Consider the following 71,227-nt stretch of genomic DNA (forward strand, 5'->3'; position numbering starts at 1 on the left):
ATGTCAATAAACACAAACATGTTGTCTACACTGATGGCTGAATATTGAGAAAACTTGTGCTTCTCACCAATGTGCAAATGACACTAAAATGTCTTCTTCTCCAGAACCCAAAATAAACTGAGTACATAGCAGGCAGTTTGTTAAAATGATGTTTGTAAAGTAGCATGTTTAAATAAAGTCATGTCTGCAGACCATGATGATAGCTAAGATCCATTAAAACAGCTCAGAGGACACAAACTGGAACATTTACAATCACATATCACTAAAATGACAGAAAAATTACCAGTTTATAAAAATCCACACACACCAACTCACACAATGGTTGGCCGGGAAAAAAAACAACTGCAAAGACCATACAAAGGTACCTTACTGAGTTAAATCACAAACACTTGTCTCTGACCAGCATAAAAAGTATCAACCAACTAAGAATCTAAGTCTTCCAGCTGGTTTCTTTATAGAAAAAGTTAGTAAAGATTTCCCCTTTTTGCCTGAGTTGGTCTCATTACTAAAGTAAATGAAAAGCCTTTGTACAGTTCTCAAATTCTCAGGTAGACTGACGTATTTTGTAGCCACTGATGAAGGTTCATACTAATAATGGTATCTCTTTGAACTGTGACAACTTGTATTAACTCTTAAATTGATTCAGATGATACTTTCCTTGACTTAAACTCTACAGTTCTTCTTGTCTGGTTTTCTTGGTGAACTGAACTTCCGTCAGTCTCAAGTCCCTCCACATACCATTCATCCTCACACTGATGTGACTGAATATACCGGACCAGGTATCACACCTCAGTGTGCTTCATTGAGTATGTCCTGTCAGTCACCCTTAAAGCCTCTGTGTGAACACCTGCATCTCGCCGGGTGTGGTGGCGCGCGCCTGTAATCCAAGTTACAGGGAGGCTGAGGCTGGTGGATTGCTTGAGTCCAGGAGCTCTGAGCTGCAGCAGACTATGCCGATCGGGTGTCCGCACTAAGTTCGGTATCGATATGGTGCTCCTGGGGGAGCTCGGGACCACCAGGTCGTCTAAGGAGGGGTGTACCGGCCCAGGTCGGAAACGGAGCAGGTCAAAGTCCCCGTGCCGCTCAGTAGTGGGATCGCACCTGTGAATAGAAGCTGCAGCGCAGCCTGAGCAAAACAGAGAGACCCAGTCTCTTTTATTCTCATCACTAAACTACTCTCAAACCACACTCAGACTCTTTACTTCACACAGCAGCTTCATCTCTCCTTATTAGTCTTCTTACTCCCATTAAAAATGGACTTCAAACACATCATCTCATTGTCCTACTGCGCCTCCTCCTGGTGATCTGCTGACACTGCACCACCTTCACCCAATACCGCTGCTGCAGGTGGGGGCTGCAATATCGACAACATGCTACTCATTGGCACATTTCTTTCTTTCACATTAAGATCTAACCTTTTAGTTTGCTAAATATGCATCAACACCAATAAATACACATACTATATTTACATCTAATTGATCCAATATTTCAATAAATATTAATGACAGATTCCAGAGACTGGAAACTGATTCGTTGGTCAGAACCTTGTTGTATTTTATACTATTTTGCTTGTATTGTCCCCACTAAGACCCCATCAGGTTTTTCCTAATGTGTCTGTACATTGCCAGACTCATTGCATGATCCCATGTCATATTTTGGCAAAATTGTGATATCTTCCTTAAACTCTTCAAACAATTCTGGTTAATTTGGCATTGTATAATCATGAAAATAAGAAAATAATTATGTTGTTGTAATTATGCTTTTAGGTTAATGATAAATAACAGTAGTTTGACTGGTTTAAATAAGCTCTGTCTATCTAAATATAGTTTCTGGTTTTCTACACCAATGACTAGAGATTGAGAAAACTACTGCCTGATCATTTTGCTCTGTACTTTTGCAGCAATTACATCCACTAAGGCAGAGGTTGTTTATTCCATGGCTGTGGTTTACTTTTCTGTTAGCAACATAACCCAAAAGGTTATAGTCAATTGCAACTTTTCACGAAGTCTTAGAAATGAAATAAGAAACAAGTGATATAAGGGTGATTGGTGTAATCTACTGAATACAGGAATTATTTTAAAGGATTAAAGATTCTTTTACTTTGAGGACATATGGGATTTAATAAAGGGACCATTTAATTTCATTCAACTTCATTTAATGAAGTTTCCATATAAAAAGTAATGCCCACTCTCAGGGAAAAAAGATGAATTGGCATGTCCTAATTTGAAAAATAAAATCACACAATTAGTAATAACAACAACAAAATCTATTTACTACTTCATTTTATTCATTTGTTGATCACATAGGTTAAAGCTCATGGTCTTCTGGATGGTAAAGTTCACTCATCAGTCGGTAAATATATGATGGTGCATGTCCCCCGATGTTAGAGATAAACAGTGTGATGAGCTCAGGAGGAACATAGTCGAACACTGGACAGTGCACGTTCACCTTCGATAGGATTTCACCTGGAAAACAAATCAACTATGAGCTTTCATTTAAAGAAACAACTGAAGCATTGTTAGTAGCATCCCACACAACCGTTTTGTTAAAAAAAAAAAAAATACCTTCAGTAAAAGGGAGCACCTCATGTGGGGAAACAAACTTATGGAAGGTGTCCTCTTCATTTGGAAACTGCAAAAGTAAAGATAAGTTTTATACTTTTCATAGGAAATAGACTATAGAAACCTGAAGGACTAAAGTGTTTTCTTACCTGAGGTGAGAGTTTGAACATTGGAGAGCAAACAATGAGAGGTGTTGAGTGGTGCTTGGCTGCCAAGGCAAGAGTATGTGTCCCATTGATGGCCCTTAAACCACCGTTGGCTAAAACCGTCTGTGTGCCAATGATGACCTGAAAGAGATGATCAAACAATTAAAAGGCATTCCCTGTTGTGACACATCTTTAAGTCTTCAATGTGGATAGATACCTTATTAACCCGAGACATGACAGCAAATATGGCAGCATCTGCAATCACAGTTGTTTCAATGCCAGCTTTTGACAGTTCAGTAGCCATTTCATGTCCCTTTGGCAGATGAAACAATAAGTTGTTAATAATATTGTCAATGTATATAATTAGCATTTCATGAAATCTTGATGTGTTAGTTACCTGACAGAAGGGAGCACACTCTGCCACAATGACGTGGAACTTGCGTTTACGTGCTGCATCTTTGAGGAAGGCTTCCACTGTGCGTGAGCGTCCAATTGTCATGATGACCTCATTGGAGTGGATGTGCTCCAGGGCTTGCATAGCAATGTTGTCAGTTGTTCCCTCTAAGAAAGAGAGCAGTAAAAAAGAAGAGAAAACATGGATTTGGTAGACAAAGTCACAAGCAATTAAAAAACAAAACAAAACACAACCCTGTTACTTTGTTTGGGACTGCCTTGGTTTGATTTGCATGCCTGTGTGTGCTTTCAGGCTTTTTGTTAAACGCGCTCTCTCATGCAGTGATGATGTGCTTCAAAGGTTATTAAGTGAATTTTCAGTTCAAATTTACCACTGCAAAGTCAAGTAAAGCTTACCAAGCTCTATCAGTAACTCATTGATAGCTTCTATGACATTCGCTCTGAGGGGAGCAAAATGCTGCCTGAAGTTCTCCTCACTGAGCCCTCCAGATGTTAAGAGCTTGTGAAGTGACTCCTGCTGATCTGCCTCCTCACTGCTACCTCGAGACCTAAAGAAATGAGGTAAAAGTTTACTTAACACTTGATTGTTTTTCAAAAACTTGTGTAGAAGGTATGGAACAGGGGTGTCCAAAGTCGGTGTTCGAGGGCAGATGTCCTGCAGGTTTTCCTTGTGTCCCTGTTCCAACACACCTTATTCAAACTAATCAGTCGCTGGCAGAACCTCATTGACTGTTGGATGCAATTACTGTGAGTCAGGTGTGTTGAAAAAGGGCTACATGGAAACTCTGCAGGACATCGGGTCTCAAAGACCAACTTTGGACACCCCTGACATAGACAGTACAAACTCTGACCATATTCAGCATGACCATATTAAGTAAACTTATTATCAGTGACTCAAGTTTGAGATGAAAGTTATATAATGTTTGAATGGCTTTTAGCGTAGGAATCTCATTCAATTTAAATACTAGCCCACCCTGGGAAAACAGTGGCTGGTTTGTCTGGTAACAACCCAGCAGCATGGAAATTAACTTAATTTAATTAATTTACAAAAAAGGACTTTAAGGATACAATAAGATATTAGAACATTAATACACAAATAAAAAGGTAGAATATATATATATATTTGCATTATTTAAGTACAATGTAACAATGACCTACACTTAATTTTCTTAACATTTGGCATATTTCTTTGGTACATTTAATAATGAAATACAGTTTTTCTATTTCACTTGGTCCTTACTTTGTTTTAGTTAATGTAAAGAAATGAAATATGCTTAAATTTACTCTGAGGTGACCTCACCTGGCATATTCCTCTCTAATGATCTTCAATACTCTTCTGATCATGTTACCAACAGTGGTCTCTGATGGCTGGGCTGCAGACATTCTCCAACCCTCTTTCCGGATTATTTCCATCAGATCACCTGAAAAACAATGTTAAATCTCAAACATGATGGTAACGGATTGGTAATGGTTTCTTGTGTTATAATCAGGTGAATTACATCTCTAATCAGTACACCTCCTTCATAAATGGAAAATGTTAAACCTATCAAGAAAAATGTTTAAGCATACAGTAAAAACATACTTAACAAAATAACATTCAAATTAACAACAAAAAAGCTCTAATAATATGCTCGCAATTACTGGTCGTATGTGTTCATTTATTTAACATGGAGGTGAATTTCTTTTATGCATTAGGATTTATGTATTCATATGAAAAGTAAAGAAATTATGACTTTTAAACAGCAGTTTTAACACGTATGTTTCCCATCAATAGTTTATACAAAACTACAAGCAGACTATAAACAGCTGTTAGAACAGCTGCTGTTTACAATCCACCCAGTTTTTCATTGTATTTTAATTATCTCTAGTAATATCAAAATTCAATGTGACGCAGTGAAAGAGTGGCATGTAGCACCTGCGCTGCTCCACCGAGCCTGAGCTGTAATTTTGCGGAGCAGGGCTGTTGTTTCTCGCGCGGTCTCCGCCGAGCCCCGAAGAGGTCCCGTCCCGCTTCCCCCGCGCTTCAGGTCGGAAAGAAAAGCTTCAACTCGTTCCGTTAGGTCCGTTTCTTTATATGGACCCGGCATGGTTGTTGTAAATATCGTCGTGCTGCCAGAATGAGATCCCTAATGTGTGTCTAACACAAAAACATGTAGACGAGGAAGTACTTCTGAAGTACATCCGGGTTAGTGTGACTGCGCTCTTTTGTGATTGGATCACGAGCTATTGGATTAATTTTACTTTGCTTTGGACCACAGTTACGGCAGCTCTTGATTTTTTCTTTCTCTCTCTCTCTCTCTCTCTCTCTATATATATATATATATACACACAAATAATTCAAATGGAAATATGGGATGAAACTTGAGAATATTGAATGAAAGTCTGAATATATTGAATGAAACTTGAGTAAATGGAATAAATTTAAGTGTTAAAAGAAACATAGTTTAGGAAGTACTAAGTTCAATAATGCAGATTTGGTGAATTATTTATGGAAAAAAAATTGATTTCATTCCAGTTATTCAATTAAAGTTTACCAAAAATGGCTCATGCAAGTAGTATATGAAATAGTCCAACAGCACAAGTTTTGTAAACTACTTATGAAATAAATCTCCCTCTTAAAAGTTGAATGGTGTTTTTTTTTTTTGCCACCTGTGAAGGACTTTTGAGGTGAATTACTGGTATAGTACACAGAAAAAGTATTTCATAGTATTTTTGCAAGTAATAAAATAAATATTAAGTTCAACTATTCAGGTTTGGTGAACTACCTATTGAAGAAACTGCTTTTATTGCACTTTGAAGTCAGACAAAAATGTCTTATTGCATTCCAGAAGGGACTTTAATAGTCAATTACTTTAAAACTGCTAAGTTTAACTGTTTAATATTATTCATACATGTAATAATAAAAAAGAAAAAGTACTACATTCAGTTGTACCTGTTTTGTGACCTCCTTATTAAAGTAAGTAAGGTTAGTGACCTTTAAACTGTAATGAAAATGCTTCTTATTGCCATTTGAAAGGGACTTTGAACGATTGAAAAAAACTAAATGGTAAAAGTAGTTTATATTTGTGTAAACAATATATGAAGTACTAAGTAGCACACGTTGAGCAAGAACTGGGTTTTATCTATTTTTTATATTTCACTTCGCTAAGAAAAAAAAAAACGTGTCATTGCTGTCTGAAGGGGACTTGCAGACAAGACAGAAACAAAAACATAATGAAATCCAGGAGTAATCATTTGTTGCAGTTGCTTCCAGTAAATGAGAATTCTAACCAGCAGTGGCTGGTTTTTGACCACAGACATGCGACCAGCAGCTAGCTTTAACCCTGTGCAGCCCGGCCCGGCCGCCTTACCAAAGCACAGACAGTAGAACCACTCATTTTCACTGGAAAATAACTAATGTAAATCCATCCAATATTTTATTGAATAAAAGCCCAACACAAATTTACAAAATTTATCAGTCAACATAAAAATCACTGATTGCGCACAACGCGCATGTTCATTGTTAAAAATGTACCCAGGACAGCCTCAATTAATCCCTGTAAAAAAAAAAAAAAAAAAACCCAAAATAAAAAACCCAAAAAAAACATGAATATCGACAACCTCCCCCATTCATGTAGCCCCAGCCTCAAACATTTCCAATGAACACAACACTGGATGGATCTGCAAGTACTGTTATTGGAAACTAATTTTCTGAGAACTTTACTCTTATTGTATCCTTAAAGTCCTTTACAAGAATAATTAAACTGACCAGTGTAAAGAAAAAAAAAAAAAGAAAAAAGAAAAAGGGCATGTTTGGATAACTTCATTTCTTGTCACATCCTCCCAACGACTGCACTCTGACAAGAGACACTTGCATAAATATATTTTTTATATATATATATATATATATATATATATATATATATATATGATGATTACGATACAAAATCATGTGGGTGCAAGAACAAGGTTTTTGGTTCCTGGATACTTTTGAATGGTGTTTGAAAACATGCAAGAGCTCAAATAAGTGACCTAATTTACAGTTATGTGAAAATAACTCTTACAACTCAAACCCTCCCCCCGGAAAAAAAAAATACCAGTAGAAGCAACTAAGTGGCAATTACAACATGAAAACAAACTCAAGACACGGTTAAGTTTAGCTACCGAACATATATGCAAATTAGGAGACAACACAGAAGTTCAGTGGTTGCCAATTGTCTTAAAGTAACAACAAACGACGTTCTCGATGAGCCTTTACTCGACAAAAAGGGCACCAAGCATGTAGTTTGTTTGGCATGGCAAAGAATGTTTATATCAACAGAAGGGCAAAGACATTCGCTCATGGCACATCCATTCAAACTGAGCTCAAAACCAGAAAGCCACTGTTCAACTGATTGAAGGAACAAGTTGCAACATTCAAAACGGTGCAGAAAGAAATGTGAACATGACAAAATTACTCTTCCATGTCTCACAGTGCATTTCTCTCTGCAGAGCTTTTTATGTTTTCAAACCACTGAATATGCAAGTGAATTTTTTTCTTGATACTTTCTTTTAACCTTAGAAACTACATTTTGAGCCCTTCAACTCCACTTCCTGTTGTTTGCTGAAGCGAGTCCAAAGAGGGTGGATGCTGGGATGTGTGGGCTGATGGGCAGACGGCATCCCTCGAGGCAAGGAGCCAGAGGAGTTGCTCTACTCAATCAGTTTCTTTGCCTTGAAGAAGCGTCGCAAGTAGAAGACTTGCCATGTAGCTAGCCCAATGAGACAGCACATGGAGAATATACTGAAGTACAACACACGTGTGTTAGTGGACTCTGAAATATTGAGAAAGACAAGTCATGTTACTGCCCTGTAAATAATACAACTGATGGTTACAGTGAAATGACCAATAAAGTTTAACACAACAAAATTAGGTTTCCTTTTTATATAACTTTTTTAGAAAAAAAAAAAAAAAAATACTACTCTTAGTTATCAATTAAAGATCAATAGTTGCATTCTTTCCTGTTAACAGGTATGAAATGTGTCCTCTTACCATTGGTGTCCCGCATCTCTTCTTCTCTTTTTTTCATGTAAGCAAAGTCATTCACGATGGACTCCGACAGGTCTTCCAGTCGCCTGAGCTCAACTTCGAGAGGCTTCAGTTTTTCCACTTTCGCAATCTGAAGGGATAAAACATGCTTCAGAAACCACTGAAAGTTAACCCCACATACATGTAAGTCAGCGGTAAATTATCTGTCCAGCAGGTGTCACACTTTAGCCAAGTACCAGTACAGTGTGCTACTATTTGCCATGCATTCCTTATGACAACACTGCCATTTAGATTGAGATGAGAGATAAACAGCTGCACGCGAAGCGAACCGTTTTAAAATGACTGTGGTGAATACACAAAATGAAAGAGAAAGGATAGCATGATGTCAGCTTATTTCGTAGGTAATTGAAGCCACTGAAAAAGAAACCCGTTTCGATTTTCTTTAGATTTTTATAGCAGCCATTCCCTTTATATGTTGTAATGAACAACAATTTTTCCATACACTCGAAGCAGAATGTGATCACAGATACAGTAATAAAACATTGTTTTAGGTTTGCAAGTCTCCTGACATACAACGGGGAAAGTATTACAGTTAAAATTGTATCTAAATAGTCAACGTGGTTTGGTTGGTAGGTACGCAACAGTTTGTGCATATTAGATTCTTTTTTTCTCCACCTCAAATTTTTATTTTGTTGATATCAATGAATGTCTGCTACAGACATGCAATGCAACTTCTACCAGCTGATGACACCACACAGCATGCTTTACTCTCCAGCTACAGCTATATTGCAAATAGGAACACAACATTGTGGCAACATACAAAGGAAGGGATCCTGGACAACTGAGCACTACAAAGGGGCCATTTGACAAATATATGGTCTATACAGACCTTCGTCTCTTTTTGATTGTAACATCATTTTCTTTTATTTTCATAATATTTTCCTATGCCTTTGTTTCCATGTATAACCCACAAACTAACAAAAAATAATTAACAAACAAATGTTGACTTCTTATTTGACAAAAGTTGAAAAATGTAATAAAAAATACTGTATACGTTATACTCCAGCTAAATTATCCAATGAGTAGGCAACCCGTCAGTCCATATGAGTGACCTGTTTGCCATAAATTAATCAAGGTACAACCTTAAACTAACAACTTTTTTTCCTTTCATGTAGACCAGATGAACCAATTAGAAAAATGTGTTGTTCAGCAGGCCAAACAAACAAACATGAATTAACATCTACATCAGAAAAGCAATGACAGAAAGAAAGTATTAAAGCTTGGATCTGCCAAGTATGCGTTGTGTTGCAACAAATCCCGACAAACCCTGCACTGAAAAGATTGCAAATTAGTTCAGAGTAACGCAACTACTGACGTAGGACAATACATGTGCAACTTCAGCTCCACCCTCCTGCCTACAGGCAGGAATGTCCTCACTCTTGAGCTCTGAACATCCACCAACACATTTTCAGATGAACTGCGTGTTACGTTTGTGCACAATGTGAGGGTGGGAAGGTGATTCTCAGCTTACAGCAGTTTATCCCTTGAATACTTAAGATGCGCCTGAAGCAAATACATTCTCTGTGGGATTACAAAGAAATGTTATGGTGCACATTATCATGTTTGTGTTTAAGGGAAAAAAAATATTTAGAAGCAAAGAACCTCCTGCACATTACTGGGTTTTTTTTGTGTGTCACAGTGCTGTGATTAAGAACAAGAGAATCAGTTGCCAGACCAGATTTATTAACTTATAATCAAAACTGAAATTCTATACATAATTTTTTTTAAATTAATTTCAGCACTAACCTACAATTACAGGAAAGAGTATATAGGTATGCTAATATATAATCAAATAGTTTTAATGGCCGTCTACTTTTTTAAATGAATAAATAGATGAACAGGTTTTTTTTGCCAAATTGAAAAAAATGTATTCTCAGAAATAAATCTGACTGAAAGATGGACTAATAGGACAATACTTTTATTATCTACATCAGTGGTTCCTAAAATCTTTCTACAGGGCCCCCTTTTCATCAACTACAATAATGTCAAGCCCACCACACAACCCACATCCCATGAACTACAGAAAGATGCTAAGAAATGCACCATTAATTTATTTGCTGCAGGTAGTCAACGTCAATGTTCAAACTATTATCAATTCTTAAACTATGCTGAGAAATGTTTTAAACCATTTTAAACATTTATCTGTAAACTACTTCAGATTAGCATAGTAGTGAAACAGATGCTGCATTAGTTTAAAAAAAAACAAACTGCTAAATGAAAGTTGGGTGGTTTATTTCTAAAGTAACCAAAGAGTTTTTTTTATTGTGTTCAGGGTAAAAAGTCCTCAAGTGTTGTAACTTGCTTGGGTTAATACTTCATAATATCAGATTATCATATTTTGATACATACAAGATACTGTGTCTCTTTGTGGCACACCACTGACTATTAGGATTACTTGACTAATAATTGGTCAAGCCCATGGGCAGATAAGCTCCATGATTTTAATTTTCTTTTTCTCTTATTTTAGTACTTGAAAACTATATTGTTGATTCATCATCATGTCCCATTACTATTTTTACAAATAGTAAATTTGTAAAAAATTTACTATTTGTAAAAATAGTAGGTTTGCAAGTCTCCTGACTTACAACTGGGAAAGTTTTCCCCCCCCGGTTTGGGAACCACTGATCTACACAATGTGGGTCATTCTAAAATGGCAAACAGATTTTAGCCTTCTTACCTCTTCATAGTTTTTGGCCTCAACACCATGTTTCATGTCCAGATGGACCGTCTGGTCAGGAACTCGTCCAGTTCCTGTAAGTTTTTAAATCATATACAATTCAGGGAGATACAAAATTGCAATGAAAGTGATATGCAAACCTGATATAATAAAAAACACTTGATCTAATTGAATTTTATTAACATTACTTGTGAAATCCAGAAACACTGATGACATGTAAATAAATCTTGAAAATTTCTATTAAACATGACATAAAATCTTTAACTATTTCACTGAAACGAAAACATGAACATAGTAAAACATGCGTTTGGGTCGGGTCTTTTGTGACTTTGGCTTGAAATGATTTATAATCTAGCTCCTTTGTGTTACCTGGCTTTTGAGTTAATACACTTACCCATAGGTGACTTGCTTTCGAAGCAAACCTCAAACATGTCATAGTCCTCTGTGGTGAATGCAAACTTTCCTTTAGTTGCATCTTCCTTGGAATAAAGAGTGTGGCTGGATGAATCTGTAATCTACAATGGGAAAAAAAAAAAAAAAAAAAAAAAAACACAGTTGAATACATAAGCAGTAAATTAACTTCCAATATCGTACAAAATGTTTCATTTAGTGGTTCTGCGATCTTAAATTAGAAATGACTACTTTCAATTGCCAAACAATGCTTGTCGTGCATAATCAATATCTGACGGGTTGCAATATAAGAATTTCTTTTGGTGGATTATATATAGTAATATTATTTCTAAACCAGAAAACAAACACAGTCTTTATAACCAGTAACTGTATTGCAGTCTACACAGCATACAGCCAGCTGTTACAAAGGGAACACCTCCGTCTTTTAGGAATATAGAAAAATAAAAAAAATTCTCCGATATTGCGTTTACAGAAATATGTACACAAAATAAAGACGAACACAAATGTATGCAGTATGGAGGCAGTTGTCTGATATGTTTAATTTTACCAGCATGTAAAACAGGCTAATGTTGACGTGTAAATGGCTAACGAGGCTGCTAGCTCGCCTTTGCCAACTGAACGGAAGCTAAGACTGACGTGTAACAGCAGCGGAGCCGATGCGGCGACACCAATCCTAAAACTTTCATTGGAGCAAATAACTATAAACTAAATAGATAATATGTGGCCAGATGCACGTTCAACCAGTCAAAGCAATTTGTGATTATGTCAAAACACAAATGATGTTATTCAGAGAAAACGACAACTGAGTGATATGTAGCGAGCTAATATGCTAATAAAACCAGGAAGATGAGTTTTCTCGGGCCTAATTTAGCTCCAGTGCTAATAGCTGTCAATCCCTGTAGTTGTTTAGCACTGACAATTTAACCAATACATATTACAATAAACGACTAGCACTACTAACTGGTACTTCCTCTAAAAAGGACACAAAACAAAAGAAACCTCAGTAAAACATAGCTGGGTTTGAGCGTAGCTGGTTGCAGGTCTGTGCTCACCTTCAGATTAGTTCTGGTGTTCGCCTCTTGGCTGATTTCATACTCCCCCGTGACAAGGACGTCTTTATGGATCTCCTCTCGTAAGCACTTTCTGGAGTTGACCGGCAATTGGAAGGAAATGGAAAATACCGATTCAATAAGAACCGGTAGCAGCAGCAACGAAGCAACTCGAGCCATGGCTACCATCAACCGACCGACCAACCAGCCCGTGCCAGCCAACCAGCTTAACACCGACTTCCAGCTCCTATTACCGGCTTCATTGAGCGCTCCAGCGCCGCCGCTGACCTGGAGGGTAAACTGCGCTGCAACTATTAATATTATATATTATAATTTTATATATTATTATATATTAATAGTCTACTGCGGTCAAGCAACTTCTCGTAAACCTGAGCTTAACAGCAGGTAGGTGACAAAAAACATGTTTGGGGGTCACTTTTGATGACTCACCCTTGAGTTACTAAAACATGGACACTAAAATACAGGATATTGATTGAGCTCACAATCAGAGAAAAAAAAATTAGTGGTGGACTCTCAGATGTTACACAGTGAAAGATCACGGGAGGTGGGTTAGGAAAGTATTTGATGGAACATCTTTAGGGAATGTTACACCAGACCAATGATGGAGATCTTAGACAGGAGAAAGATTGGACATCAGACAGGAAACATCAGACACTTACGAAAATTAAACCAAACCTAATAGAGGGACACAGAACAGGGAAAGGGGAAAAAATAAATCAGGCATTAATGTGCTGCTGCTGAAAGATCCAAGAGGAGCTTCTTCCTTTAAACTGGTGTGTGTGTTAGAATCTATAAATAAGTTAAAATATCTTTTATTCACATGTTAACATTTGAAACTATGCTAAAGTTTTATTTGTCAAGCATAATTTCTGTTTATCTATTTGTTAAACAGTGTTTGCATTGTTTAGTTGAGGAAAATCATTCACTCAAAGGCAAGAAATATACTTCAACATACTGGGGAAGTATTCTTATAAAGCATCACATGTTATTACTGCAGTGTAACCAAATGTAATAATAGAGTATGATGATGAAGATGTAATCTTGTAACAAGTTCAAGCAGACTTGGAATACAGATACATGGATGATGAGCTAAAAAAGCAGAACTTGTTTTCAGGGCAGTTCAAGGATGAATAGAACTATGTCCTTTCCACACAAAGCTTAAAACAGATCTCATATAACATTTATCTCAGGGTAATTACAAGTCCAAGATTTCATGAGCAGTGGGGGCAACAGTAAAACATGCTATTTTTTACTAAAAACGTTTGGCAAATTTTACAAGATTATTTTGAGGCAAGCAACCATCATTTTCATAATATACTAGTGGGAGTCTTACATAAACTGCTTCAACCTGGGTCCCCTAGTGGGTCTGAGTGGCCATTTTCATGAGACTAATGTTGAGTGGCAGTGTGTGGGAAGGCTTGTGCAAACACATCACTTCTCACTGGTATCTTATTGGTTCATACATACATATTTAAATATAAACATATATGTATAAATATATATATATACATATATATATATATATATATATATATATATATATATATATATATATATATATATATATATATATATATATATATATATAATATGTTTTAAATGGTGTTATTTTTCTGTTGACAGATCAGGAATTACCCAATTATATGATATAGCTGTCCAGTTTCCAGGGAAACATCCCTGTTACTGATCCTATGAGACATGACGAGGACACGCTGCTGAGAGAAGAGTCTGGCGCTGGGTGAACAGTAATTATTGGACAGAGAAATCCCTCCAGTATTGTAGCTCAGTGCGTCAAATAACCTCTAAGAATAGCATGTTACCCACCTCTGTGTGCTGCAGACCTTTGAGACTGTCAAAGAAAATCCAGAAAAATCTACATTTAACTTGTTGAAATGAAATTTGAACTGTTGTAAAATAAAAAATTTCCACTCATAAACTGATTGACCAACCCACTTCTTATCTCTTGGCGCTGTGTCAGAGTTGCATGTCAGCCTGACTTTCCTGGGCATGCTACTTCCTTAAAAGTGAATGCCTGCTGACGCAAGTCTCCATACACCCTTCAACTGACTGCTGTCATTCTGGGTGTGATGTGCATTATTGCTTTGAGATACTGAAACAATAAACAAAAAGCAGATGAACACAGAAAAACTGCACATAATCCAGCCTGAGTCAAGACTTAATTTGTCATAAACTACAATGAATGGCACACTGAAATTTTCTGCAATTCAGTTATAACCATTAAACCAACGCCTTGTATAGTTTTCATACTGTAATCAGTTTATCATTTGCCTCAGTAAGCTTGTGTTTTCTTGTCAGTGTAAATCGTCACTGTCCTTAACATGTATGGTTTCCTAAATCTTTATTTCCTCTTTCAACAAAAGAGAAGTGCCCAAAGATACATTTTTGTGAATATACAGCGAAGTCATAACTGAGATCTTGTCATGTTGGCATGTAGATGAACTTCACTGTTTCATCATCGCTGTTCTCATAGTTACACAGAGGCAAGGATTTCTGTCTACCTCCCTCACCCCTTTCCTGTTATACTTACAGCTTCCTCTTCTCCTCCTCCCTTTCCCTCTGTTTTATTTTCTTCCCCTCATTCTGTTATCACTATATGCTGTCGGATTCCTCCCCTGGGTTGCTGCACCGACGCAGGTTGGCGTCACAGTGGTCTAATTTTACTGCTGCCGATGCTGATGTTAAAAGAAGCAATAGGCACCTGCTATTTCTGCTGCTACCCCATCTCCAGGAGCCCAGCAAAGAGATATTAATAGTGATTTGGTGCCGTATGGTTGCACACAGAAGCTTTTTCGAGGAAAAGAAGGTTCTACTTAAGTGCACAGACAAACCCATACTCAAACTCAAGCTGTTACGCAACTGATTCACACCAGCTAAACAAGAAGTTCTGATTAAATACAGGCTCATTAAAGCTTTCATGTGTTCTGCAAGCGTGAGCTAAATCTTTTTCTTATCAAAAGCATCAATATGCTTTATTTCAGATTAAGCTTTGGAGGAGAAACCTTGTGTCCATATATCCAATAATGTGGTGCACAAAAAGGGTGTGGCTGCATTAAAAAGGATCAAACATCAAAGTTAGTTATTGTGTGATCAATTTTTTATGGAGCATGTCCCTTACACATACACACACTACACATTTCCTGTGTCGAAGCCATTAGGCAACCTACTTCCGATGAATCTGTTTGTGTTGAAATACTGATAAAAAGTTAAATGGGCTAGTGACTGACAGCTATGGGGAGGGAAGGGAAATAGTTGATAATACATTGAAAAAGAATAACAGTGTTGCCCAAATGGAATAATTTCTGTGGTATGCTGCAACTGGAAAATAACAAATTAAGATTACCTTGATCATTCGCTTCACTTCTTTTTACAGTTATCAACCACAACTTTAAGAGACATATTTCCCTGGAGACCCTTTATTTTAATATATAGGGCCACAGTCAATGCATAACATAATTCACGACCAAGTCTTTGCAATTTATTAGGTCTATGACCATTTTTCACATTGGATATTTATATTTGACCTTTTCAAAAACATTTCCCAGAGCTGTTCCACATCAGCATTAATCTTAACATAGCAATGCTCCAAAAAGAGTCTGAACACAGACCTCACATTTAGCCACTCGGATTCATTTTCTGTACTTCAGAAAAACATTTCTGACTGTGACGAGAGACATTTTGCGTATTGGGCGAACTAAATCAGGAAAACCAAGCGTATGCTATGCTCGTAACATTGCTTTCGGATCCTTTAGGGACTTCTGTTTTTTTTTTGTTTTTTTTTTTCTTTTTTTTTTTCAAAGAACGTGGCAGCCGCTGTCTTGCAGAAGCAACGACATATGAAAAACCCAATGTGGCCCCGATTAAGGAAGCAGTGCAATAATTCTTCCCCAATTTTCATTGAGCACGCCAACAGCTGAAGCGGCTTCCACTTTGGAGGAAACCCTGCAGCAAAGCAATGTGTGTTTCAGAGAAAAAAAGGCGTCCGAGCCATTCCGTGTAACCCATCTACTCTGCTGCTGTCAGACAGCAACAGAGACTCTCCGAAGGATTCTATATTTGGGCGAGGAAGTACAACGTCATCACGCACTGCTTGCGAATTGCTTGCGAAAAAAAAAAAAAAAAAAAAAAAAATGGAAAGAACGCACTGACGTTAGACCCTTGACGTACAGTTAGCCTTGGCAACAGACGGAACAATAAATAGAGCTAGTGGAGGTGCAGGAAAAATGCTGCTATCCTCATTCAGGCTAATTTTAGACATAATCAAAATGGTCTTTTCAAAGCTTTCTCTTTGGCTACTGTTCTTTAAAAAAAAAAAAAAAAACAATCCAGAATATTAGAGGAGAACAAATACATTCACACAAATGACTGAATTTAAATATCTCTATTTTTATTTACATTTTAACAAACAACATTTGTATTCACTCTGTGTAAAAAAATAAATTTAAATTTCATAAATTATAAGCACAGTTTTCACAGAAAACTTGAATATTCTGAGAGACCACTGAGACCATGGTAAAGACAAAGCACACCAGTTTTTAAAGGTTCACAAACATTTCACATTCCATTTACCAGAAAACAAACTGGATCAAATAACTATTGCTCCGAACACATCAATACACAACAAGTTTTTATCTAGCACCAAGAAATCATATAGGAACTCATAGAACAACTAGGTGTATTAGTTTAAAACATGCTTATTAACTTGCTACATTGGTGTAATAGGCAAGTATAGATAAAGGCAAAATAAATCATAAATAATTTGCCTTCTGGTATAAGTCTTCTCCATAGCCCTGTGATCCGCACATCTATCTCATATTTCATGAAAATGTGCCAGGTTGGAAGAATTGTTGTTTAAGGAAGAGTTTTTAAAGAGCCAGGAGGGTTGGTGAGCTGAGAGAGTCAGAGGACTGATCGTTGCTGTTGCTTCCTCTCCTGTGTGCAATGCCACAAGTGGGGAAGGTCTCAACCTCTGGGAAGCTGAACACAAATGAAGACGTGTAGGTGGTGCAGGCTGGGGTGCAGGTCACAACAGGTGTGCACAGGGATTCAAAGTCGTTATGAGTGGTTGAGGTATGAAGTGGTTCCCAATCCTGATTTGTGTAGATGGAATTGGTAAGGTCAACCTCTGGCACTGAGCGTGCTGTTTCCATCTCTGTTTTTGCCAGCAGATCCAGGGACTCTTCCAGGACAGAGGCTTCCAAGTCTGTCATCTTGACAGTGCTGCCAGAGATGGTGGTGGTGGACAGGACAGAGCTGGTGCTGGAGAAGATGGAATTGGAGGTTGAGGTGAAGGTTGGTTGGCTGGAAATACTGGATGTTTCTGGTTGGGAAGTCACATTGATGGAAAGGCAGGAGTGGGTAGGAGAGATGGAGGACACGGGGAAGTCTGTTTCCAGCTCTGAGGGAATTTTGCAGATGGGCTGGTGAGCAGCCAGAATGAACTCAAGCCTTTCCTTCTCCTTCAGCAGATTGGCAATGTCATTCTGCAGGCTGGACTTCTCATCTTCCAGCTTATCAGTTTCCTGCCAAGAGAAGAGAAATAAATGAAGATGCCTTTAGTTGGCTGATGGATCACACTGCTATTAGCTTTGGCAGAAGTTACATTTTGATAAGCGACTGTAAATCTGGTGTGATACTTACAGCTTGCAGGGTGTCTGTAAGCTCTCGCCTCCTGTTGCGGCATTTAGCGGCTGCCTGTTTATTTCTCTCTCTGCGAATTCTTCTCTTCTCCTCCTCTTCAGGGCTTATCTGAATAAAAAGAAGAAAAAAAGTTAAGACTCCAGCTCTGTAATGTACATTGAAAATGAAACTATATTATGTAACACTTCAGACAGAAGATCAGCTCATATTCACCTGTTCTACTCTGCCTCTCTTAGTAGTGTTGTGAGCCTTAGATGTTGCAGACTTCATGGCTGATCTGGAATATGCTGGGCTGGGGCTTGAACTGTAGGGATGAGGTCGATGAGAGGGGGCCACTGAGGAGATCAGAGGCTGAACCATCCACTGCAGATCCGGGCTTGTTGAAATAGCAGTGACAGTGGGGATGAAGGAGGCACTTGATGCTGTCAGGTCAGTGAATTCCTGGAGGAAATAAAGAAAAGATTATGAGGATAACTTTTCAGGAGGGCTTGCAACAGAAGGCCTATGAAAAGCTGGACTGTTTAAAAATATCCTCATGATGTCAGTCATGACGTTATATGCTCTCTATAGAGTTTCCAGGTGGATGAATGAAGATTGCATTGCACTATGCAACAATAAGGTCAACATGCTTTTCCAAGTAAAACTTGCCATGAGCTGCTTCTATCTGCCACCCATACAGCTATCATTAACTAACTTGACACTTAAGATTTATTCGTTCAAACCAATGGATGTTAATTCAATTAAATTAAATAATAATTTCACATATCATATCAATACATGCTTAGCAACTATATGACTGGAAATAGCTTACCTGAGACTGGGGAGATCCCATGCTCGAATAAGATCCTGCTGGTGACGGATAATATCCCAGATCCGCGGACGGGGACGCGGTGCTGCAGCGTGAGGAAGAATCGCACTCCGTGTTGAAAGCGTTGAACATCATTGTTCCCAGAAAGACAAGTAAGATCCCAACAAAAAAAGAAGAAGGTAATTCCAAGACAAAGAAATCCTTCTGGTAGATTTGTGTCAAACGTTTACAGTTCTGCTTTCGATCCCTTTCCTCTGTTCGTTGCTTTGCTACTGAAAGTTCAACTACCACCTCTGAGAGCTCGGATCGCTTTTATAAGCCTGGCGTGACGTCGGCAAAGGAGGAGGGCGCTCCTAGCTGGGTACAGAGTGGAGAAAACCACCCAAACACGCACATAGCAACGGAATAATTATGTAAATTATCGCTCTAACTTTGGTAAATGGAGTCAAATTGCACAGCACTAGACTGCTTAACTGTAATTCAAGAGCGAAAAGCACGAGTTTTGAGTGATTATAAAAACATGTTCAAGAAATGGAATATTCCAGAAACGGGATCCCCGATACGTAATATACCATATATGGTGCATCCTGTAAAATGGGCGGACCTTGATGGGAAACACACCATGCGAGATTGGCCGGGCAGTGACATGACGTTATCCGATACAACAAACACTGAGTTGTGAAAACTTTCTGAACTGGGATAAGCAAAAGTGCATTCAACTCACTAAAGTACATCAAATATAAAATGAAACGCCTCTGTTCAATAAACTGTCAAATTGAATGTATTCAATTTGACCAATAAATCCAATACAAAGTCACACTTTGCAGTTGTCCTTCCTTTTTTTTAAAAAAAAATTCTCCCTGTCAGGCTACTAAAGTGCAAAATTGTACCAAAGCAGATGTACATTGTGATTTCATAACATCTGATGCTCTCCTTTTGAATTCTTTAAGTTTCTAAGGTGTTCATCTGCCATATTCTTACACCATTAAAAACAATACATTGGCAGTATTTGTATGTGTTAAGGCCAGTTATATCAGTTTTTTGTTTGTTTGTTTTGTGTATTTTTTCACTTTTTTGTATTTTTTTTTTTTTTACGAATATAGACATTGAGATCAACAAACTGTATAAATACATTGTTACTTTAAAACAGCAACAATTACACGGTTTTCAGTTTTTCTTAGATGCAAAGACATAAGTTCTTTAACAAAACACAAATGATACTGCCAAGTGTCTCCCTGAGTTCAAAACTACTCTGAAGCAGTTATAAGCAGTAAAGAAATTCTGAATGCATGTCAGGGCAAAAGAGGTTACACTATTTTACACCTAGAGGCAATACTTGTACCTTTCATGTATAATACAAACAAGGGTGTGTTTACCTGCAGAACAAACTGATAACTGGTTTGTTATGTTTACTTTTCAACAACAGCGAGTGGAAGAGGAAATCCTCATACCTCTTTCTAGGGTTAGGAGATGCAGTGATTTTGTGAAATACAAGTTTAATATGGAATGATTGACATCTTTGGTGTCAAGTTAAATAAGTTATTTTAGCATTTTACAAAGAAATTGTGTTTCTGTATTAAATTCAGTCGATCGGTTTCTAGAACAATCTTTAATGTCAAAAAGATAAAGTTGAACATTTTTTACTATTATTATTATTATCATCATTATTATTATTATTATTATTATTATAGTTGTTTCATATATAAATATTCCTATCCCTATTCTGGAAAATCAGAGTTGGCAGCTTCAAGCTGCTGACGGTGTAGTGGTGTTAAAAAAAGGTCCTAATGTTTTATTTATTCACTTATTAATAAAAGCCAACAATTTTGTTATTGTGTCAAAGTGCATCAAATTGTATTAAAGGTCTGGTGTTTTGTTTCCCGCGCTCGTGTTTTGTTGAACGATTCTGGTCACCATAGCAACGTCCAGCCCCTTCGCGTCAGTGACGTCTTTATTTTGCATAGCAACAAAGATCCTTTGTGTTGCTAAGGAGGGTAACTACAACGAAAAGAAGAAACCTGATTTTCGGAGTCTCACAGAGCGGCTACAGTGAGAATACGTCATGACGTCAACGAGTGAGCCGAAAGTCGTGGTTCCGGGAAATAGCTTACGAGTGAGCGCTCTGTCTTTCATGTGATCTCTTCATGGAGCCTGCAGAGCAGCGGAATGAAACCGGAGACCAAACAACCTTTGTGGATAGTTTGTTCTGTTTGATTGGTTGGGAAGAACAGAAGCTTCCATATCATTCATACTGTTCTTTGTTTGCTTTATTTTACTTTTTCCCCTGTAGATCTTTGCATGCTTACTCAGCAACTAAACTAAAGGGGGTTCCAGCTTGTCCCTAAACTTTTCTAATGTTAATCTTTTATTTAATCTATTTATCTTTTTTCAGGAACTTTTGGAACATCCTGAAAGGGATACATAAAGTATCTATCTATCTATCTATCTATCTATCTATCTATCTATCTATCTATCTATCTATCTATCTATCTATCTATCTATCTATCTATCTATCTATCTATCTATCTATCTATCTATCTATCTATCTATCTATCTATCTATTACATATGTTGTTAGAGTTCTCTTTGCAGTGAAGGCAGTTCAGTGATCAGTATTATTTACATGAAGTTTGAACTCTGATGTCACTGAATCTATAAATTACTACCGTGCACATTCACGCTCAAGTTGTTTTGATGAAAGCAAGTCTCAGAGCCGCGGAGACAGTAGCTTGCTGTTATGTCCGACCTTTGATCCATTCTTGTTTTGGACAGCCTGCCGCTGAATAGGCTCAAGCTGACCCCCCCAGTTAGGTGCCGGTAACAGAGAAGCTGCAACTGCCGGGAAGCAACAGGAAGCGAGGCCCCACTAAGCAGGGAGAGGTCCCTTTTCTATTCAGCATCAGTACCATTCACATCAGTGGATCTGAAACATATCCAGACTACACAAGCATTGCTTTATTATCTTAATTAGATTATTCAAGGGGACGTTGCATAATTCGTGACAATAAATGTAATCAGCAAGTGAAAATCATTTGACAAAAATAACTCAAAAGCCGTCCAGGAAAATAAAATACTACATTAATTTGAAAGAATGACGTTTTAACAGGCTGCACATTTGCCCCCCCCCCCCCCCCCCCCCCCCTCACACACACACACACACACACACACTTTAAAAAAAATTTTTTTTTTTTAATGTTGTCTGTCTTCAAAGTAGCGCCTACCACCTAATGACGCTTTAAGCCGCTAAAATGCGTGATGGACAACTGTGCTGGCGCATGTTTCACTGTGGTTTGTAGTTGTGTGGGCCACACGCAGCCTGCACGCAGCCGAACGTCCGTCTGCGCGCTCTTTGAGTTCCACAGCGCGCTCCTGTTCCCCGGAAAGCCATATATGGCTCACCCGGTCTACTCCGCTATTGGCTGCTTTACTACAGCGACTGCTCTGTTGCTGGAGCGCTATTCTTACGCAAAGACAGGTAAAACAGCAATATGATCTGGAGATGACAATTCATTTAACAGATTATAAATAATCCGCCAATGTTCTGACAGCTCTGTGCAACTCATGGATTTCCTATTGTTGGTCTGAATATGTTTGAAGTTAGTGCATACTTTTCTTCTATCAGCACATTCTGGTGTTTTATTAACCAAACAAGGGGTTCATGCAGTCTGTTCGATTATTGCCATCACAGTTACAATATTATTTATGGTGATCTTAAATAATTAATAATGTATTATTCAAAATACCAGCTATAAGGTGTGTGTGTGTGTGTGTGTGTGTGTGTGTGTGTGTGTGTGTGTGTGTGTGGCATATGATGCAGATGCTGCATACAAGAAATGACGTAGTTCATTCATGGCGATGGGCTTCTTTTGCAGGCAGGGGTGTCACTTCATACATGCAAGCTATTTTTAAGATTTTTGAGGAAATAAAAAGCCTTAAACTGAAATGATTGCTGAATGTTCCTGTTCAGACATGACAGTGAAATAAATACTTAAGTCTAAAACATACCTCAGCCACATTTTTCTATCCATTGTCTTTCTGTAAAATGGTTCAGTCTCGCCACACAGATTTCATTCATAAAATTGCAGCTCACTATAAAAGGCGGGCCTCTCCACTATATCTGCATAGTTACCATTTATGACCCTGGCAAATGGAGTAGGCGTACTGGGATCAGTTTTCGAGTAGATTGACGGTTCGATCTTTTTTATACTGTGATCTCAGCGGAAAACATGCATTCAGACTCCAGTCCTGAGTTCGACCAGTGCTCCAGCTGTACGGCATCTCCTGGCGGGGACACCCCTGGGTGCATCCAGCATCCTTCTGACTCGCTTTCATCATCAGTGGACACCGCCGAGGTAGAAGCGGATCTGATCATTCAAAATGATAATAATAATAGCCCGAGAATAAAATCAAACAGGATGACTGACGCAAAACTTATTAGGTTGCATTCCTTGAATTCTGCATAAATCAGTATTTTCCACAAGACTATTGTAGATTGCTATAATTATTATGTAGAAATATGACTGTCTGGTGTGTCAATAGGCTATATCTGTTTTATTTTTATTTATTTATTTATTTATTTTTTTTTTTTTAAAAAAAAAGCTGTTTAAATATAGCGCAATTGTATTTCTCCTTTTATCATATTTTTTTAACCTTGTTTTGGACTCGTGCCCTTTGTTTATAGAATGATTATGGTGATAATCACAATGTAAAATGTGGCTGATGATATGAAATGTGTCATTTTGATAGATTTGAAAACTGTACATACTGATTAGTTAACTGACATTTCTGAGCTAAATGACTGACGGACCATTTGGTAGGTCAAAAGCTACGCGATTGCTCATTCGTCAGATATGCTAAATGGGCGACTGATTGTATGCATATGCATGTCTATTTTATATGGTTTTCTCCAGGAGAGTGACACCGGTGCAGCAGGCTCCTTTGTTCCGACTGTGACTGCAATCTCAACATCGCCACAATTAAAGTGGATGGTGCAGCCGACATCCATCACATCTGCCCCTGCTTCGTGCGGCCGCGCAAAAACCAAAACCCATGGCGCAACCCGGTCTTCTTCCTCAGCAGGTGTAAAGAAGACTAAATCTTGCAACAGGAAAGGGGCCAAAGAGCAGGTATGCATGAGAGCAAAGAGGGAAATGACGTTACTTTAAATAAATTGATCAATGAATCAATTCGTAGGCTACCTCAGTTCATTAAAAAGGAATACAGAAAGTCATACAGTTCAACGATATATTGTCCAACTCATCATCATGACACCCTTCCAAAGAGGTTAATTGAATGCAGTTATCGCAACATTTATTCAGGGACATTAAATGAGCAGCAACGAACTATTCTAACAGGACCAATCTAACGAGTTATGCTCGTAATACGGTGTCACCCATGCTGTAGGAATTGTGTTTAATGGTTGATTAAAGTTGAAGGAGCACAGCTCTGTGAATTATAAATGGGAAAGGAAGCTGCATAAAATGCGCGTTCACGCGTACGACTAGACCATGCCAGTGGTGCAGCATTTTAACGCACGAACAGAGTCTGCACTCGACAAGATCTGTATTCTTAGCACTCACTACAAAGAGGATGCTTTTTCTCTTTCTTTTGTGAGAAATGAAACGATGCTGACACATATTTAGATAGACCTGGAGAGCTTCGCAGGATGTGCATGAAATGTGTTGTGTCTCCTGATTGACTACAGCCTTCTAAAGAGGAAGAGGAAAGGAGGCGGATCAGGAGAGAGAGGAACAAGATCGCTGCAGCAAAGTGCCGTAACAGACGGAGGGAGCTGATCGACGGTCTTCAAGCTGTAAGTGTGGTAGCCTATGTTGTAAAATCACAACATGCATGTCTCCAAAGCTGAACACGTGCGTTAATATGACATGTCATTAAAGTCTGGAAGAGTAAAGCAGGGTTGGCTGCAGAGCATTGCTGACACCACAGGGTACGGATGTTCTTGTGCTTTACTCAGGCAAAGTCTCTTCTGTTTTTGTCCCCTTCTTGCCTCAGGAAACCGATTCGCTCGAAGAAGAGAGGTCTACCCTCCAGACAGAGATAGCCAACCTGCTGAAGGAGAAAGAGAGACTGGAGCATGTTTTAGCTTCGCATAAACCATCCTGCAAACTCCCTGGAAATGATGATAGTGACAGAGAGGATGATGATGTTAACTCAATGCTGCAGGATCCCCCAGCCTCCCCGCAGCTGCTGTCCATCCTAGAGAATGTAAAAACACCAGAGAGCAACACGACAAACGGAGAAACTATTGCTGGTCAAGACTTGGACAATGCCATGTGCATTCCTGCTGCTGCCATTTTGGGGAACTCCAACATCCTTCTATGTTCCAGTGCAGAAGAGGAAACTTTGGAGGACATAAAAGGAGATGACCTAGATGACTTGGTGCCCAGCCTGGAGATGCAAGTGACCTCTGATACAGCTGCATCTGTCCCTGACATAGACCTGAGCGGCCCTTTTTGCCTCCCAGACTGGGAAACCCTGTACAAGTCTGTGGCAAGTGATCTGGAATCTTTGAGCACACCAATCATGTCTTCCAGTCCAACTTGTAGCAATTATTGCACAGTGTTCTCCTTTAATTATTCTGAAATTGAATCATTGGCTGACAGCTGTGAGGACCTCAAAGGCAGCCTTGGTTCATCTGAGGGAATGAAAGATAGTCTTAACTCGCCAACACTTCTGGCCTTGTGAATGCAAATATGTTATGCAACAATATACTGGATTTGTATTCTTGGCAGCCAGAAAGCTCTGATCTCTCTTAAAGAATCTTCTGTAGTATGAGCTTTGATGTCGTGTAAACTTGAACATCAAAGGTTGTGCATAGATGATGTGTTTTTTGTGACTGTAGCAGGGTCGAATTCTTCCATATTGTCAGAACTGTCTGAGATGAGAATTTATTGCTGGATTTAAAATGCATGCAAACACAAATCATTTGTATTCCATGAAGAGGTGGCATCTTGCATATTTAAAAATCTACTTGTGACGTGATGTAAAATCATGCTTAATCGTTTGATATATGTGCAACACTGTGTACTGATGTTGTAGCGAGTGAAATTAGAGGATTACAAATATGTAGCAACGTATGTGTGTAACATCTTGCTGTAAGGTGTCCCCCTGACCTGACTTGACATTTCCTTTCAAGAGTTTCCTTGAAAAAAATGACCATGCCATGTATTTTCTCAAGATGTATTTTATGACATAGTTTATTTTTTTACATATTAAAAATTATGCAGATGCAAATAAAACCAAACAATGCTGGAAATAAAAGACATCTACAAACAATTTCATGTTGTTCTGTGATTAAGTATGAAATGTTTTTCTCTTTGTGTAAACCAATAACAGCACATCCTTTTTCTTTGGCAGCTTTCAATCATATCCTATATCTTCTTTAGCGTAGGACTAATAAATAAAAAAATCTAGAAGAATTTGTTTGAACATCTAAAAACAAAACAAACCATGCCGCAACAGTGTTATGATTGAGAGATCCGGAAATGTTACTGCATTTTCTGTGGGACAAGACTGTAAAAAATGCACTTGAGCCCCAGCTTTTAAAGGATGAGAACAGCTAAAAAAAAATACAGAACATATATAGCCTATTACAATTATACATATTAAATCTAAATCTCCTGATAACGACAATGAGAGTAGAACTGGAAGCCTTAGAAAAGTTAGCCTACAGAAAAAAGGAAAAAGGTAAAGTAAGCTTTGAAATCTTGTTTCCTGCTAAGTATCACTCCATAACGATGTCCCTGAGCCTATTTTGGCTCCAGGATTACATAAAACGCCACCGGCGGGGATTGAATCGTGTTAAATCTGAGTGGGAGCCGCAGAAACAGCAGGATAATTATTTATTCATAGTTCCATCTCTGCTCCACTATTGTCACGGTCAAGGGAATCCGATTCTTCAGCAGCGCAGTGCGTGCTGAACTGCCCGTACGTTACGTCAACGCGCCTGCCGTGCCGTTTGACTTCCCTTGACCATAAATGGATTTGCAGTTGTTTTGTTTCCATGGCAACGCGTTTCATTTTCAAGACTGACGAATAAAATAAAATAATAAAATAAAATACAATAAAACAAAACAAAACAAAAAAAACAAAACAAAACAAAATAAAATAAAATAAAATAAAATAAAATAAAATAAAATGAAATGAAATGAAATAAAATAAAATGCAGGAGTGCTGATAATCGTAGTCCGTTGAAACTTTCTCATCAATTAGAGAGCATCTTACATGCCTATGATGGTAACTGATCTAATAGCCTGCCCAATTAGGCTTTCACGGAACAGCAAACAGGAGATTTAATGACCACGGCCTGTTCTGCAACGAGTAAATGAGCAAATGCTTTAAAGTCGCATTAATATTGAAGATGGTGCTCTATTCTCAGGGTTGATGTCAGTAGGCTACTCATCCAGCCTCAGGATGCACTGGTTGAAATGAATATGTTTTAACATTATCTTGATTATGTTTTTGTGGTTTATCTGTATGTATGTTCTCCTTCCCTGTCTTGTGAGTGTTTTTTATGGACCTGACACTGTTTAATAATATTCTATTTAATAAATTGAATTGAACGAAGGTTATTTCTTTTCTTTTTTCTTACAAGATGTAGAATACGTGCAATATTTCATTTCACCAGTAGGGGATACTAAAGAGCGTAATGCAGCAAGACCCAACAAAAGCGCTCCTTTTATTAACTGTAGTGTATACGAGTAGAAAAATATGATCATCCTCCCTTTGTCATCATCCTTTAAAGATTTTTCACCTTCAGTCTCTTTCATACCCAAGGACTAACCAATGTTAGTCCTCCAGTATTCACATAAGTTAAAGTAGGCTGAGATTTGAAACAGAATTTCCCATGGAGTTTTACAGTCTTAGCAGACACAATTGAACACTCCTTTATTTCAACTAGTTCACAGTAAGTGTTGAACCCTGTCTGCTGAGTCATTACAATTATGAGTTTGGTACTTGGAAACATTTTGTGATGATCCAGAAGTATATAAGAAAGAAAACTCCAGAAATAAACTGGATATACTGGATATATATACTGTATATACATGTATATATAAAAATATATATATACATGTATATATATAAATATATATATATATATATATATATATATATATATATATATATATATATATATATATATATATATATATATATATATATATATATATATATATATACATACATTGCTATATACACACTTATATTCCTATCAACCTATATACCCATTGATTGATTTATGATAAACATGTTCTTAAATGGTGTTTAAAGAGAATTATCCTCCCATACAGTAAATTATTAAAAGTTGTAGAGTTGAGTTCTCGATAGGATATGAATCAAGTTAGAAGAGGAAATAAGTCATTATTTAGTCAATTTTGGAATTTATGGTGGCAGACCAAACAGGACAGTAGGACACTTAGTTGCCAAGTTTTTTCTTTTACTGTCTCATCTTTGGTCACGATTTGAAGCACAAGTATTTTAGTTCATTCTGTGCAGCCTTGAAACTAAAACAACTAAGTTTGGATTTACTGGTTAACATGCTCTCTACCAGTCTGCAGAACTGTTTTCAACTGAATGCTCACTTAAAGCATCCACACTTACTACATATTTATCTTCTTGGTATCTAGGGCTGCAGTCCAGTGGTTAGTCTAAATTGCCACCTGTTTAATTATTTTTTGCAGGATTTATGAGCTAACTGCTTGTCTGCATCATGTTACTCACCATAAAGCTTTGACTTAATCCCACTAATTAATAATATATAAATCATGCCATTTGAAAGGTTTCAGGATGAGATTACTTCACATCAGCACCCCATAGTCTCACACTGCCTGCCTGGTTACAGATATCAATCTTTCCATTATTTGTTGTGTTGCTCACTGCTTCCTCATCTGTTATCTCATGCACCTTCTGGCTGTTTCCTTCTTGCTGAGATATTCCCGAGGAAGTGCTATATTTACTGGGATAAATCAATGTCATATGGGTTTGGGAAGGCTGGGTCACCTGACATGAGTAACATTGTATGAGAGAGAGAACATGCTTATACTGGTGCCAAAGATAGTGTTGATGCATGCATGAACTCACTGGTTTTCCAGTTTAAGATTTGCAGTTAGTGATCCAGCAGGATTATAGTCATTTGCAAGTACAAAACAAAGAAAATGGAAACAAGATCAGCTCAAAGAAAACTGCTATGACAGCTAACAGCATGTAGCTCTCACAAGATGGAAATTAAGAAAATTTGAAGCAACAACTGCATGTCTATTATTAATTTTTTGATTAAAATGATAATGTTTGACTATGAAAACATGTCTTAATTCTCTGGCTGAATTCATAATGTAATTCTGTGTGTTAATACTGGTTCGTTTGTATTATTTCCCATGGCGGCATTAGTGCATCACTGAAGAATTTGACGTTCTGTTGGGGAAAATTGTTATGAGTTTGGTTTGTATTAAGTATTAGACATATATGCATTGATTTGCTGTGATCCTGCTGTGTTTTGTGTCTATGCACAAAGCTTTCTTTAAGTTATATGATCCTTCACAAAATAAACTATAGCAAAGTGAGAATTTCCTCTTGCTCAACTTTTGTAAGAAAATGGGAACTATCACTCTATAGTAACACATTGTGCTTAACGTTCATACACAAAGTGTGAAAAAAAAGGCAAAACCTCAATCATAGAATTTTAAATAACCTAACTCAAATTAGCACATTAATGAATACACTTCACTGTGGTTGACAACTGTCTGGGATTATTGGGAAAGAACGATAAAAGGAAGGAAATTAAATAAAGCTGCGTTTAAAAAGCCCAGCCACTCATCTTTTATGTCTGCGCTGTGGTGGGTTATGAGTCAGTTTGTGTCTGGTTCACTGGTTATTTCCCAAAGATGTGATGGCCAGTATTCATCAAAATATACTTGCACATTGAAATCAGACTGATTCTTAAAAGAAATGTGGTGAACTGACATTTTTACATGCAATTTTTAGTTCAGCTCTGTGCAGATGCCATTTCACAACAAAATGTCAAATAAACAACACATGGAGGGTGAGTTAGTCAAATGGAGAAAAAAGCTCTGAGTAAGCTTGAGGGACAAACAAAGTTACAAGATAAGAGGGATGCAATAATGGTACATAAATGATTAGCCAACATAAAAGTATTTCAATACACTGTAAAGCATTGTTTTGCACAATGTTTGTACAAGTATAAACTAAGAGTCTTATTATTTTTATTACAGTAAATTGTTAATAATATATTACTCAACTATTAAATTCTCCTAAATGGTTACAGAAATGGGAGGTGTGGAGGGTGGAATTTCAAGCTATATCTGTCCAACAACTTTTAATTTTTTTACTTTATGGTCAGTCACAACATGTTGAGGGTAAGATATGAATGAAAAACAGATATGGATAAAAACATAGCTTGGCTCAAACATCAGTGCATATACACTGAAAGGTTTAGCTCATGTTACATAAACTCTTCCTGATGTTACTTCATTTCACCTCATACATTTCAGACAATTTGAGGCTAAGCTAGAAAGGAGCCTTTTGTTAATTTAGTTCAGAAGTTACCTCAAACTCAACACACAGTCAAACAGTTTTTTGACCTCTCCTCAGTCCAGATGCGTATTTAACCAGTTCCAGCTAGGTGACTTGCTGTTTCTAGTTCCTCAGAAGTCTAATTGATTCCTGGACAGATGAGCTTCCACAACCAGATTTTATGATGCCTGCTAACATTTGATTGTCATTCCCTTGACTGAAAACACATGAATCTATTTTTAATTTGAAGGCAACTTTGAAAATAGGTTGCAATATTTTTGTTCTTCATCTTAAGAAATAATCTATCAATTTCAACTCTAACTAAATAAATTTGCATTCTCATTTAATTGGTTTGTCAGTATTGTGAGGACTCGCAAAAAAATCTGATGACATTTAAGGTCAACTATATGCAAATTCTGAGTAGTTTTAAGGCTTTTATGTATTTACTATTAAACATGGCAGAAGGTGAAGGATCAAATTCAAACAAATGAGGTGAAGTCAGCAGATAAATGGCAAAGCCAAACTTTATTGACTTATAAAGCAGAATAAAAAACATAAAGAGCTGCAGAAGCAGGGGATTTAATAATGACTTACATGGTTAACGAAGACCCAGTAAACAAGGCAGCTTTGGCAAAAGAATTATGTCATAATAAATAAAAAAAACAAACAAGGCAGGATATATACAGTAAATGCAAATAAACAACAGGTGAAGTCTTCAAACAAAGGCCTGGTGGGACAGGGGCTGGAGTAACACCACCAGCTTTAAGTAGTCATTGTGACTAGAAAAGCGCTATATAAATACAGGTCCAAGTACCATTTATTACAAAACAGTCAAGAAACATAAACTCTACAAAACTCAAAGTACACAAAAATCCATGACAAGTTTAACAAACAAAATAAAAATAAACAAACCCACTAAACAATATTCAATTAATATAAACTTAACCAGGAGATGTTAACAGGAGAAAACCTGATAAAAAACAAACAAACAAATAAACAAAAAACAAAAACACAAAAAGCAAACAAACAAACTATCAAACAAAAAACAACAATAACAAAAAGACATACCAATCTACTACACTAAAACACATAAAACACATAGACCAGGAAAGCATAAGTCTATGCCAAAATGAAAGAGGTGGAAAGTCAATATAAAAAATGAATTAAGGTAAAGAATTCTTGCTCATGCAGAAAAAGCAGTTTGTTTGCGTTTACATTCACTGCCACAAAGCAAGATAGTTTGGCAGAGCTGGAAAACCACCAGCTGAATTCACTCCCCATTCATCATCTTGATTGATACAAAAATCTTGACAGGTACTGGACTGTGAATTAAGAGGCACTTTTTTTTTTCTTTTAATGTGCAAGGCTTTTAAACTTGATTCCAATTTTGATTAACAAACGTATTTCTAATCATTTCTGTGTATTAGTTCACCATCTCATCTTTTAACAACTTTCTCCTGAAAAAAAGCATTCATAAAAAAAATAAATAAATAAAAAATCTATATGTCACTCTGGTTTGCCTGCTGTTATTAAAATAGCTTATTGTTCTTGGCAGGGAATATTTTTTCTTATAGGCTTTAAATGCCAAATGAACCCATAGCATGTGTGTTCATGTGATGAGTGATGTGTGTGGCTGCCTCCCTGCAGACACTAAGGAATTCAGCTGAAAGCATAAACCTGCAAAGTGAAAAACCTCTGTCCTGTCTGCGCCATGAACATCCAGGACCCTCCTACCTTATGAAATCTCTCCATGTGCGAGTTCAGTTCTGCTTTATTAATTCCAAATGTCTCCCCTAAAATTTGTCATCTACGTTGAGTGCGACTGTGACGCACAGTCCGCCCTGACCTCCCCTCAGATGGGAGACATAAATCACAGTGGAACCAAATTAGAATCTAAAAAAAGGAACAGAGTGGGGTATTTTGGTGAGCCTCTAATAACTCAGCTGCTTGTTCTAGATGGAACGGTTGAGTTGGCATCGCGTTAAACCCAACTGAGCCCCTGATAATGGTATAGATAAAACCTGACATGCAATAAAAAGCAAAATGAAGAATGAGTGGCTTGATTGGTTGCTTTATTAAAATGACACTATAATACAATTTTGCTGCAATATGATGCTTTGAAAACACAGTTCAGAGATTAAACTTGCAGGTCAGTCTTGGCTTTAAAGTTGGATATTGAAAGCACTTCTAGTTTGCTGAAGTGAATGATTTAGTAATCTCCACCTGCTACTCTCCTTAATCAAAATGTGCCCAACTAATGTTTTGTCTACAGTTTTTTACGATAGCGTCTGTGAGCCCTGTAATACGCAGTGAAAAGAAGTGTTGAACTTCATTATAGAAGTTTAGCAGAAGGTAGTTACAACTGCTTTCACTAGAGGGAGGCAGCAGGAAGAGTCATTTAGATGGTTTTTCTCAAACTTTCTCAGCACACCATTAGAAATACTGATAGTAGGCATGTGGATTTTTATTTCTGTCTACGAAATGAGCTCCAGTGTGATGGAAGCTTGAAGAGAAATAAAGTTTGTTAAATAAGTAGCTAAAGTATTCAAATACTACAGGAGTTACTTTGGCATCAGTCTTTCTCCACCAGCTGCAATAGAAGCTCAACTTGTAGCTGTGTGTCTCTTTCACACTCATAAACATGTGTAAAAGCCACACTGGGCAAACATCTGAATGCATCTTTAGGAGCCAAATGACTTAAGAGAAAAATAAAGTGTAATTACCTAGTTATAATTTGTGACTTTTTTTCAATAGCAGCAAAGTTACCCTAAATATGTCCATCCAGCAAAATGCATAAATAGAAATGCTACTGACATACTGAATGTTATTGAAACTCAGGCTTGAAGTTTCCAAATCAGAATAACATGAACTGTCAATTGCACTGGTGTCCAAATTAGTTCTGATGTCACCAGTCTTTCCCTTAGTTAGGTACCCACCTTTTCCCAGATTTGAGGTAAATTAAAAAAAAAAAAAAACTTTCCACGATTAGCAATCAAGTTTCAAGTTTTAGCAATTTACTATCCGCAATGGGAAACTTGATTTACAGACAGGCTCTTCTGAACATATTACATTAAATCCAGTCTCTCACAACAACCATGTTTGTAAAATAAACATAAAACAAATATAAAAACTGTCCAAAAACAACAACAAAAAAAAAACAACTAACTTGTTAATGAAAGAGTACATTAACATTAATAGTATAAATAGTGAAGAAACTAACAAACAAACAAGCAAACAAGAAAAAAAAAAAACCCAATTTATTTTTATGAGGCCATTAAATTTGCTCTTATAAATGCTCTATTACCCCAGGATGTTATGGGCTGTTAACCCACTGAGTTTCCTGTAATATGTAAATGTTGTAAAACAAACAAATTCAAACAATTGTGTTTGTGTTTAGGAAAGAAAATTCTCCAGTATGTGTCTGTTAAACATTATATTTTCCAAAGAAATACCCTATCTCTGCTGATTGTTTTATTCAACCCCTTTCACATATTTGTTTTTGCTATAACTGATATGAATTCTGTGGAAATGTTTTAGGTGCTAAATAGGATCTTATTTTCAGCAGAAACCTTTTGCTTGACAGTAAACACCACTGTGTACTAAACATTCGCGGCTTTATTTATCGAGCCGTTTACGGCTGTAGGCGTGTTTTACCAGTGTCGATGGATTTTCTTTCTGCCTCTCAGTGCTGAAACTTTCCTGTCCTGTCTTGTGTATGTTTTCTGGTTGCTATGGGTGGAGCAAACAAAGCCTCAGCCCTCCTCTCACATTATTTTCATCCTTGCTTACGTCTGGGACCTCAGTTCCGCATTCCAGAGCCTCACAGCCGACATTAGTACTTAACCGGGCTGATGCAACGACCTCTGCTCAGTCTCTAAACCTACCTGCTTCCCGACTCCCACACCGTCCTATTGTTGTTGTCACTGCGGATTTTTGGACGCACAACAGGTAAGTCTGTTTGAACCGTCGAGCTCAGACGCAGCTGTTACGCACATGTTCCTTTTGTCTATTTTTGTGGCTTCGCGTATTTGCATTATTTTTTCGCACTTTTCCCACCACGTTGTCGAGATTGAACACGCTGAATTGACTTCGGCGCGACTTCCTGAGCGAGATTAAAAACGGAGAAAATCTACACATGAGGATGTGTTTTTCACCAACTGAGGGAAGAAATAAATTAAAAAAAAAAAAAAAGTGGAAAAGTTTTTTGTTCTAATTTTTTTTTAATACCGCAGCTGCCTGTTCATTGCTGCCAATACTTTTAAGGACATTGTAGTTACAAGTGTTGTAGCAACTGTCGTTTTACAGCTCGTTATTTACACACCCGCTGGCCTATGTCAGGGGGCATCTTCATCTCGGGAAATCTTCCTTTCAGTGTTGCCAAACTGAAGTGTCCGTTAGCCTGTTGAAGACTGTTATGTAACACTTTGCACATTGTGGGGTTAAAGTAGTAAACCACTTGTTAGCCAGTCTGCTGCAGCAAGCAGGCTGCCCGTAATAAAGACGGGAAGTGAGGGAATAGCCTCCTGGGCACAGACTTGTAAATAAAAAAAAGAAAGCACCCACACTATCATGATAAGATACCCACTGAGACAAAGACACAAAACGACCACAAAGATAAGTATGTGTTTTGTAGTTTCATTGAGGCTGTTTTGTCTTGGTGAAACTGAAAAGTCTTGATCCATGCGCTTGCAGTAATTGTTCTGTTTTCTTGTGGTTGTTAATTTAGCTCCCCCTGATAGTTTTATGTCTCTTTTGTATCGCCGGTGTGTCATTCATTTGAATCATTTTGCATCTCATTGCCATTATTATGTGATTCTGCTGTGATTTCATTGCCATAACCTCAGGTCTTCTGCCTCTTGACCTCTTTTGAGCCAGGTAGTCTTGGTCAGTAATCTCACCGTGCATTATTAATTTTAATCATTTCACATGTACAGTCATACCATTTGACCAGACTGTTGCAGCATTAAAACTGGCTAACTCTTTCCATTCACATGACGTAATCCTACATGTTTCTCGAAAGTCAACACCTTGGTTGCAAGTTATAAAACAGATTAGCTAAGACTGCCAAGATTTATACTTACGTTACACTGCTTCTTCTCTAAATGCTTAATTATCTTGTCATTCAAGCTCTAGTAACAAAAGCTCTTATTCTCGCAGAAAGAAAAGTGGCATACCTTTTGAATTTTTTGACAGCATCGAAACAAAGTTATTCTTTGACAAAACGAAAGTTTTCTCTTAGTAAGACTTCCTCAGATGTTTACCAGAGATGTCCTCTGAAGTATCACTTTGCTACTCTAACTGCGATAAAAAAGAAAAGACATTCTTGACTAATTTACCTTTACACATAAGTGAGGTAAATAAAGTGTGAAGTGTTTGGCAGCACATAAGCACAGCTGAGGATTTAAACTCAGATCATCTTTTTTTCCCCTGTCGTTTTACACGTTATAGATGCTTAAGTCACTTTTCTGGATATTGGCTGAAGGATGTGTGTGTCTGCAGGCCTCAGATAGATTTTTTTCTCCACAAGTACCAGTAAAACATCTGCATGGTGCCCCTTTTCAGTCACTCCTGCACTTGTGTTCCCTTTTTCTGTTTTGGGCGAGTCCTGTAAACAGTTATTTATCTTGTACATGTATGTAGGCCAGTTCATTTACCCTCAGTGGCCTGTAGGTTAATGACCAGTCACGGAATTGGGAACACGATTGGCAGGTGTGGATTTTGTGTGTATGTGGTGAAGGTGGGGAGGGCTTTTCATTGGTTCATAAGTTCAGAGTTTTCCTACACAGTGCATGCATGTCCTTCAGCTGGTGCAGTGCATGCTTGTACAAATATATGCCACTCAGGGGAAACTATTTCTGTTTTTTTTTTTTTTATAGATGTTTCCTTTATGTATCTGCGCTTGTCTGGGTCTAAGTGACTGAGTGTCTGTTTCGGAGGGTTTAAATGCCCAGCGCCTGCCTAGATACATCCGTAAGATGGTTTCCGCATAAATGGAACTCTGCAGTGGATTAATAGGAAAGGGCTGGCGAACCGACAAGCAGCACAGGGCCGACAGGGCTCAGAGGCTGGACGTGGGCGCACAGGGTTTATTTTAAGTAGAAATGCCTTCCAGTGTGTCTCTGGAGAGCTAGAATTGCCAGGCTGCACCCCAGCACACTGAATAGACAGCAGACGCATTGCAGGCGAGTGAGCCAACTATGCAACAACTCAATGGCACTAATACTAATGCTGGGAGAGCAACTATTCCCTGCTATGGGTATCACATTATCAGTATCACATTGTAGTCCCCATAAGTCTTTCCACATGGTTTGTAAAAACAGTATTTTGAGACAGTCTAGATGTGCAGTGTGAAGAAACCACCCAAATATCTAAAAAAAAAAAAAAAGAAGAAAAACTGTGAAAGGAAGCATTGAAGTTAGTGTTACAAGACCGGTATGCTTAAAAAAAAAAAGTAGTTATGGTTTCCAGATTTCTTGAATGTCTTTTTGAAACTGAATTAATTTTTCTTTGAAAAAACAAAACAAAACAGGACTCTTATCATGAAAGTGTGACCCCAAGCTTTATTGATCTTTAGCTCAAAGTTTCTGAGAGCAACAAAAGAATCAAATACATCGCACAATGCCGACACCAGAGCATGTTTAATCATCACACTGCTTGCACTGGACAAGTGTCTGCTTGACATGGGGCAGATGATGAAATATCAGAGGACAAAGTATGAAACAGTTTTAAAGTGACAACCGCATGTTGCGTAACGCTCGTGATTGCTTCAGCAGGCAGCATTAAATCTTAATTTTCTGGACGTGCTTGGCCAATATCTTGTGTCAGTGATTGCACATAACTTGCCTTAGATTTGTCATTGAAGCAGGCTTCATTCATTGTAAGAGGCTTTTGTCTACATTTTTGTATTTTGATTGAATTAATCTGCGTCTGAGCCAAGCCAAAGTTTTTCAGTCCAAATGTGACTGTCAACATGGAGAAAAATAGTAACAATATAATAATTCAACCAGGACCACCCAGAGGCAGAACATAAACGTGAGACTGTTTAAATGGCATGAAGCAGGCCAAGCATGAACCTTGCCAGTGATCACAAAGTCATGTTTGAATGCTCCGTGCATATTTGCAGATTTGGATTTGTCTGAGAAAAATATTATCTGCAGTAAAATGTAGTAGTTTCCTACAAGTTTCCTACATGAATTTCATGCAGTCCAGTTTTTTGACTACTGAGACCTTAGAGAGTAGTTTGAGTTGAATGTTAATAACCGTGTTTAATAGATTCAGGGTGTAATTTCTTAAGGAAAGGAATTTTAAAAACTTCCTCATCAATGTGGCAAGAAAAAAAAAAACAATTACCCTTAAGATAAGTTGTTAGAGATAACACCAGTACATTAGGACAGCAGCCGTTATGACAGTGTCTTCTCTCTTTCCACGCCTGTTTCTTGTCTTGTCTCTCCCGTGACACTAGAATGAGGAGTTTGAGGCATGTTAATACTGTATATTTGGACTGTCCTGTCCTCGAGGAAAGCCGCTGCCAAATTCTCCGGTTTCCCCAGAGGATTGCGAAAGACTGTAACTCGGCACACCGCCTGACTGAGTGCAGACGGTAATGATGATCGCTGAGACCTTGGCCAGAGATTGAGAGAGTGTAGTTTGGCTGTAGCCTCCCTGCTCATTGCTCATTTTGAGCATTTGTGTGGAACTAGAGGTGCAGAAGCTGTTTGCAAGTGGTTTTGCAAAAATGCTAGTGTGTGGCCTCTACAATGCCTTATTAATCCCAAACCGGAGTCGAATGAAGTAGGCTATCCCATAAAAAGGGGTGTAATGGTATCTCATTCCCATTATGCCTTGATGAAGTAATATTGAACTTGATCATTTTACCAGCACAAAAATTCTGAGATTCCAATTATAATTAAATAAAAAAAAGTCACCCATTCTGGGGAGGTCTATTAAAAGCATTGGTATGTAAAGGTGATGAGGAGCCTTTGAAAGTCTGTGCACCCCCACCATTCAGAAAGGAATGAGGATAATGGGGCCTCCAGTCATGCTACTGGCTGTTGTTAAGGGGCTGAATTCCTCAGCACTGCTAATTGCCCTCAGGAAATAGACACATTTTCTAGAGCTGAAGACAGATAAAGTATGTGTGCAAGGAAACAAGTGAACTGCACCATATGTGCATAAGTATGTGTAACCCTCACATACAGCCTTAAGGATGCACTCTACACATACACATCCAGCGAACTTCACAACGGATAGATTTCTCTTGGGCTGATGCCATGACATGCATTTAGTATGATTCTATATTTCCATAACTTATGCATAACATTTCCGCTCCAGGCTTCAGCTCATCTCCTCTCAGTAAGTGCTAGTGTGTCCACACTGCTGCTGAACTTTGTATGTGTCTTTGTTTGAGGCTAGCGTGGGTCCAAAAGTTGGGGTTTTGGCTTTTCTGCTCGACTGCAAAAGCACAGTAAGGCCATTGCATCATCGAAAGCTGACCACTAATCTTTGACTGCTAGCTGCTGCTGAGACACACACACACAAACAGAGGGAGAGAGACAGGAATATACCTCTTTTGAAAAATGTAAAATTCACTTTGACTCATGCTTTTGGGTATAATTATGCCCTGCAAGACACACATAGGCAAACATTCCCTGAGCTGTGCAGGTGAGACTTCATTGGGGTTTCGTGTCTTTAGGTCTGAATAGGTGTTGAGTTTGCGAGGGGGATTTTCAGACGGGACAGATTAAACACAACAAACTTTCTACTCAACATAAAAGGCATGTTTAACTCAAGAGTCAGACAGAACCTGATCTGTGCTGTAGTTTACTGATTTGTCTTGAATCATGCCTAAAACACTTTTATGTCAAGATAGCTGATCGCCATCTTGTTTCTGGATCATCTTAACCTTTGTTTGGCTGCTGGCAAAATGAACAGATTTTTTTTTTTGTAATACTTTCTTCTGATTATATGTAGACTAATCCTAAATATGTGTGTTCTTAAATACTGAAAGTCTGTCAGTGTGTGTGTGGTGAATGATGGGCTCAACTGCATGTTTCAACAAGCCACACCAAGGAATGGGGGGGGGGGTGGGGGGGGGGGGTGGGCTTTCCTTACGGATCATGGTTCAGTTACAATGTGCTGCTGGCAGTTAAAGTGAGTTTAATGGACATTAAATAAAATGATTCTGGTGTCTAATGTCATATGTATGCATTGACTGGTGTCAGTTTCTTTTGAAAAATAGTCTTCGCCCTAATTTCAGATGTCTGCGTGAAGCCCAGAGTGTCTGGCCAGCTTTGATATTTAACTCTACTTTGGCTCTGAAAGTGATTGGCTCAGTCAGTTTTAATGGGTGCTTCAGTTCTCTGTTGCTGTGATTTTGGCAGAGGGCTCAGTTTTTACTGCATCTTTTAAATTCCACCATAGTTGTCAATCGACAAAAGTTAGTAAAAGAGAAAACATCACATCGTCTTTATTACAGGTGTAAAGATGAGCCACTGGAAATCAAATCTGCTTTTAACATAAAAGATTTAACTACATCGTAATATTCACTTCTCGGTCGTATACAGTGTGTTGTAAACTGGTTGATCAAAGCAGGACTTCAGCTCAGAGTGGGGGCTCACCAGTGCATGCTGAGTTAACAGAATTTCCGAGCCATTTCATCAGCACACCAGGCTTGCCTAGTGCCGCATTCATTTCTATTGAGACAGCAGTGTATTTGCATCTGTAGAGTAGTTGCTAGTGAGATAAACATAAACCAACATTGCTTAGAGCTAATGTGAAGAGATTGTTTGGCTTTTATAAGAAGGGAGAAACATTCTGTAGAGCTGTGATTAAGCACAGGGGAAGCAATCCAGACCTGGACACGGTTTAGACATCATTGTGAATCCCTGGAAGATAACACAACTAGCAAAAGCAGCAACAGCACAAGATAAAGACATGGATATTGACTTTTTACAACTATAATGTAGATAATTAGAACTTCAATTTAAGACAATTTATAGATAATATAGATTTATAGATAATCATATTCAGCCTGCAGCTGTTTAAAGCTACAGCTTTCTTGACATGATTGGCTTTGATAAGAAAAAAAAAAAATCAAGCGTTTCCCTGACCGTCGTGTGGCAGATTGCATATCAAAATAAAGAATATGTAACATAGGAATAGTAAAAAGCAGTTTCCTTTTTAAAGTTAATTTTCCATGTGCCATATATGTGGCCAAGTATGTGTTTTTTAAAGGAAAGATAAAATCCTAGTCTTTAATGGTTTATTGAAACATTATGCTCAGATTTGCCAGATTTCAGCCTGAATGGAGAAAACATATGGATATGCTGGAATGGGAAATGTGTTGGATCTGTTACAGTATGATGGTCTTGTTGTTACACAGCCTCTCCGCCGTATGTGAAGGCCTGAGCACCTTCCCCTACATCTCTCCAGGGAGTCTCAGAGAAAAGGAATTTTGTCTGAGACTTTTTTTTTTCCAAAACCAGAGCCTGTCTTGTTCCTTTCCCCTCCAGCAAAAACAACAGTTTTCTGCCAAGTGCAGTGTAAATGGGAGTATACATAGAGTGAGAGAGGAGGGAGGGGCAGTCAGAATTTAAGTAATAAAATGCAAAGTGAGACAGTGGCTCCACACACTAGCCTTTCCTTAGAGTGCATAAATGATGTAGACTGAGTTTGGTGGTGAACAAGTCAGGAAGCCAATAAAGATTAAATGAATGATTCTTGGCTTTAAATGTATTGCATCCTCCTTTATAAGTACTTTGCTAGATAAAGTTGTAATCAAATAGGAGAAAACCCCCCCCCCAAAAAAACCTCTTGTTTAGTGTGTCCAACATGTCATCACAATCAATGGCAAAACTAATCAGTTACAACTTAAGTCAAGGCAGAAGTAAAACTAACATGTTTAAAAGGCCTAGCACAGAAGCTGCACCTAGCTGCTCTGTATTATGCACCATAGTAAACTCTAGTCCAACTGTAAAAACAATTTGAGACCAGCCCATAAGCAGGGTGGAGTGCATTAGAATACAGTTACATAACCTTTTTTTTTTTATTACCTCCTTTATACCCTTTGTAATAGACATAGTCTTTCAGCCCTACCAAAAAAACAAGAGAAGGAAGGACAACTTCTAACTTTCAATACAGTCAGTCTGTCAGCTTTTCACCCACCAGCAAAGTCAGCTGTTTTTTGCAGCCCCTCACAATGCACGTCTTTGTTGGTTTTATATGAGAGGGGCTTTGTTCAGTTTTTGCCAAACCTGTAGAGGTTCAGCTACAGCAGAAAGCTCAGGAGGCAGATGTGAATAAAGCTATTAATGTCAAAGTTGCATTAGTATCATATGTGCTTTCTGAAACTCCTCGTAGCCTTGGGTTTGCTTGGTAATCCTATCTGCTGCCAGCGTGCCCAAGTTGTTGAAGTATCAGTTGTTTCAGGTGTGTGTATATTTAGTGAAATATGAATTGGATCCACCCAATTATTTTGCTCTTGCTCAGAAAATGTTTTTATCTATTTACCCACTGGTCACTTCTTTTTTACTGCATTTGTGTGTCTACCTGAGTATGGCGCAGTAAGGGAAACAGGTTTTTTTTTTTTCTTAATCAACTTTTTAAATCCAGCTCTCATTTTGCATCTCCAGAGTTGTAGGATTGGGCAAAGTTGAGCTGGTTCAAGTTACACTGTTTTCATCTTTTAACATTTGTTTTTTATTTGACCATCAGAGGTTTTCTAACTCTCTGCCTCACATTAAAGAGATGTCTTAATTCTCCTGCCTCTTCCATTATTTCTGCACAAGCTTTCTTTTTTCTCATCTGTCTCTCATTCCTCCCTGATTACTTTCAAGATTGCTGTGGTCAAACCGTCCAAACTACCCTAAATTGTTGGAAAAGGGTGGTGATTGAATGCATGAATGTTACCCACCCTTTGATTTTCTTTGTATCCTCCTCAGTAAAATCAGATGAGTACTTGAGTCCAAAACCACTAAAATGATCAGAAGAATTAAGATGGAAGATGGTGCTTTGTTTATACTATCATAGTAGAGGCTTTCCTGGCCTCACTTTGCATGCAGTGCAGCAGAGATGAGTGTGCAGCTGATGACAGCATTGGGTTTGTTTTTTCACCAGCTGTCGACTAAGAAGATAACACAGCTGTCAAAGCTGTCAACTTTTGCTTGGATTTTTGGAAATGGCAACCTGTACTTAGAGAGACAAGAACAAAGGCAGTATATGTGTATGTATGGACGTATTGCTTCTAGTTTTATGTAGGCAATGATACCACTAATAGGCAGTTGATAATATACAACACTAACTAAACAAAACCCGTTGGTACACATGATATCTATTTTTTTTTATTTTTTAGCATATTTCTATTAATCAGTAGGGACAATACACCATGTTCGATCAGATTATTGGATTGTGGGTGGGTAAGATGATGATTTGCTCTTTGTATCTGAAAAAGGAAGAGCCTAATACAGGAAAAACTACTTGCAGAGCCGCAGCTCATTAAATCCTTGAATAGGAGCCGTTGGGATGCAGGTCTGATTATGTTCTACTTTGCAAAGACAGAAGGAAAAGAAAAAACATTTTTTTGGAAGAATTTCAACACTAAAAGATTGTGATGAAGATGCTTTTTGCCACAGCGACTGGTGTGTGATGATGCTGAATCTGTTGTACATGCTGCTACTTGAAAGCAGAAAATGAAAAAGAAAAAAGATAATTTTGCAAAAATTACAACACAAAAAGGCAACATGGTGGCCAGTACAGACGAAAATGTCAACTTCACAGAAATCTGATACCTTTGTGATTCCCTGAATTATTTCAGTATTTCACTGGTCTTTGGTTTGACTTCATACTAAAGAGGAAATAGAAAATTCTAAGAATATGGACTTGGCATTTTCATCATACAACCAAAAATGCTGCTCTGAACTTTCATATTCAGCACTTTTTAGACCCAATCCTCTTATCCTAATAATTAACCCTCTTCCTCTTTTCTCTCTCTGTTCTTCTCTTACCCTACAGCGGCGGTGGTGGCCCTGTTGGACATGATGCCGGGACAGATACCTGACCCTTCGCTGGCAGCGGGTTCCCTGCCCAGCCTGGGCCCGCTGGCGGGCATCTCGGCCACCACACTCACCGATCAACTAAAGCTGGCAGACTTCCACCAGCTGGGCTCCATGCTGTCCCCGTTACATTTCCTGGGGAGGCTGGGGAAGAGGCCGCTGGCTATCAAGACAGAGGTGAGAGGAGAAAAAAAGAGAAGAAAAGAGGAAATGGTGAAGAGGAAGCGTGTATGTGAAAAGTGTTGGCTTTAGTTTGTATTAAAACTGTATTAAAACTGAATAACAGCAGGGGTTATTATGTTTGTTGAAATGCACACGAGCAACAGCAGACTTGTTACATTTATGTGTTACTTTATTATGTTTTTCTGTCATTATTAGACTATTGGAATGACAAAAAGTAAAGTGGCTGCATCAGCAAGTTATTTACGTATGCCTTTAATGCTGATTTTAAGCAAAAAACACCCTGTGTTTGCAGAGGGACGAAGATGAAGAAAGGAGGAAACGAAGACGAGAAAAAAACAAAGTAGCCGCAGCGCGATGCCGAAACAAAAAGAAGGAACGCACTGACTTCCTTCAGAGGGTGAGTCCGTGACTCAGCACTGCATATTAAGGAGCAGCAGCAGAGCAGCCAAGTAGAGTCTGTGTCTCTAGAAGTTTTTTTTTATTTCTCCTAAAACTCATTCCTAAATTGGAAACTAATAATTGGACATATTTGTTCAGGAATCAGAGCGTCTGGAAATGGTGAACTCTGAACTGAAGGCCCAGATAGAAGAGCTCCGTCTTGAGAGGCAACAGCTAATGGTGATGCTTAACCTCCATCGACCCACATGCATCGTGAGGACAGACAGCGTCAAAACACCAGAGAACGAGGCCAACCCTCTGCTGGAGCAGCTTTCCACAGAAGCCAAGTGAAAACCAGGAAAGCGGGGACCAAGGTCCCAGAAATCTTGACTAGCACCACCACAACTGCCATTTTAAATGAAAGCATAACTGGCAATACAAATCTGAACAAGCACTTGAGCTCCAAGATGGAGACTTTTGCCCAAAGATCTGAGGTTGTGGGGCTTCCTTAGTACTGCTACATGAGCTGGCTCTGTCCATTGGAAGACTGGAAATCTCCAGTTTCATCTCCAGGTAAAGTGTTGTTGATGACACCTGCTGTGCCTAGTTGTGACTTCAACCGTCTCTACAGAAAGGGACCAATGGAAAAAGTAGAGAACTACTGGAAACAGCGCTGAAGAAACACACTAATAGCAACATGGTGCTCTGTTATAAAAGCCCTGAGTAGATTGTGTGGCATTGTTTCAATGCAGAGACTCATAAAGGCTTAGTGTTATGCAGTTTTCCTATGTATGCTAGCTGACATATACAGGTGTAGAGTTTTTAGGTTATAATACTCGATACAAATACACCAGATGGAGTACAGTTTTTTATGTTGATTTCTATACCCTGCCTCGGCGATGGCAATTACCGGTTGATCCGATCTTTGGTGACGCTGGCGTCATTAAAAGCACATATTCACAAAATGTTTACACCCTTATTTTTGGACTTGTTGTCTGTTCATTATTGTGCTTATTTTATACTGCTTTGTATACATAAACATATGAAATGCTTGTTAATCACTTGATGTGATTTGTCTTTATGTTTTTTCAGTCTGTCATGTGCTGCGCTGTCAAACAGCTGTGCAGTGTTTCTTTGTCTGTTCAACACCTGTATCGATGTATGAACTCTCCTATTCAGAATAGATTAAATTTTATTTTCTGACTACAAAAAACAATAAGTGTTTTATTTATCTATTTTTCACTATCTCAGAGGGAAGTCTGGGCTTCCCTGCTTTTTCTGCTGCCCCCGCGACCCGGAAAATGGATGGATGGGTGGACTGCTTCACATCTGTAACTTGGCACATTTTCTAAGAATACATCTAGTCAGTCGTCATGTTCCCAGTTACGACACAATGAACTTTTAAGTGACAGAAATTGTGTAATTGTGTTTTCTTCTGCTGGGTAAAATTGCCAGGAACAAGGCCTTACTTTCATTTGAGACTGAAACGTTCTTCCTTAGAGTTCTTTCTCACTTTCTTAAAGCTCAGCTAAAAAAGACAAAAAACAAAAAAAAAATCACACAAAACCCTTCCTCTGAAGACGGAACATAAGTAAACAGAGTTTCAGCTAATTTGATCGTCCTTCCAGAGAATCCATTTTGTTTATAGGAAAGATATATGTATATTGTAAGATATTTTAGATTAAGTCATTATTATGCTGATGAATACTCATGGTTCAAAAGATAAAATGATATTCTAACAGACTTGTAAAAATAATTAATCATTTATAAAAAGCAACAGGTTTATTAAAACTGGCAGACGGTACTCACTTTTAATCATTCACAGCACATAAAATCATTAACATTTGCAGTTTTTGGAAAATCACTCTGTGGATTATTGTTAAAACCAAGACTAAATGACTGATCTTTAGGCCATGAAGCATGCAGTGGAAATTTAGAGAGGCTTAGGAGCACATAAAAACCTGTCAGTTAACAAAGTTTGCAAATAGATCTACAAATGCAGGTTCCATCTTTATCATACAGGCAGAAAACTAAAGAAAACATGAATAACATAGCTCCCTTCTTTGTGTCAAGACACATATTTGTTATATATCAAGTCATAACTATGAAATTTTGGGCAGCAATTTGCTATATTGTTACCAGAGATCTTTCCCCTCTGGGGGATCCTGCACTCTCAAAAATAGAGGTACAAGATAAGGACATTTCTGTACCTATAGGTACATTTTAAAGAAATGTTCTCTCAAAAGTACAATACTGGTCTTTAAGAGACCAGAAGCACACCTTCAGAGTACGAAAAAGGGTTCAAAGTGACATAAAGTACAAATTGGTACCATTTCGACCATAAGGGTACCTGCAGCATTGAAAAATGTAATGTTAATGGCTGTAATGTTACAAACTAGAGCAGAGTTGAGTGATGACAGTAGTACTACTTAACAGTCATTTACTACACCAGACAATGAAGGTCAGATGCTGCAAACTAAGTGTATGGCTGGTCAGTATTTGGAGTTTTTGAAGATTATTTCTAGATTAAAGATAAGATAATATTGCTAAATTGCATGGACCAGGCCTAATCCTGTGAAAACATAAAAAAAAACATGACTTGATAAGGTGAGGTTGAACTTGATATGGTATAAAAAATAGACCAGAACTGAAGGGTACAGAAATGTCTCTCAAAAGAGTACACCCCCAGCGACAAGCATTTGTACCTTTTTAGGTACAAGCTGGTACCTCTATTTTTGAGTGTGTGTGGTTCCTAAAAATTCTTTGCGTTATGTGGCACACTCCAGCCAGATGTGCATGTATGTGCATGTTTTGCTTTGCTGTGCAGTGCAAAGGGAGCAAACTCACAGGTATTCTTTTGCTAAATAAACCACATTCCCCTGCTAAACAAGCCTTTAACAAAAAATAGGCTCTGAACTGTCGAACAGCAGAAATCCTATCAAACAAAAAACGGGAACATGGATATACAGACGGACAGAACTGCTGAAACCCCTCTGTTAATAAAAGAAAAACACTGCTCACTAAAATAACTTGCAAATAAAAGTAGTAATGAATAAAATATGACTGAAAACTAACCCCGAAATGCTTTCATAGTATTGTTCAAAAGAATTAAAAAAAAAAAAAAAAAACTCATGAAACCAGCCTGGACAAACATGACGATGTCCTTAACTTAATATTTTTCTGCACAACCATTGAAGTTGACAATCAAATGATTTCCGTAACTCAATGAAGCATCTGCAACAGCCAACAGATATCTTGGCCCACTCTGCATGAGCAAACTGTTCCAGTTGTCTCTGGTTTAAACGGTTCTTTCTCCAGACGGCATTTTCAGCTACAGATACAGGGCTTATAGAAGGCCACCTCAGGATAGTTTTATTCTTGGCCATTCTGGGGTGTTAGCTGTGTGTATTGGATCTTCCGCATGTTGGAAGACCTGCAATCTAGACCAAGTTTTCTGACACTGAGTGACACATTTTGCTCCAGAGTACCCTGATAGTCTTGATATGTATTCTACACAGACTCAAGACATCATGTGCCAGATGCAGCAAAGCAGCCCCAGAACATAACTAAGCCTCCTCAATGTTGCACAGCTGGGACAATCTTCTTTTCTTAGTGTACTTCATTTTGGGACTATGAAAATGTATCTGGTTTGCTTTGCCAAAACACTCCTGCTTTGTCTTATCTTTGCCAAGGACAGTCCTCCAGAAACTTTTTAGCTTGTCTGTGCATTGTGGCAAATGCCAGTGACCCTTTTTTCTGATTTGCTCTCAACATTGGTGTCCACTTTGGAACAAATAGTAAGATGATGCAGTCTGACCTTGATGGACCTTGACCAAGGAGGTTACTTTTAACTTTTTAAGGCTTGACCAATGAAAATGCCCTTATTTGACCCTTTAACAAAATGTTAAAAGAAAACTAAAATTTGTTTTGGGAAGGATATTTATAATCTATGACCATGTGACATCATTTCAAAATTATTATAGCATAATCTTCTGCATACTGTCCATTTTTGGTCAGAAGAAAAGTATCAGATTGTGTTCTACAGGATTTTGAACAAAGTCTTTAACCATATTGTGATGCAAAATGTATCAGAAACTTTGTATAAAATGTGTCTCATTGGCAGCTACAGGGTTAATGTCTTTGTTGGTTCTTTTCTCGTTGGTCTCTTTGGTTGCCATTTGTATGAGGACAACTTTAACTTTATATTTTGTTGCACAACCATCTTTTTGATTTGACATCAATTTCCCTTTTGTGACCATATTCAGGAATGCTGGGTACGGTCCTGTGGACTTTAAACTTCTGAATAATATATGCAAATGTAGTTCCAGTAACAACAAGCTACTTGGAGATGGTCTTATAGCCATTACTTTAAACAAACTTGTCAATGATTTTCTTTCTAATCTTTTGAGACAACTCTCACCTTTGCTTTTCTGTGGTCCATGTTTAGGGTTGTACACATGCCATCAAACAGCAGCTGTTGCCCCTTCAAAAGGCAGGCAGGGTAATTACAGGTTTGAAGACACCTATGATGCCCCTTATTTGAACATTTTCAATGTCCACAGACATGTTTTGTCCATGTCTGTGGACATTTAACGGTATGTCTGTGGACATTTAACGGTGTTCCTGTATCACAATAACATACTGAGAGACACTATTGGTAGTCGACAGCGCCATCTAGTGGGATGTTTTAGGAATTACGTTACCTGTTTGTAAATTAATTCCATTGAAATCCTCAACGGGTGCAAAAAAAAAAAAAAAAAAAGCAGTGCGTCTTTCTTTATCATTCTGGTATTATTTGTTTGAAAAAAGAAAAACATGATTTACTAAGACTTTATGGAGCTGAAACCTGAAATCAGTGCCGTCGTTTAGCCGTTTTTTCCTGCAATTTAAAGCTTATTAAAGAAAGCGATAACAGTTAATCAGGTAGGTTAATCTTTTGCTATTCTCTGAGTAAAAAAAAAGAAGTTTTATAGGTTGGCTAGTCAAACGGAGAGTGAATCTGTCATTAAAATGAAAAACATGCTAATTTATTGCAGTTCGAAATATGGTCTAATGACCGTTTTTGTGGGAAGTTGCACGTTAGCTAAAATGAAAACTAGCATTAATTTTCCATTTCAAAAGCGACAAATAACATTTTAACGCTTGTTAACTTTAGTAAAATAAATATATTTATCAATCTATAAATAAATATAAATAGTCAAAACATTCTGTTAATGTTGGACTTGTATTATTATTTTTCACTCTTTAAAATAGCTTCGTAGTGCCACTGGAACCTGGACATACTTTCCTTTTCACAAGTAAATCTGAAGTCCAGTCTGATCTGGCGGAATGAATGCGGGTCAAGAAGCTTCTCAGTACAGCAAAAAACAGCAGCCATGTGACGATCCAGCCTTGTCCACAAGGAGGCAGGAACAGCAGGAAAAACCCAGTGGAAATGAAGGCAGTATGTTACAACAAGACAGTTCATATACGGATTCATAAAATCTTTCTTGCTGTCACACAATAAGTCCACCGCCCACAAAGTTGTGAAAGGGTTTGTGTTTGTCCTGAAGTGGAAATACACCAAACCCTGCAGTTTCTAGTTGGTTTGTAGCACCAGTTAGCCCACCTTGAAGATACCTTGCCCCATAACTAGATTTTTATATTCATTTTGTGACTGCTGCTTTCTTTTGTATCTCTTCAAATCTCTTTCATTTTATTTGGTTTTCATGTTTTTCCACACCATTAGGGTTTTGGAGCATGTACTGGTTTGAGCATTTTACCTCTTTGTGTCAATTTTTTTGTTTGCAGTCATTGGTATATGTTTTGTATCTTATTTAGTTTCCTCTAAGAAGCATTTTCAGTTGATTGTGTCTTTATTTACTTTTTAACTTTAATAAGAAACAGGATTGTCTTCATCCACCCTTTAGTCAAAATAACAAAACAAAAGGTACATATAAATACATAAAAGAGAGACAGAAAGAAAGTATAAATGGGCCTCGTCTGACAGTGCCATTGAGGAATCAAATTCATCTTAGCCTCTTCTCTTTCCTTTCAGATTTGGAGCAGGGTTCACCCCGTGCTGAGCAGTACCTACAGGCTTGTCGGCAGACAGGAACCTTCCCCGTTTCCTCCTTTCTCTTCCATGTGAATGAACCAATTGTAAACTTGAGCCACTATGGTCTAGGCCCTTCTAGGACAAAAGCTCTAGCCCTCGCTCTGCAAGTAAGAAGTCCATTCAGGAGAATCTTTCCTGTTAATTACTTTTAAACATCCAATGTCTAAGCCAATAATGTCATGATTATGTAAAGATTGTGTGATGAGGTGATTTTATTTTGTAATACATTTTTTGACAGTAAGTCTAGATGGAGAATAATATTCACGAGGAAATTAGAGCATCTTTGAATGTCAGGATGTTTCATAAATTATTTAATGAGTCATTTTATAACTTGCAGAATGACAATGTTGTTACTCACCTTGAGCTGGAGAACAATGATCTTTGTGAAGAAGGGGCATACTACCTGATGGAGATGCTTCAAATAAACACCTTTATCCGGAGTCTCGTAACTATTCTAAAACTACTACTTTGAATACCTCATAATACTTACAAAAGTTGTTTTTATCTGCTTTACAAGATAGATGCAATTTTTTAAAAAATGTTTCAAGTACTTTGATCACTATTAACTAAAATATATTCCTTTAGAATCTGTCCCAGAACAAGCTGGGTCCTAAAGGTGCAACATTCATCTCCAAAATGCTGGAAAACAATTTAAAAATCAAATCCATCAAACTCTCAGGTTTGCATTTAAATCTTCCTCCTCGAGATTTCTCATACACACCTTGGCACAAGCAGAATCTCAAGAAGGCTGATTGTTTTCTCTCTTCTTCTATCAGGAAATGACTTGGACGATTCTGCTGCTGAGTGCTTATCAGAATCTTTACAGGTGAGTTAGAAATACTGAGTTTAGACTCTGTACCACATTAGCATTTAAATTGCTATAATGAATGAAACAGCTGTATTGTCCACATACACTCCAAGCTTTACATGAATGTTTTTCATTTCATTCAACAGAGGAATTATGTGATCAAAGAGGTGGATCTCAGTCACAACAAATTCTCTGAAGCAGGAGGAAAACATCTGAGTGAGATGTTAGGTACAGTAGTTCATGTCTGGGTGTGAGGAAAGAAAATGTACACATTTAATGTAAAATATATTATAGTATAGGGATAATAATACTTTTTCAGGGAGTCTATGTATTAAACAGAAGTTTGAATGATTTGACAATTTAAATAGACATTTTGGCTGCCTGACGCAACACTTTAATAACTACTTTAACCAGCCCACACCTAGTGCATGTGTGATGACTGAAAATGTCTGCAATAAATAGGTTTATCTCAAAATTTTGATCAATGAAATTTGTCCAACCTTGCAGAAGCACATTGAAAACAATCTAATTCTGGCATGTTTGTGTAAGTTAGAAAAGCCTTTCTAAGCGGGTTTATTTGCATAGCACCTTTCTTATACAAGACAACTCATTTCTCCAGTAAAAGTAACATTTTTGGCAAATGTGGACTGTATTTCCCACATATAAGGATATTCTAAATGTTTCAAGCATAGAAAAAAAGTGGTGTGAAGTACAGGGCCAACATATGTGTTGTTTATATGGCTATAAATTAGAGACAAGTGATAGATGTTTCTTATATCCAAGACAGATATCCAAGAAAACAGAAAACATGTTATACTTAATCTGAATCCCAGTAATCAGGTTGCTAAATATTTAAAATTGAAGACCAGATTATAACATTTTTGGTGTTTTTTTTTTTTTTTTTTTAAATTGTGATGTAGTTATCCAGTGTTAAATCTTTTGTTCACGATTTTTCCATTAAGAGGTGTTTGTCTTGACTATTTAATTCCAGGTTAGGAAATTCCTGTGTTATCTGGTTCTTAAAGCAATTCAGAGAAATCTGAAAATAAAAGAAATGTTGGAGTGCTGTTAAACATCACATTAAAAGAGTTTTCACTGAAAAATGTATTTATTTTTTCACTTCAGGTTAAAAGCCTTAAAGTGTTTCTTCTTCTTTCAAGACAAAAATTCAAGTATTGAGGTCCTAGATCTGAGCTGGAATAACCTCCGCATGCAGGGTGCTGCGGCTCTGAGCGCCGCTCTGAAGGTGACTAATGCAACACTTTTGAACACATTCTGTCAGTGTTTCCTTTCAGCTGCTTGTTTTGTTTTTTTTTTCCTCAGGCAAACTCAAGTCTGAAGGAGCTCTACTTGTCACACAATGGTTTTGGATGCTCTGAAGCAGAGTCACTGGGTCAAGCTCTCAAACAAAATGACACACTGGTCCTGCTGGACATGAGTGGCAACAGTATCGGTGATCAAGCTGTAATGTTTCTCTGCCTCGGCCTGACCATCAACACCACCCTCAAGGTTCTCAAGGTAGGAGAACAAAAGGAGGACTCTTAAATATGTTTTATTATCACTGTAATGTACTTATTCATTTATAAAACTGCTGGTTTAAAGCATAATATTAGCTGTGTTTAAATTGTTCAGCTGTATCACAACACCATGTCACATGCTGGAGCTCTTACGCTGCTCAAGACGGTGAAAAACAACAAGAACTCCGCATTGGAGGAGATTGACATGTCTGTAAGTTTTCCCCAGTGTCAATATGAATTGTTAAAATCAGATGATTGCATTTTTATTTTTTACCAACATTTCTTTTATTCTTTTCACAAAAACAACAACAAAAGAAAAAAAACAGACATTCACTATAAAACTCCCAAAACAAACAATTACGTTTGTGGGTTATATTCTTGTATTATTGACAATATTATGCACATGGGTAATGTTATGTGTTTTTTTTATTTTTTCATGGGACTACAGTTGTAAGAATTTAGCTAAATCTAGTATATTTAAAGCAATTTTTGCTTATCCATTAATATGCACTGTCTCATTCAAATAATTAAATAAAGCACAAAATCTCCATTTGAAGGTTAAAAAAAAAAGAACCACAACAAATTTAACTCGTCTTGATTCCCAGAGGACCTTAACTTACACATCTGCAGGTATTCCTTTTAATGTCACGTTTGTTACACAGGAAATGAAGATGTCTTAGATCTGATGGAGATCAGATGGAATGATGCTTCTTTACTTTGACAATGCTTTTGTATCTACATGCATGAATGCAGAGTGTGTTAGTACGCGAGGCCTTTGTGGAGCTACTGGCAGAAATCCATCAGGAACGTCCAGGTCTGAATGTTCGATTCACTGTCCTAGACTCTGTTACCCGGAACTTATCTGCCTTCAACATCTTTAAGGTTGGTGAAATGAAGAGAGAAAAATGCTGATAAATACATTAAGAAGATACTGAATGCCAACTGGAACTGGAACAAGCGTCTTAAATTATATTTTAAGCGTGAACTCATCCTGCCCGTTTTCATTAAAACAGCTGAAATCTTTTCAAATATAAAATATGATGTGGGTTCTCTCACAGAAATCCCTCAAGGAGCAAGATCAGAGCATCACGGAGTTCTTCAAGTCTTTGGATAAAGAGGAAACCATGAAAGTCTCCACCTCAGCATTTAGGAAGGCTGTAATGGTAAACAACTTCTCACACAGCACCAGATACTTGATGCAGAATTGAGTAATCTGTGGCGTTCACTCCTGCATGCAGGAAGCCAAAGTACCTCTCGATAAGCATCAGCTTGAGTGGTTGGTCAGAATGTTTGACAAGAACTTTACAGCCACCATAAACTACAGGTTAGTCTGTGAACTGGATAATTATAGCATTACCACAACAAACAGATTTATTTAATAGACACCAGTCCAAAGGAAATGTTGAACTTGAACACATCCAAAATAATCTTCAGTTGATGATAGATGAGACAAATATAAAAAATTGTGATAGCTGTTGGAAAATTATGTCTCTTTTAACTGTCTCTTTGTTGCAGTCAGCTTTGCTGAGCTGGATGTCTACGCAAGACTACACATCTCGGATGAAACATTCATAAATAAAAGTTCAAAGAAGCTTTATGCGAGGTGACAGATGTTTTATTTTGCCATGCCTGTGCCAACTGCGTCATTTACATGTTTGTGAAACAAAAACACAAATGCACGAACCAAATGTTTAAAGGGTGTCTCCAAACAGCAGCTTCCTGTGCCATCCCTTCTCTCAAACCAAACGTGTTCTCCAGTGTGTCCACTTGAACTCCTGACACCAACCAGCTGTATCAACCTCAGCGCTCTCTCGGTTGGATCACGGGGTCTTTCGCCTCATTCTCTCCACCCAAAACAATCTTCAGGTATGACAACAGAACAACAGGGAGAAGAAAAAGAGAGCTGGCATCCATATCAAAGGCCTGAGAGGAGAGGAAGAATAGGGCCAGATGCAAGCTAACCATGCAGGTTAGCTTTGAATAAAATGGCCTGTAAAGGAAATAGCATATTCATTAATATGCATGTTCAGGATTACTTATGCAGGACTTGCAGAGTAGGATTATTAACAGTGTGCTGAATTGTCTCAAGGTGTAATGTCCAGCAGTGTAAATGGTTTCTATCAGCTGGCTCCAGTGGTGACCATAGATGAGACTGTGTACTTGTTTGTTCTCTGAGTCATCTGGTTTTAAAAGGTCTTCCAAGTCCAGGTAACTTAAAAGAAGACAAACAAGCCGAGGATAATATATACTCATATGTGAATATTTGCATTTCTAAACATTAAAGGTGTCACGCCACCAGTTCACACTCTGATTGCTGCAGAGGGAAAACATTCAGCACGGATCTTCTGTTCCGGATCAAAGAAGCACGATATGCTGTTGCTAAGCTGGGAACCATTTCCTCTAATAGTTACACGAGTTTTACTGTGGAGTTACAGAACAACAAAATCTGCCAACTCTGACAGAAGTAATTATGTCATCACAACAATGCTTGCTCTAAATGGGACACTTCCATGTACTGCATTTTCTGATCACCTTGACCTGAATATGATCATAATCTGATAAATTGATTTAAGCTTTATGGAATATAATTTAGACACATATAGAGTTATTATCTGCATGTTTGTTGCATAATGACATTTTTTGCAATACACAGATAAAACTAACTGCTTTATGATGCATGTAGTTGGCTCCGGCAGTCAGTATGAAACACAATGGCGGTGTATTTAATGTGCCTTTTTTATGTTGTGTTTTCTGTTTTGTTTTTTTTTTTTTTTTTTGGTCAATGTTGTCTATATGAGAAAATCTTAATCAAAGTGTGGGAAAAAAAACATGATGGACGCAGAAAAGAATTGGCTTTTGGGATGAGGAATTAACGATATAATGAAAGATTTGATGGTTTAATGGTCACTGGTCAGAATATCGTTATGCATGTGAACATGGAGACTGTTGGTGATAAAGGCACTGTGGAAGTTGAATCATGTAATTTTTGCGTGATTTCCATTAACAGAAATATTGTTTACATTTTTGTTTGTTTGTTTGAAGCCAAAGCCAAATGACTAGTCAGTTCTGAAAAACATAGATGTGCTCCTACATCTTACTACAGGTTAAAGGATATTTTGCTGTTTCTCTCCACTTTGAGGATACTGTTTTTTTTTTGTTTTTTTTAATAACATTTTACCAAACAAAAGTAACCAGGAAAGCTCCTGGCTTTGGCTAAGCTGGGTGACTCTTATTTACCAAAGATTATGTTTGCACGTCATAATTAATAGTTCAAATAGTTTACTGGTCTTGGACAACTTAATGTAAATTATGATAAAAAAACAAAAAAAACAAACTGAACAGTTTGTAGCTGTAAGGCATCAAATTTTATCGTTCCACCTGGCACGTCCTATGACAAATATGTCACAATAAACAAACATTTTTAAGGTTAAGCAAAGATAACCTAATAAAGCTCAAGATATAACAAAAATATATTTATACACATTTGTGCATTTAGATCTTTAGAGGACTGCTTTAGACACTGTTTTTCTTTAGGACAGTGGAGATATGTTCCAAAATGATTACAAATGAAATGAATTAAAATGAATAAAAACTATAAAGAAACTGTGGTGAAAAAGAGGAAACAAAATTGTGGTGACCACAAAACCACCTCCTTCGTACATCTGCACAACTTACCAGGCATTTGACAGATATATATTCTCCCTGATGTTTCGAAAGGCATGGGTTTTTTAATTTTAAGTGTCCTCCATCCTTTTATAATCTCATAATGACCCCATTCATCCATCCATTTTCTGTAGCTGGTTATCTCAATGCTGGGTCATTGGAGGGGGTTGGAGAAGTTACCAGGTAAGAGGCAGGTACACACCCTGAACAGGCCGCTAGCCTATTGCAGTCACCCATAATAACTCAAAGAAAAATAAGTCATGTAGGGGGAAAACCATCAGTTACAGGATTTGTTGAACAGGTTTTTTATTTGTTATCACCTCATGGAAAAAACTAGATCAATCAATGGCAGTGATAGATAAGGTATCTCAACATTATATCAAAAACCTTAATATAGGGTCCATACGCTGTTTAGACGCAAAATCTTCAATTGAAAGCACAATTTCAATTGGACTAAAATCCAGTTCTTTATATGTTGCATTTAAACAATTAGCTGATTTAAAAGAGAAGCAAAACAGAATAATTTAGGTAAATTATCTCTCTGATCTGGCTTAATGAAAACAAACAGCTAGCTGCCAATTTCTAATGGGCCATCTTTCATCTGAATGGACACAAAGACTTGAAACCCACATCTTATTGAGCAGTCCAATTGGAAATTCACAGATTTGGCCAGATTTTGAAGACGAAACAAAAAACCTGCCAACAAACCCTTCAGATATCTATGCACCCACTGGCATACACTGCCAATTAACATGATCTCGAAAGCGCTAATGGAATCTTGAGCGGTCATAAAAGTAAATAATTAAATTAAAGGAGCCCTTGTATCATTGTTTGCAGTGTTCAGGCCCATTAGAACGTCCAGTATTCTCATGGTAATTTAATGTTTGGGGTTTTTTGTGTTCTCATAATGAATTCGGTATTTTTCCTCCAAACAGTGTTGTTCAGACATTCGTGTAGGTTTTGGCAGAGAAACAAAGACGTACATTAGGAGCATTGTCCCCCCCCCTGTGATTATTAAAGTAAACAGAAATACTGAAGAGGTATCATACACAGCTGCACACACTTGAGTCTGTGTTTGTGAAGTGGGAGAAAGGGCCAAGCAACCCTTAAGACTTTGTCAGAGATGATCCCATTATTTGAAGCTTCTCAAGAGCTGAGCGGTAGGCAGGCTGACGAGGCTTTGAAGATCCATTGCTGGCACACAACTCATCTGCGGCTGAGAACTCGCTAAAAAAACGGACTTGGCACGAGATAAAATGTTTCAGCAAAGATCGATTATTGATATGGTCGTCTCAGATTCGTGCTTTCATTTTGCCGCCATTATCCTTCCAAGTCCTTTTCAGAAAAGGCTAAGACTGCTTCCTGAACATGAATGTGCATTTTGTCTTGCAAGCGTCTAATATCTTCATTATTTCTATACTGTGACAGATCCCAGATAATACAGACATCTAATTTTTACACTTCTAACCCAACAACCTTAAAAATGAACTACAGCAGGAACCAGAAAATTGCCACAAGTTAGGCAAATCCCTCTGACATGAAAATCCAAAAATTTTGCACAAGTTTGGGAAGTTTACATCCATAAAATTCTTGAGATGTTTATTGTTTCTTTAAATAAGTATTTCATATATATGTCATGACTGAAAATCTGCTCCAACAGCGGAGCTAAACATAAAAACCAGCAGGTAAGTTGTGCGTTTTGAACATTTCTTCAGGAAAACTGCCTTTTAACTAAACAGTGTGAGGTCTATTTTACTGTAATGTGACACAAGTTTGATCAGGATCCGCAGGCTTGACAACAGCGACGGATGTTTAAAACATAAAAGAATTCCGAACATGGATGACTGTGCCAGGCTGAGAAGTAAAATAACTCAACTGAGTAACATCAGACAGTAGCCCTGGAATTTAAGGCATGGCACGTATATACATACGTTCCCTACATAAATATTTCTCTGTTGCCGACTCCTTCTCTTACTCTTTACAGGTACAAACAATATCAAGAAACAAATATATGTAAACATTGAACTTATCCGATTTAGCTTTATTTGGCCATTTACAAGCAGGCAAGAAAGTTATGCAAACAACAGTCGTTTAGAAAAATAATTTTTTTCCAAAAAAATTACACAACTGTGGAAAAAAAATACATGTTTATTTTTTCTGTTTTACCATCCATGGAACAATTATTTTATAGGCTATGTTGTGTGACTTGTGCGTTTACAGGTTTGTGGTGTTCATTTTATGCAGCTGAATATTTTCAAATAGAGTGAAAGGCGTTAACATCACATGTCCAGGAGCAGCACCCGTGGATCTTCCACCACTGCTTTGATCCTGCGTAAGAAAGTGACTGCTTCTCTGCCGTCAATGAGCCTGTGGTCGTACGTCAGTGCCACATACATCATAGGCCGGACTTCAACCTGTAAATAAGACATTTGATTTTTTTTATTAACTCTAGAAATCAAATACATTAAAAGTTTGTTTTCCCATCCATTCAAATTTCTATTGAACTTTTCAAGGACTTGGTACTTGGCAATTGTAACATGTTTCTCTATCCGGGAGCAGGTAGTACATGACTGACACTCTACAGAAAGATGTAATTTGAACTTAGTTAAAAAAATGAAAAATAAAAGCACAGTCAGCAAGTACAAATTAAAAGTGGATACATAATTAGTTAAAATGTACATGTATGTGTACACCTGTACAGACACATGCATACCTGCACATTTATAACATGTTTTAAATCCAGTTTCAAGTTGTTTATTTAATCACAAGCACATCCAACACTGCAGTGAAATACAGTTGCACATTCATTCAAGGCTGTGCACACTCATTTCACACACAATTAATATAATCATATATAATATTTACAGTGTACACTGTCAATATATAAACCTTGAGTAGAGGAGTTAAAGTGACATGTTTAAGTGATGATAAAATTTAGATCCAATGATCCAAATTATTATGTACGACAATTATGTGTCCATGCAAAGTAGATCTCTTTAAATGAATTGAACAAACTGTTCCTGTGTATTAATAAACACGTAATGCTCACCTTGCCATTGATGGCCACAGGTCTGTCAAAGATGCCATGCATTCCCAGGATGGCTGACTGCGGGGGGTTAATGATTGGCGTGCCAAACAAGGAGCCAAACACGCCACCATTGCTGATGGTGAAGGTTCCTCCATCCATATCTTCAATAGCAAGCTCATTTTTACGAGCCTGAAGGACATAGCTCAGGTGACTTTCAAAATGTGGACATTCAAGTAAAAGAAAATTCAGTCAATTGGAGATTAAAAAACAATATAGAGTAGACTACTTATCCAAATCAAAGATTTTCACCTTCTCTCCCAGCGCGTTAATGGCTTTCTCGACGTCAGCGAAATTCATGGCCTCAACATTCCGTATGACTGGTACAACAAGTCCCTACAAGTGAAAAGGATGAAACATGGCATCATGTGAGATACAGATGTAGGAAAAGACATGAGCAGCAGGAATATTTACATTTATTATCAAACAATAGAGGTTTATTGTCATACCTTTGGAGTTGCGACAGCAATGCTAATATCTACATAGTCTCTGTAGATGATCTCTTTGGTTGTATCATCAATAACTGGTTAAAAAAAAAATTCTAATGTTACTTATAATGAAAATGTAGAAAGATATGTGAAGATGCTCTGCAATGGACTGGCGACCTGTCCAGAGTGTAACCTGCCTCTCACCCAAAGACTGCTGGGATAGGCTCCAGCTGCCCCACGACCCTTAATCGGACTATGTGGTTGGGATAATGAATGAATGAATGAAAATGTGAAGAGTAAATTTGGCTACTGAAGCTGTGCTTAAACAGAATATGAATGTTTAATTATTAAACATAACGTACGTCTTCACAGATTTGAAAACTCTGACATGAATGCTGAAATAAGGTGTCTTAGCTGCAACAGCTTGTAAAGAAACCATTTGTTTCCACAGCCTATTTTCTGCACACTTCAGACAGTGAAATCAAGTTGGTCAAATTGCCAGCAGATTAATATGTTCCAGGAAACAACGACAGTTGAAGTGCTAGATCAAACATTTTGATCTAGCACAGTAACATTGAATGATTTAAGAATATCCGCAAAAGCATCTCAGGCCTCTGCTGACAATCCCAATAAAAGTACTGATGTAGAAACTAAAGTCACAAAGCAACATTTCAGTCAAGATAAACAGATGAAATGTTTCTGTTTCATTGAGGGGTAGTTTATGTTGCACTACTAAAAGCAAAGGTAGGAATATTTTATCATCAGTCCTGTTCTGATCACAGCTGTGTTTCTTTAAATCTGCTCAGGTTTTCCTATCATTTTAAGACAGACTCATGGAAACAGACTTAGATCTAAATTAAAATAAAAAAAAGACCTGAAACTTAATGGGTGGCTGAGCTTGAGTGTCTGGTGGCACCATCAAAAACTTTAACTAACAGGAAAGCTCTATTATGGTTAAGAAAGTTTTAATTTCAGCAAGTTAGTTTGCTTGGTCTTACCGGCATTGACGGCAGGTTGATCAGTCAGAGCGTGTGCAGCAGCCTTAACAAAAGCTGACATAAAACCCAGTTTGATGTTGTGCTTCTTTAAAAAAGCATCCTTATGGATTTTCCTCATCTCCTGAACGTTGCTGTAGCAAAACATTGAGCAAAGTGGATGTAAAGACAAAATGTTTATCCAGTGAGACTGTATGATGCTGGGTGCACAGAGTGGAGAGCTGTGTAAAAATTGAACTGTCATACTGGTCTCTTTATAAGTGGTTTTTGCTCACCTCATGTCCACCTCGTTGAAGGTGGTCAGCATGGCACAGGTGTTTTGAGCCTCCTTCAGTCTTTGAGCAATTCTCAACCTCATGCGGTTCATCTTCACCTGGATGCATGAAACGCAAACAAACCACCTGTGAGCCATTTCCAGTTAGTGCCAACTGGTCTGGTTGACTGCAGTTTCAAGTGAAATGATTCCCTCTATTACTGTGTTGATGAAAAAGAGACCCATCAGGATGTGCATTACCCTGCTTTCTCCTCTGACTCCGACAGTAGGAGCAGCAGCTGGTGCCGGGGCTGCAGGAGTGGGCTTGACAGCTGCAACTACACAAAGAGGGAGGTAAAGACAAGAAGTGACTCATTAAAATATAGTAAATTATTGCATCAAGCTTTTAAGAAGCACGTTTAAGAGTTATTGTAAGTCAAAATCAACTGTTAGCGAGCTAAATAAAGAAATATATATGCAGAATAAATAAACAGCAGAATGAATGTGTAAAAACTTGATGTAGATCTTCACACCAGATGTTGCTTGGGCAGCCTGTGATGCCATCGGAGGTATGGCAGCAGAGGTTGCACCCTGAGAGGGTGGTGGTGGTGGTGGAGCGGTTGTAGCTGACAGTGAAGGTACTTCTGCAGCTGGAGGAGGAGCAGCTTTGGCAGCTGCAGCATCTAAAGAAGAGGTGAAGAGCAACAACTGTACTGCGGATTTAATGATTCAATAACCCAAGTTTAGTCTCAGTCACCCCTCGTGTCTTATATCACTGTAGTAATGTTTCAAATAAACACAGAAGCAGCTCAAACTCTGTTGTGAAATAAGAAATTAGTGGTGATCACTAATGTTCAAGAGGGCAAACCTCCTTTCCGGAGTTTGAAAAGGGGCGTTCCTCCTTCTACTTTCCCTCCATCAGGCACCAGCAGTTCCTCAATTACACCAGCTGCTGGAGCAGGGACTTGTACTGAAGTCTGGAAGAATAAAAAGGTTTAGCAGAATTTTTTATTGTAAAAAAACAAAAAACAAAAAACAAAACAAAAAAAAAAACCCAACAACAAATAAATCAGTTTTCAATTCATCAGTTATTTTTTCTACCTTGTCAGTCTCAATTTCACACACCACTTCATCTTCTGTGACCGCATCGCCCACAGCTGAAAAGGAAAAAAAAAAGAAAAAGAAAAAGGAACATGTTTTCCATCTGTAACTTAAAAAAAACAAAACAAACACGACAACAAAAACACACAATCTGTAACACAATACGACCGCTCGCCATTGTTTTAATTCTGACAAATACTAACCTTTCTCCCACCTAACATCCCCCTCGGTAACGGATTCTGCAAATGCAGGAGTTTTGACTGTAACCACTTCATCCCCTGTGGACAGTTAGTACAAGTTAAGTCTGAAGCTGAAAGCAGCTGTATACACAATATAAATGCTGAGGTACATACTGTGAATTGCAGAGGTTTTGAAGGATCGGATGTGGTACACATTTGAAGATGACAGAAATGCACTTCTGAAATGTCCAAAAGAAAAAAAATTAAAGATAAGTTTAAGACCAATAAAAATTATATAAAATAAAATAAAATTATATAAAATAAAATAAAATAAAATAAAAAACATCCACAAATGAAATGTGTTGAGGGGTGGATTCATTTCTATTACCAATTTACTTCCTGATATACTTCTACTGCTATTATTTAGTCACATTGAATTCTTGATGTGCAGTCAGGGACAAGATATCAGAAAAGAGCACTTACTGCTTAGATTTCTGGTAAACAAGTCGGCTGCCGAGTGTCTGCACTTTAAGGGAGAAAAAAAAAAGAATATTTATGAATATTTACCTACTTCTTTTCCTGAAACGGATTAATGAAAAGAAGTTCTGCACTGGTTGAGTTTGTAAATACCCGCTGAGATGCTCAACCACTAACTTAGAAGTACACTTACCTGACAGATTTCGTTGGATCAATGCATCGTAGATCTAAAATGATAAAAGACATTTAGATGTTCCAACTTTACTTGAATGTAAATAAATGTAACATTTTTTCAGTCTCTACCCTGTAAAATGGTAATCCATTAGTGTCAGTTTAATACTAAAGAAATCAGCATATATATTTTCTAAATATAGCCACCACATAAAATAAGGCACTGCTGACATATATTAAAATAATATAAACAGAAATTAAGTAATCCCTGATGTTATAAATACTAAAGTAAACAAAAGTTTACTTTACACAAACAGAATACACATTTACAGTATACATAGAGGAACACATAGATTAACCCTTTTCTGGGCAGATGACCATATTAGTTCACTTCATTGGACACACAAAATGCCTGTGGAAGCAAATACTGTATTATGTATTATCTTTCAATATATACTACTAAATAAGATAAGATAAGATAAGATAAGCTTTATTTATATAGCGCCTTTCCTAGACACAAGGTCACAAAGTGCTTCACAACAATAAAACATAGAAAACCTGCAGTCTTTTTAGAGCTAAAATGCTCCATAATACAAACTCTCTTTTCTATGGTTGTAAAAGTTTAACCTTCCAATTATTTTAATGAGTGGCCGATAAAGGGGTAATAGTTATTTTAAAATGTCTACATGCAGTTCCCTGAAGAAAAAACAACAAGAACAAGAACAACAACGACAAAAAACATACATCCAGTTATTAATTCATCAACCAACCATGAAAATTTGAGAATAAGATCTGACCCAAGTTAACCAGTCATTCTTTTGTATTGGGTGGACCACAAATTAAAACACTGTTTCAATACACACACACACACACACACACAACCTTGTATAACCTTACAAGTGCCAGTTAGCTATATAACCTTTCATGAGAACCTCTTGATGGTTTCCCAAATACAAACTGAAAAAAGAAAACAAAACATAAAAAAAAAAACAAAAAAAACCAAAAAAAAAAACCAACGCCCAAGACATATAAACCAGAACCTCAAGAGATACAAGTCTAGCAAAGCTTTTCAGTCAGTTAAACCACTGGATTTTCCAATACTGACATAACAGACTGGTAAAGCCACATGGCTGCTGTGACCATGAGTCATATGGATCCAGACTTCTATACAATCTATGATACAGGTCTATAATAGGCAGGACGTGAAGACAAGAGGCCATTATTCTGGCGGACATCTACAGACATGAGTCTTTGTCAAAAATTGATCAAATTGTCCTAAAATTGTCAAAATATGTTTGAGTTTAAGTCATTTTACTCTCTAAAGTAGCTTCAGCTAATTACAACAAATAATTCAGAACAAACCAAATATATATATTTTTTTTTTTACTCAAATCCAGACTGATTTTCCACTGCATGGAAAGAAACTGCAGCTGCAATTAAGCACACCCAATATAGCCGAGTCTCTTTTAATGTTAAATGTTATGGTTACAAAGTTATTAAGTAAACAACAAACAAATGCAGTGTCGTGCAAAAAACGAGTAACTTTTAATGTAAGTAATCCGTTATACACCGCTGTAAATACTAACCTGACACCTGAGATGCCACAAAAAGCCGAACAAACATTATATAAAATTTTATAAAATGTTTGTTCGGCTTTTTGTGGCTGACAAGACAGCGTATAAGACCCGATAGAAACTTTAATGTTTGATGTTATAAACAGTAAAACTGCTTGAATGACTTCTAAAGTCTGATGCAGAATATTTCTGTCATGCATTGCATCATAACAAGCCCCATAACTTTTCATGTTTAAGTTTATTAAGTTGCAGGTGATGGATGGTCATTAGCTAACCAAGTTATAACTAGTTCACCAGAAACTTACAAGTAGATGACCAGAAGTGCGTCTTCTACAAACATCTTAAATTAATACCAGTTGACATCATTAAAGGAGCACTGCTCCAAGTTTCTTGACAAAGCTGAGTGACATCTAATGGTGTCGGTGCATTTCTGATCTTGATAAGTGAGGCCGCTGCTTGTCAAGCTAGCCGCTACTGCGCGTTAGCTTCCAGTAACGATGCTGCTTTAAACTAATGTTTTCAGAGTTAACACACAGGATGTGGTCACTGCTTCCTCTCAACCTACCTGGCCCGTCGCTGACAGGGAACGGCCGAGAGTCCGGTAAATACACGGGTACCGCGATAACATACTGCTAGGAGACGGCTATTTAATGAGTTCGTTTGCTTCCCTACCGGGAGATAGCAGCAAGCGGCGGTGCGGGACTCGCTGCACCTCCGCGGGAAGGCGGTCCTACAAGGAGGAACCTCTGCTGCTGGAAGGAGGGGGTTATGAGGCTCGGCTGGAGTGCAAAGTTGACACGAACAAACACTCAGCTACATCATACATGAAGTTGTTAATTAAGACACACACACACACCCAATAGGATTTGTTTTACTTGTCAAAGATTTAACTTTATTTTTCCCATAACTGGACTGTACCATTCTCTATCTCAGCGCTACTACTACTAATTCTTACAATTTTAGAACATTTTCTTTTTTTTTAATTTTTTTTTTTTTATTTATCACAAAGCCAGTGTCTCATTAAAAATACATCATATAAGTAACACAGAATAAACCTCCTTTGTTAAAAAAAAAGAAAAAAAGAAAAGGAATAGAAAGGCGGTATTTTTCTCCTAAAAGGTCTGTCATTTTCAGGTGGAATAACATTTAATTATGAGGCAGACAGTAATGGGATAGGCTGTAAGATGAGACCACTCCTCCTGGTTTCTGGAGGGCATTAGGCAGATCCCCTATAAGTGAGCCTCTCTCCTTCCTGAAGCTTCAGGACCGCTGACTTCTCCAGTCCTGTTGGGACGCCTCCAGGTAGGTTATCACTTTTTGATCTGGGTAATCCTCTATTACAAAAATGTTAGACGGCTGTCTTACCTTGTATGTTTTGACAGCATGGCATTGATTGCAAATGACTGATTATACATATATTTTTCACCCCTCTCTCTGTTAAAGTTTAACAAGCATGACTCAAAGCCTTTGGAGCAAAGGCATGTACTCTTCCAGTGGCATTTGCCTTGACAACTGCCCTGTGGACCATCTACCTCCTTTTCAACCTGACTTTGTTCCATCAAATGCAGATGCATTAAGTGTTCCTGTAACTTCATACAAAGATAAAGAGAGCATGAAACTGTTGCCGGACGAGCATATTTACAGCAGTGGAGATACTGCTTCAGGTTTGATGTGTTCCAACCCAACAAGCCTCAATTCATCCAAAGAAAGTAGTGTTGGGCATTTACCCAGAAGACACACATCTCCTGCTCCTTATGGTCACCATGACTGGAATCTAAACACTGGACATCAAGCAAAACGAGCCAGAGTAGAAAACATTATTAAAGGTATGACCTGTACAGATGTGACAACAAATCAACACAAAGCGGCTGATTATATGCCGGAAGATGAAGCCAGTCAAGAAGTGGCTACTAGTCAGGGGACAAGAAAGCAGCTTGAGGGACAACCTCAGCATTTCAGACAGCTCAGAACAAAGTTCAGTCACACAGATGGAGGAAATGATAGCAAAAACGGCAGTAAGGAAGAGAAATACCCCAGCTGGAACGACTCTTCTGATACTCCTCCACGGGAAGAATTTACAGATTCATGCAATGAATTCGAAAGCAGCTTGGAAAGAAAGTATCAAGGATGGAAGAAAATGAAGCTGTTGAACTACTACCAGTCCAAACCAGAGCGAATAAGGCTGATGGCCGATGTTTTAAAGTGTGAACTGTCCAGAGCTGTTAGTAGGAGCATTGACTCCATTTTTAAAAGCATGCCACTTTTACAGACATCGGCATCTGATGCAGAGAATTCAATGGCCACAAGACAGTTTCCGTTGTCTGAGCCTATAGAGAGAAAATTAAGATTTTCTTGCTGTGGGACTCCAGACATGGACATCTCAGATGTGCAAACAGAAGCTCTGTCACTGGTTGTACAAAAGCCAGAACTGGAAAGATCCAGACCAACACCTACCCATCATCCCAAATCTCCGACCCCCTTCAGTCACAGTGCAGCTCTGCATGACAATCAAACACTTGAAAGAAACCCCAATGCAGATTATCAACATTATCTCAGATGCATGCAGGATGGATGCACTGAAGCTGGTCAATCAAAGCTTGACACACACTGGAGTTCAACCAAAGTAAAATCAAAAGTCAACTCCAGATCTGTGAGAAGCCCGCAGACCCACTCTTTGTCCATGGATCCACTGCTTTTGGAAAGTCTATGTCTCCCTCATGTGAAGATTGAATCTGACAGCCTGTTGAAAAGTAGCCCGTACATGCTGAATGTATCCTTCATAAGTTATTATCAATGCTGAATCCCTGATCTTTTGTGTTCTCATGTGGCAGAAAAATAGAAAAAAAAGCCATAACTAGAGCTTGTGAACCACTTGCCCTGCAATACCAGAGATAATGCTCAGGTTTAAATGACCCAGTATGTAACATTGTCTCAAGCTTTGATCTTCAAAAAAGTGGTTTCCCTCATCTTCTGAGCTTTATGGCAAAATATCTGTGGTTTCATATAGTTTTTTTTTCTGTTGTTATTTATGGGATGTTTTTATTCTTAACACTGGTTTATTATAGGAAGGTTTGACAACAAACCACCTGAAGAAAGCAAAGCTTATGTTCTTTTACACTCGCTACCCGAGCTCACTGGTTTTGAGGATGTGTTTCCATGATGTGCAGGTAAGACAATGTTTCTATTGATTAGCATAAAAAAAAAAAAAAAAAATCCAATTAAAAATAACATAACGGAAAATACAGTGTAATCTTCTCATTTGAAAGAAAACTGAAACTAAAAAAAAAAAAACCCCAAAAACTTCCATCCTTATTAATACTCAGTATGTTCTGTCATTCCCAAGTTGATTACATGTCATTTTCAAAACATCTGTATTTTATCCCAGAAATCAATTTACACAACAAAACAGAGCAAACACGACACTGTGACATAGTAAAACAGGTTTATTTTATTTGCTTCATATTTATGTCGCACAAAGAACAAATAATATATAATGATTGCATATCAATCACATTACCTCCTGTTTGTCGTCCTCAGTTCACACGGTGCATCACCTCGCAGCTCATCAAGTGGTTCAGCAACTTCAGAGAATTTTACTACATCCAGATGGAGAAGTTTGCCCGAAGCGCGCTCATGGAAGGAGTTGTTGATGTGAGGGATCTGACTGTGGACAGAGAATCAGAACTTTTCAGAGCTCTCAACATGCACTACAACAAAGCAAATGACTACCAGGTAAGGAGGATTCTGGCCTGTCTGCATAAATACTCAAGATTTCTACCTAAAATAAATATATCATGGGGTGTTTGAGGAGCATGAAATCCTGAGGTGTTTTTTTTTTTTTTTTGGCGATTTAATGTTTTACTACATTTAGTGCTCCTGATTACTTGTGGTATTTATTCATGACATGTACAGTCCTATTCAAATGTATTCATACTCTGTCATTAAAGAAAAGGCTGAATTTACAAGTCACTCAAATAACTGGGGGTTAAAAAAAAAAACAGGAATGAAAAAAAAAAACTTGCTCAAATATAATTAGTGATATAAGACTTTTTTTTAATTTAATTGAGCTGAAGAAAAGAAACCCAAGAACAAATCAGTCATGGAAAAATTAGAGCACTTTTCTGATGAACAGTGGGACAAAATACCTTACAACCGGTGCAGAAGTCTGATTGAGACACCTGGCTGTAGTGGAAACATCGAAGGATTGTTTAACAAAATATTAGTTTATGAGTGATGTAACATTATATTTGTTTGCTTTTTAAAGCTATTTCTGTTGAACCCAAAAAAAAAAAAAAAAAAAAAAAAAAAAGATTTTCATAAAATGTTCATTTTATTACTGCTTTTGTCAATTGCAGCTTGTTTTCCAGGCAGCTGTTTTCCCCATTTAAGGGGATGGTATGAATAAATTTGAGGACTGTATATTAAATCTTTTAAATATTTATCATTATTCTTATATTTAGATACATTTATTCAACTTTTGAGAGCATTTCAGCACATGGCAACTTGATAGTTAATTCTCATCAGTAAAAGAATAAATAATATTGATAATAATCCAAAAACCTTTGGACAGAAACAACAGAAGGAAAACTGGTGACCTTCATACATTTTTCTCAAAGCAAAATGTAAAATGCTACCAGAGTTATGATTTTAGATTTCATGTTTATTGTTGCCATTTTACTTTAGTAAATCTACTAAATAAAATTTTACACAGAAGTACAAAGGATTAAATTTAATCAGAATGTGTTCAACTTGTTTTGATTGCCCCCACATAAATTAAACATGAATAAATAATGTGAAAAATAAATACAATAGCAATTATAGGTAGTTCCCCCGAAACACATCAGGACCATAATCCAGACATGGAGGTCTATCAACCAAAGCTTCACAAAAAAAGTTTGTTTTTGCTATCACCTTGAAGAAGTCTGGTATTTTGGAAAAGATTATCCCAGAGGGTTGAGTTAAAAGAGCTAAAAGGGGAACTCACTTTTGTTTTCAATGTGGTAAAAGGGATAAAAGGAGATTTGAGAATCAGTAAAGCGAAAAACAACAACAACAACAACAAAAACCCCTCAAGAATGTTAACAGGAAGAAAAGTCAGTTATATGCGTAATCAGCAGAATCTCAAAATATATTCCAAATTTTAATTAAAGTTTCACCAAGTTGACAAGACAATACCGATTAAGACTGTATTTGTTTGGATGACATCCAAACAAATACAATACAAAAATGTTAATTTATTATTTATTGTTAATTATTTATTGTTATTATTTAATGTTAATTTATCATTTATTTTGGTATTTCAGATCTTGTTTATATTCATTGTGTCGCTGGGTTTACAAAAATTTGCCCAATCATATTTATTTTTGATGTCAACATAATGATAGTTTGCACAACTCTCTGGGCTTCTCAACAGATTCGCCAACTTTTGCTTCAATTTTTCATAGAACTGCAGATGTAGTGGGTACAATAACAGCAGGACAAAGCACATTCATTAAGATAATGAAGTAAAATAATTATTTGTTTTAGATTAGGTTTACATCTTGGACCATTTTCTTTTCAATACATCAATGGTAAAAAACTTGATTGTGTTATAATGTGAATATTTAGCACCGCTTAGGTTTTGACATGTCAAAAGAAGTAATTGTTAAACAGTTTGCAAATAATGACACCAGTGTACATTATAATAATAAAACACATTTTAAAAGAGATGCGTCAAGATTTAATATAAACGCAAATTAAAAACAGCAGCTCAGTGTTGCTTCATGCTATAAATTTTGTTAATAGCCACATCCTAAACTACAATGAGGAAATCCATTTTGCAATTTTAAGTTGTGTTAAATGTGTAAATACTATTTATTGAATATTAAATGCAATGTGAATAATTCAAGGAGAGAGCACCTAATTAAATCCTGTAAACTGGTAATCCTTGTATAATTAAATGGAGAATTATTCACACTGTATTTTATTTATTTCTTTTAATGTTTAACAAAATACAAATAGGTTTAATGGCCCCTTACAATGAAATCATTTAAAAGATCATTTGCAGAAACAAAGCATCAATTTTGCCTCAAAGGGCATGAGAGAAAAAACAGGGCAGCATGGGGAGGATATAAAGGATTATCCATATATAAAAAGATTTTTATTGTCTCCATTTAAATGTTGAGCATGCTTTTTCTTCAAGAAGCAGCACTCTGGAGGTTCGCCGCATCACTGTAGAGTAAAATTTCTGTTTGAAAGTATTCTGACTGGCAGCCTACACTGGTAAATGCTCAGCATATATTCCACATGAATAATTTTTACAGTACAAACACAAACACAGTTTGTTTTCAAAGGGCCACAAAGGGTCGAATGTTGAAACAGCTACAATATCTCAAATGTTACACCTGCTATCAGTGGCATTTAGGAAAAGTAAAACTACTGCCATATTTCAGAGCTCTACTAGTTTCTTCTCCATTAGTTTATTGTGGTTCTCAGCCGTTACCTGCACTGTTTTCCATGACTGGTAATGCATTGGTTTAGCAATGAATGGTCTAGCAGTGGGATCTCTAAAGCAAATAAAAAACTATCCAGTCTTTTAAAAACCCTACATCACGCAAGTATTTGATGCAAGTTAAGCTTTTTGACGCCAAGTCTGCAAAATACAAACTACTAAAGCTGCATACAACACTAAGCCTATTCATCATTTAAGTGAGCAAGTTTAGCCTCAATTCCAACAAACTTCTAATAGCAGAGCTGGTGTGAAATTGTGGTATATCCTTAGAATGGAAAAATGACCATGAAGTAAAGGTTGTGTTTTAGGGAGAGTGTGACCTCCTTAACTGTTTTGAATTGTAAAGTAATCATCGTTGAACATGTATGAGCTAATGTATGAAGCTCAAAGTCAGTTATGTGTGGGCTGTAAAAATTA

General features: G+C 37.5%; 6 protein-coding genes across 6 annotated transcripts in view; 2 read left to right on the top strand and 4 right to left on the bottom strand.

Annotated features, from left to right (window-relative positions):
• Positions 1–2,286: 2,286 nt before the first annotated feature.
• On the bottom strand, positions 2,287–5,268 carry eif2b2 (eukaryotic translation initiation factor 2B, subunit 2 beta). The gene is made up of 8 exons (XM_079255385.1): positions 5,037–5,268; positions 4,422–4,542; positions 3,518–3,669; positions 3,105–3,268; positions 2,925–3,020; positions 2,711–2,848; positions 2,565–2,631; positions 2,287–2,465 (listed from the first exon to the last, which is right to left on the bottom strand). The coding sequence occupies exons 1-8, from the start codon at positions 5,206–5,208 to the stop codon at positions 2,308–2,310; spliced, it is 1,068 nt and encodes a 355-aa protein (XP_079111511.1). The 5' UTR covers positions 5,209–5,268; the 3' UTR covers positions 2,287–2,307.
• A 1,267-nt stretch (positions 5,269–6,535) lies between these two features.
• tmed10 (transmembrane p24 trafficking protein 10) lies at positions 6,536–12,538 on the bottom strand. The gene is made up of 5 exons (XM_079254922.1): positions 12,330–12,538; positions 11,261–11,381; positions 10,867–10,940; positions 8,133–8,259; positions 6,536–7,914 (listed from the first exon to the last, which is right to left on the bottom strand). Exons 1-5 carry the CDS (start codon positions 12,513–12,515, stop codon positions 7,793–7,795), a joined length of 630 nt encoding a protein of 209 aa, XP_079111048.1. The 5' UTR covers positions 12,516–12,538; the 3' UTR covers positions 6,536–7,792.
• A 4,240-nt stretch (positions 12,539–16,778) lies between these two features.
• On the bottom strand, positions 16,779–19,086 carry fosab (v-fos FBJ murine osteosarcoma viral oncogene homolog Ab). The gene is made up of 4 exons (XM_079255948.1): positions 18,817–19,086; positions 18,219–18,446; positions 18,006–18,113; positions 16,779–17,887 (listed from the first exon to the last, which is right to left on the bottom strand). The coding sequence occupies exons 1-4, from the start codon at positions 18,946–18,948 to the stop codon at positions 17,231–17,233; spliced, it is 1,125 nt and encodes a 374-aa protein (XP_079112074.1). The 5' UTR covers positions 18,949–19,086; the 3' UTR covers positions 16,779–17,230.
• A 3,952-nt stretch (positions 19,087–23,038) lies between these two features.
• On the top strand, positions 23,039–25,517 carry LOC306767548 (protein c-Fos-like; the record flags this gene model as incomplete). The annotated part of the gene is made up of 4 exons (XM_079255613.1): positions 23,039–23,164; positions 23,723–23,938; positions 24,517–24,624; positions 24,825–25,517. 4 exons carry the CDS (start codon positions 23,039–23,041, stop codon positions 25,515–25,517), a joined length of 1,143 nt encoding a protein of 380 aa, XP_079111739.1.
• Positions 25,518–34,179: 8,662 nt separating this feature from the next.
• jdp2b (Jun dimerization protein 2b) lies at positions 34,180–45,145 on the top strand. Its single transcript, XM_079255363.1, has 4 exons — positions 34,180–34,310; positions 43,371–43,588; positions 43,887–43,991; positions 44,132–45,145. Exons 2-4 carry the CDS (start codon positions 43,394–43,396, stop codon positions 44,321–44,323), a joined length of 492 nt encoding a protein of 163 aa, XP_079111489.1. The 5' UTR covers positions 34,180–34,310; positions 43,371–43,393; the 3' UTR covers positions 44,324–45,145.
• A 13,191-nt stretch (positions 45,146–58,336) lies between these two features.
• ylpm1 (YLP motif containing 1) overlaps positions 58,337–71,227 on the bottom strand; it is a gene marked incomplete at its 3' end in the record, with an annotated part of 41,615 nt that continues 28,724 nt past the window's right edge. Inside the window, exons 21-36 of the mRNA XM_079255112.1 lie at positions 64,993–65,099; positions 64,886–64,949; positions 62,769–62,802; positions 62,582–62,624; positions 62,273–62,337; positions 62,123–62,197; positions 61,920–61,975; positions 61,687–61,795; positions 61,352–61,501; positions 61,080–61,156; positions 60,841–60,938; positions 60,569–60,699; positions 59,592–59,665; positions 59,395–59,478; positions 59,107–59,274; positions 58,337–58,471 (exon numbers count right to left, since the gene is read on the bottom strand). Of these exons, the coding sequence (XP_079111238.1) occupies positions 58,337–58,471; positions 59,107–59,274; positions 59,395–59,478; positions 59,592–59,665; positions 60,569–60,699; positions 60,841–60,938; positions 61,080–61,156; positions 61,352–61,501; positions 61,687–61,795; positions 61,920–61,975; positions 62,123–62,197; positions 62,273–62,337; positions 62,582–62,624; positions 62,769–62,802; positions 64,886–64,949; positions 64,993–65,099 (1,470 nt within the window). The remainder of the gene's footprint in view (positions 58,472–59,106; positions 59,275–59,394; positions 59,479–59,591; positions 59,666–60,568; positions 60,700–60,840; positions 60,939–61,079; positions 61,157–61,351; positions 61,502–61,686; positions 61,796–61,919; positions 61,976–62,122; positions 62,198–62,272; positions 62,338–62,581; positions 62,625–62,768; positions 62,803–64,885; positions 64,950–64,992; positions 65,100–71,227) is intronic.

This window comes from Telmatherina bonti (genome assembly GCF_933228915.1).
Source record: "Telmatherina bonti genome assembly, chromosome: 16".
Lineage (NCBI taxonomy): Eukaryota > Metazoa > Chordata > Actinopteri > Atheriniformes > Telmatherinidae > Telmatherina > Telmatherina bonti.

Excerpts from the sequence above, each read along its gene's own strand:
- eif2b2 (XM_079255385.1), bottom strand. The coding sequence starts at position 5,208 with ATGCCGGGTCCATATAAAGAAACGGACCTAACGGAACGAGTTGAAGCT. Across the intron at positions 3,670-4,421 it reads ATTAGAGAGGAATATGCCAG|GTCTCGAGGTAGCAGTGAGG; the intron begins GTGAGGTCACCT and ends TCATTTCTTTAG. Across the intron at positions 3,021-3,104 it reads AGTGTGCTCCCTTCTGTCAG|GGACATGAAATGGCTACTGA; the intron begins GTAACTAACACA and ends CATCTGCCAAAG.
- jdp2b (XM_079255363.1), top strand. The coding sequence starts at position 43,394 with ATGATGCCGGGACAGATACCTGACCCTTCGCTGGCAGCGGGTTCCCTG. Across the intron at positions 43,589-43,886 it reads CGCTGGCTATCAAGACAGAG|AGGGACGAAGATGAAGAAAG; the intron begins GTGAGAGGAGAA and ends CTGTGTTTGCAG. Across the intron at positions 43,992-44,131 it reads GCACTGACTTCCTTCAGAGG|GAATCAGAGCGTCTGGAAAT; the intron begins GTGAGTCCGTGA and ends ATATTTGTTCAG.
- tmed10 (XM_079254922.1), bottom strand. The coding sequence starts at position 12,515 with ATGGTAGCCATGGCTCGAGTTGCTTCGTTGCTGCTGCTACCGGTTCTT. Across the intron at positions 11,382-12,329 it reads ACACCAGAACTAATCTGAAG|ATTACAGATTCATCCAGCCA; the intron begins GTGAGCACAGAC and ends TTCCCATTGTAG. Across the intron at positions 8,260-10,866 it reads AGGCCAAAAACTATGAAGAG|ATTGCGAAAGTGGAAAAACT; the intron begins GTAAGAAGGCTA and ends TTATCCCTTCAG.
- fosab (XM_079255948.1), bottom strand. The coding sequence starts at position 18,948 with ATGATGTTCAACGCTTTCAACACGGAGTGCGATTCTTCCTCACGCTGC. Across the intron at positions 18,114-18,218 it reads AGAGAGGCAGAGTAGAACAG|ATAAGCCCTGAAGAGGAGGA; the intron begins GTGAATATGAGC and ends CTTTTTATTCAG. Across the intron at positions 17,888-18,005 it reads TTACAGACACCCTGCAAGCT|GAAACTGATAAGCTGGAAGA; the intron begins GTAAGTATCACA and ends TTCTCTTGGCAG.